This window comes from Panthera onca, chromosome A1, assembly GCF_046562875.1.
Source record: "Panthera onca isolate mPanOnc1 chromosome A1, mPanOnc1 haplotype 2, whole genome shotgun sequence".
NCBI classification, from domain to species: Eukaryota; Metazoa; Chordata; class Mammalia; order Carnivora; family Felidae; genus Panthera; species Panthera onca.
The window spans coordinates 12399388-12471476 of NC_138339.1; positions in this window are offsets into that span (position 1 = coordinate 12399388).

Below are 72089 nucleotides of genomic sequence, written 5' to 3' on the forward strand. Positions count from 1 at the left end.
CGAATGTTGATTGCACAGGGCCTGACACAGGTAACACCAGTCTCTTAATTATCCTCCCATTTTTGTGCCTTCCACTTTCTGGGAACCCTTAATACGTCTTAACACTTGATTCACAGAGGACCCCTGTGGCTGTGAAAATGGAATCTCAGAGCTCAGGGCCGCAGGGGTTACTTGCTATTCACATTTCATGCCACATTGCCCTGTCCGTCCTCTTCCCCAGACCAGTGTCCTAGTCTGGGCTGCCATCACAAAGGCCCACTGACCGGATTGCTTAAACCACAGACACTTCCTTTTCAGTTTTGGAGGCTGGAAGTCCAAGGTTAATGTGCCCACTTATTCTCTTCCTGGTGAGAACATCTTCCTGGCTTACACACAGGCGCCTTCTCACTGTGTCCTCACATGGTAGAGGGAGGAGGGCTCTGGTCCCTCCGCATCTTCTAATAGGGTCCGAATTGGGGGTTAGGGCTTCCACATATGAATTGGGTGGGGGGACTCATTCGGTCCATAACAACGAGCAACTAATTCCTCCAGGTATGAACTCCTTCAGAAAAGAGTTCTGACTTCCCATTTTGATTTGGGAGCACATCTGTATCTCCCTTTGATCCGACTGCTTATAACAGCGAGTCTGAATAACAGAGCTCCTGACAGTACTTATCTAGGAGAGCTGGCGTTCACTGTCGCCAAAAGAACACGACAAATTGACATATGGCCTGCAAATCTGGCCCATAATCCTGCCACACCTCTCTCTCTCTATCTCTCTGTCCTCAGTGACTTTGGAAGCCACCTGTTGAGAATAGCCTGAGTTATAGGACATTTGAATTTTTGCCTGCCGTTAAAAGAAAATACATACATAGAAGGTCTATTTCTTTTTACCAAAAGATTATTTTTTTAATGTTTGCTTATTTTTGAGAGAGAGAGAGAAAGCATGGGGGGAGGGGCGAGAGAGGGGAACCGAGGATCTGAAGCAGGCTCCGTGCTAACAGCAGAGAGTGCAATGTGGGGCTCGAACTCATGAACCGAGCCTGAGCCTAAGTTGGATGCTTAGCAGACTGAGCCACTCAGGCCGTCCCACCAAAAGATAATTTAAATGTTACTATACCGGATAAATTATTGAAACGGATACAGAAACTATGATGTTACTTATTTCCCTTTGATAAAAGTGGAAAATTAATATCTCGAGCTTGCTAAATATGCTTTAAGACCTTTTCTTCTGCTTCCGTCAACATCACAACTATGGAAAAGATTCCCCCACCGTGAGGGTGATTAAAACAAAACACAAGAACAATTTAGATACACATTCTCCCCTGAGACGTATTGGATCAACCCAACTTAGATAAAGTGAATTAACCGACCAGATACAACCTCATTTTATACATTTAAAGCTACATATATTGTTATGAACAGTGTTCAAGGTTTGTATAAAGGTATTTACTAGGGTATCATTGTTTTACTTATAACCAGGGTAATAGCAATGATCTACATTAATCTCCCATGCATACGCTTTCAATAAGCAATGGGTAATATTTGGTGGCTTTTGGTTTCATTGTGCTGTTTCTTGTCACTTCATCTACTGAAATGTAATTTTGTGAGTGTCGAATCTAATACTAAGAGATCAGGATTTGTATTTTGCACGTATTTACAAAAATATTTCCAGTAATTCGTTTAAATTAACAATTTTAAAGTATCAGTCCATGATGGATTAAGGAAAAAACTAACAAACAAGCAGGCAAAGCCAGTCCCTCTTCACAGGCAGTTTGAGAAGCACTGATTAGGTTTCACGTGTGGGGCATGTGGTGGGGGAGGCAGATGATTTGTCTCTTTAGTTTATAGGGGACCTGACCGGTCAGTGATGGGTAGAGCTGCGTGGTACCCACAGATCCTGGACACTGAGCTGCATGTAGTGACAGGATGGGATTCGATGTTTTCTCCCGGGGAGGGGGCAGCGAGTATGCCTTATGGGAAGAAGAATGAAATTATTTGTTGACCCAAACTGGAGACTAGTTCAAAGAGAACACTCACATTATAAGAATTCCACTGATATTGTTTGATAATGTCAGTAGAGACAAAATAAATCCAGAGGCACATGGGCTGAGAATGTAAGAATAATAACCAGTATTGTTCGAGGTTACTATTCGACAGCTTCTGTCTGAGCCAGGATTTCTCAACCTTGGTGCTGTTGACATTGGAGGGAATCAGGTGACCGTCATGTGCATGGTGCTTACACCATGCCTGGGCCTCTATCCACTAAAAACTGGTAGCATGCCACATCCCAGTTGGGACAACCAAAAATGTATCCGGACGTTGCCAAAGGACCCCCGCAGAATGTAGAGCCTCCGTTGAGAATCACTGGTCTAAGTGCTTTGAACAGCAAGTCTCGAAGGAGATACTATAATCATCTGCATTGTATAGATGAGGACAACAGGATACAGGGTGGTTAATGAAATAGAAGTAGCCCGGGGCGCCTCGGTGGCTCAGTCGGTTGAGCGGCCGACTTCGGCTCAGGTCATGATCTCGCGGTCCGTGAGTTCGAGCCCCGCGTCGGGCTCTGTGCTGACAGCTCGGAGCCTGGAGCCTGTTTCGGATTCTGTCTCCCTCTCTCTGACCCTCCCCCATTCATGCTCTGTCTCTCTCTGTCTCAAAAATAAATAAACGTTAAAAAAAAAAATAAAAAAAAAAGAAATAGAAGTAGCCCAAGGCCAGGTGGGAGCTAAGAAGCATTAGAGCTGGGACTTGAACTAGGGCAGTTCACTGGAACCCAGACCATCGGGTCCACTCTGCCCGAATTCTACCAGCTTCTATAGCCGAAAGGCGCTAGTTAGGCTTTAGCCCTTTGAATGATACAATGGCTTTAAAGGGGAATATTGTAGCTCCGGTCTTCCTGTTACCCATTTCAGAGTTTTAAAAGAAATGTCAGTTGTTCTGCGATGGAATTTAACATTTCCTTAGAAACTTCCTACTTGTCTCTCTCTCTCTCTCCCTCTTTTTTTTTTTTTTTTTTTCTCAGCAAAATGGCACTGGTAATGACCCAGTTGCTCAATTCAGAAAATTTCCCCCTCTTTCTAAAACCTGTTACCAAGCTGTGTGCCAAGATCATAAATTCAATTCAGAAATAATTTGAAGGAATAACCAACCTGTTTTTGTTTCTTACAAGGTTATCTTAAGGATATTTCCAAAGATCATTAAATATTCAGCTTCAAAGTGACTTCTTAAAATATTTTTCTTTATTTCTTTATTTGCGAGAGACAGAGAGCTCGAGTCAGGGGGTAAGGGCAGAGAGAGAGAGAATCTCAAGCAAGCTCCACGCTCAGTGTGGAGCCCAACACAGGGTTTATTTTTTTTTATTTTTTTATTTTTTTTTATTTTTTTTATTTTTTTTTCCAACACAGGGTTTAATGCCAAGTTCCCGGGATCATGTCCTGATCCCACAATGAAGAGTCAGACGCTTACATGACTGAGCCACCCAGGTGCCCCAAAATGATTTTTAATGACAGTACAGTATCCCATCTTTGGGTTGTAGCCAATCTATTTCAGTGAGCCTCCATCTTTGGGCATTGTGAGTTTTTTGCTTTAATGTTTCATGCATCGTAACAGTTTTGTATTCGCCTTTCCTGTCCACAGAGTGTCAGCCAGTTTCACCATCCAGACACTATCCTCTGACATTAACATCTGACCAGGGGACTCACTGCACAGTTCCCTGGACACACTCAGACATTTTAAGTGGAAGAGTGACATGATTGATTCGGATTCTAAAAAAAGTATTCTGGATATAGATTTGAGGCTGAGACGAGCATAAGTGAAATTAGATTCAGGAAGAATAAGAAAGCAGCTAGATTTGATAAGGCTCTGAGATTAGGCAGTGGCAGTTGGAGGGGGGAAGCTTAAGAGACATTAAGAAGTAGGATTTACACCATCTGGGGACTGATCAGATAGCAGGATTGGGGAGAGAATCTCTAAGATAACTTCTGGATCTACACTTGTTTATCATCCTGATTATAAAAAGTAACTATGGAGAGATAAACTGGACTACAATTGATTGACAGGCCCAGAAGAAAAATAATTTGAGAACTAGTTTGTCTTTCTGAAATCTAAGCCATTTTCATTCCACTTGGGACCAATTCTGTTATTCATTAGACTGGGAAATATTATCCTTCTAAAAAATCTCTCCTTCGCTCACTTTATTTTATATTTGTCAAATACATGTGATCCTTGCATATATATTTGGATAGAGGGAACAACCTTCCTTAATTCTTCCCTGTATAACGAAGGGCAAGAGGGAAAGGAAGGAACATGGAAGTTAACGCTGTATCATTGATGATCTAGTGATCATGGCAACTCAAGTAGAAGCCATTTACTGAGTTCCTATCCCAGGCAATGTTCTGGCTGGGTGCTGGTGGTGCCGTGCCTAGATTAATTAGGGGTGGCTGAAAATTCAGGGCCCCATGGTTACCAGAACAGGCAACCAAATGACTCATCTATGGAATCGCCAAGACAAAGTCAAGAAATGAGTCTGGAAGCCAGGAAACTGACCCAGAGTAAGTAGCAGAAATTATTTGTGTTCTACTTTTTTATATGTAAAGTGATTAAACAGTTGTGTGATATTTGATTTTGCATGTCATGTTTGTAAATGCAAGCTCTGATTTGTGCAAGACTGCTTACTTGTTTGCTTGGAAGCATTCTCTATCCCTTTAGTAAGGAAGACTGAGTGGTTTTTTACTCCTGTGAATGGTTGACCAAGCCCAATACCTCTGTTTTACTTTCGATGTCTTCGGGTTTGAAGCAAGCAGACAAAAACTTAAAAGTAGTTTCTCCTTAAATGTGAATCAGAAGAGAAACAGAAAGATCATATATCAATACATATGTTTTCCTAAATATCTATTTAAGAGAATTACACAAGTCTTTAAACTTACATTTTTATTTTTTAAGGAAATGTAGGTCAAGATACTATGTGAAGCAAGACACAAAAGAAATGCTAACAGGAGGTGCAATGTTAGTATCTTCTTTGCCCAAAATAAAATGGTTTTAATAGCATCTTTATTCAACAACGAACCATCATCTCTTATTTATTTATTCAATAATTGGGCATTTATTGCGTACCAGCTACTGGTGGGAGTAATGGGAATGCAACAGGAAACAATGCAGGCAAGACCTCTACTCTCAATGTCGGAAACATTTTTTCTGTCACACATGATGCTACTAAGTGTCTTTATGAATACAAGAACATGAAGATAGTCTCTAACTGATAAATTATTTTTCTAATTATTTCTATGTCTCTAACCTAATTTCCATTATTTGCATGGGATGTTATTAAGTTCTGTCGGCTTGTATGAAAATAAAGAGAATGTGGTTCTTACCCTTAATGATTTTACCAAACTGATGAAAGCGATTGACTGATTCCCAGATGATGGAAGAGAAACTAAGAATTAAATGTCAGTCTTGCAGGTGAGGTCTTTATAATACAAATGTTTCAATATAGTATTTCTTCCATCCTATTCTTCCCTGTGTAATTAGCCTGCCTAGAGCTACAAGATGCTAAAATAAAGGAAATGGAGAATATTTTGAGTAGCACCTAGAGTCTCTTTTCTGGAAAATCTCCTCTTAATATGGCAGAAATTAATACTTTCAAGTAAATGTAAAATAAAGTCCTAAGCTATGCTATAAATTCAGTAGGCACTTCAGTTTCTCTGCCGTTAGAGCAAATTCCCTAGGAAATACAAAATTTGGGATAAATTTGCTGTCAAATTATTTAAGAAGTGGTTGATAAGTGAACATAAAAAAGACTGGATTCTTGAGAGCACGTGAGTTGACTTTTAAGGCTGGGGTCGGGGGGAGGGAACAGAGATGAGAAAGTGTTACACCTGTCATGTCATAGAAGGGAGGGGCAAAGAGGACAAAACTTATTCCTTATTCTTGCCCAGGCTTTGCATCTGAAATTGAACAGCCATCAAAATGGCCCAAGGTTACAGTGCTCACATTCTAGTACCATTGATATGGAAGCAAAAATAGATACTCCATGCAACTCAGTTTCATTGCCTGGCACAGAGATGTCCTGAAGAAAGGGCAGACTTTTAGCAGCTATGGAGGGATGAAGTTGGGGAGGCTGTCCCAGAAAGCCTAGCGAGCCAGTGGCGTTGTTGTTGGCTAGGACGATGATGGTGTAAGGGTAACTAACAGGGGTACCAAGTACACAGATACACAGGAAACAGATGGGATTGCAAATACTGACTGACTGCAGCTTGTGAGACACCTGAGAAGTCCACCCATCTACCTCTCTTGAGTGGGAAAAAGAGTTTAGTGGGTATGGAAGTTCCCAAGGGTAAATCCAAAGCAAAATGGTTTTATCATTATCTGATACCTGATTACTTGAAAGAGATAGAGATAGAGATAGAGATAGAGATAGAGGTGATAGAGGGAGAAGGAGAGAGAGAGAGAGAGAGAGATTTTCTGTTAATGTTGTATAAGGATAGAGATTCTGACCTTCGTAGTGATGGCTTTTATCTTAAAATGAGGGGTTCTATTTGCCAGATACCATTGCACTCTTCTAAGAGTATATATCGCCTTTTAACTCATTGAGGACATACACTTAGGCATTCTATTAGATCCTGGGACAAACCAATTGTAAAGCTACCTCTGCGTCTCTGTAAAGCTTGGTCTGGGATTTCATATTGACAGAGATGTTTCTAATCCACATTCCTGTCTGATGTCATTGTAGAAAGAAAACAACATTTGTGAAGTAGGATAATAAGGGGCAATTTATACATCAATAAGTAATATTTCCTCCCTTCAAAATGTTGCCTTCAGAACACAATGAATGTATTTTGTATTTTGTTGCCTCTTACTTAAGAAAAAAAAAATCCATTACACTGAAAAATAGCTTCCCGAAAACGTTTGGAGCATGTAACTAGAGATAATAAGCTGAAAATAGGAAAGAGGAATAATTAAATAGCTGACTGTAAAAGTCTATTATGCAATTAATTACACGCACACATTTGCTTGCTTTTCATTCTAGACCACGACTATAATTGGAAAAACTTTAAATAGAAGAAAAAAGAACAAAGTCATAAAATATGTAGTTCTGTTTACAACTCAATGATGACTAATTCAGATTATCAGATGGGTAATAAAGTAGAAAGTTTCCCAATAAGACAAACCATTTAACATCAGATAAAGCCTTTTTTATAGAGGTAAAAAACATTAAATTTTACCTATCAATCTTGATTTCAATAACACAGCCTGAAGATACTATGTGACTTGCCCATGTAATTCCAGAATGAATCCCTTAGGAGTTTTAAGTTGGAATAAATATCACATCTTGAATTGGAATTATCAAAGTTAATGTCTACTTAATTTCTGGCTTTAAAACTAACATAAATCATGTTTTCATGATCCATATGGTATCATTTTTCTAAGGCAGAGCATTCAGAATTAATGATTTGAGTTTGGTTTAGGAATGTATTATAAACCAGGCACAAAAATATAGTGCTGATATCATCACAAATCTATATTTGTAAATAAAATAAGGTACTGCAAGGCAGATGGCCCGAGTTCAGCTACATTGTTATTGATGTGGTATTCAATCTCTGTGTGACAAAGTTTTTCTTATTTGTATTTTAGATTTTCTGCCTATGTCATTTAAATAAAATTATTTCTAGCTCTAAAATGGTGCCTTTTTATTGCAACATAAAACATAATATGTACAGACATGCATTTACATGCAAAGCGTTCATATAAACAAAAGAAATATTATTGTATCATATTATTCAACAATAATTGCTTACATTTATTTCAGGCTCGTTCTATACATATTACATTTTCCCAACAAAATTAAGAAATTTCATCATAATTAACTCCAATTATACAGGAGGAAATGAAAGTTTGAAGATGAAGAATATTGCCCAAATTCATCCAGCTAGGATTGATAGCATTGAATTCATTTTTGGCTATGATCAGTTCATTTGATTTGAAACAATCTGAAAAGAAGTCAATTTTTGACATTTTATTTTCTATTCACAGTCATTGTGTCAGATGCTATATGTTAAAACTCCGTACTGTCCCTGCCTTCCAAGCACCTCTCCATAATGCAGGAGTGGAAAGCCCTAGATTTCCTTGCCACCAGGGTCCCATTTAGTTTCTGTCCTTGAGAGTTCTCAGTGAGATCTGGGATGTAGACAAGAAGAAGCTTCTATAGTGACAAATTGCTGTGGGAGGTTTCCAACAGCTTCTTGGTGACCTCTGAGAATCACTTACTACAGTGTCATGAGCATCTAAGCTCATCAGTGGCTGTTGTTTGGGATCCCACTCTTTTTTTTTTTTTAATTAAAAACAAATTTAATGTTTATTTATTTTTTGAGAGAGAGGCAGAGTGTGAGTGGGGGAGGGGCAGAGAGAGAGGGAGACATAGAATCTGAAGAAGGTTTCAGGCTCTGAGCTGTCAGCACAGAGCCTGATGTGGGGCTTGAACCCATGAACCATGAGATCATGACCTGAGCTGAAGTCAGACGCTTAACCCACTGAGCCACCCAGGTGCCCCTGGGATCCCAGTACTTTTGATCTTCTCTCGCTAGTAGCAGCTTCCTTGAATTTTACCTCTCCAGTCTTCCCAATGACCATGCAACCTCTAATGCTTACAATATGAACAGTGGTTTCCAGTTTCCTCACTGATGCTCTTGGATACAGAATTTGGTACCAAAGTTTGATCATACACGGAACCTCATAGGTGGGAATCTGGGATTGGTTATCTGACTGGATTAGATTTGAAGGCAGTAATGATCTCATTGCCATAGAAAAATGGGTTATTGATAGTTCACAGCACACATAGACAAAATATTTGCTTGAAGTAACATCTCAAGACACTCACAACTATGTCTATTAAAAGGGAAGACATTGGAAGGTCAAGTGACTATTCCAATAAGATGTTACAGTGGAAATGGTTGTTATACAGACTTTGGAATGATTTAGCTGCTTCTTATTGCAGTAGAGAGGTTCCAGTCAGAATATGGCAAGTTTATAGTTCAGAGAAGTGGAGAGCTTCTATAACTGCCCTAAAAATATTTCGTAGTTCTTATGGTTATAGGACCAATGTATCCAAAAACCAAACTCAAGGTTGATCCTGTAGGTTGCAGAAATTAAACACCATTTGACTTCACAGTTTCACCAGGTCTCATGTGAAAAATAGGGAGTAGGCAAGACTGGGATCCTGAGAACTGGAATGGTAACTTTTGGAGGGATTCCAATGACTTTGAATATTTTGATCCCCTGGTATCATGGAGCCTGGTATCACCAAAGCAGCAAGTCCTGCTGAGACATTTCCTCCATTGTTCCCCACCCTCCTCCTTGTTTGGTGATCTTTCAGTGACTTCACCTGAGACCACTGCATACAAAGAGATGCAGATTCTCCTCACAGCCAGCTCTCAAGGTCTCTTCTTGTCTCTGGTCCATAATTAGAATCCAGTGGCAGGAATTTAAGTGCAAATTCAGACCAAACTAAAGGAGAGAACATGCATGTCAAAGGCACCGTAAGATTTTTGTTCATTTATATCAAGAAAAACTCAGGGGATACATGTAAGAAATGGATTCTAAGCAGTTAAGACCAGAGAATAAAGAGACTAACATTGAAACAGGTCAAATTTGTCGATATCTTTGCACACGCCCATTTCTAGATTCAATATGTAGCTCAAGCAGGTGAGAATGACTCTAGCAGTTTCATTGTTTGGTTGATTGAAACCTAGATGCAGAGTTGTCTTCCACTAAGTGAGTTTGAGACATCAGAATTTCTTGGACACAATGGAGAAGAAGGAATCCAATGACTTAAGGAGATAGGAATGTTGGAATGAATTTATCATGTGCAATCAATTCATTAGCTTCCTCACCACATGTCCCATGATCCATAGAGTACTTCTTTCCTAAAAGCTTTGAAAACAATATATTGATGAGGAAAACAAAAGCAACCTTGGGGCTTTTTAGTGACTGCTCTCTGTAAGCCAGGGATGATAGTGGGAGATACCCTCAAGGAAATGGACTCCTACACTTAAAAAAGGAATAAGAACATCCTAGACTGGCAGAAGTCATTTATTGGCTGCATTCAGGCACCAGAAACAAGTGGGGCAGTTACTGAACTGGGCCACATAGTTGGGATGATAATCAGAATGGTTTTGTTTGCAGATTTTTGGGGGTCAGTGGCTAATTAAATATGGTGCCTGTAAGGTTGAAAAACATGGGGACCCTGCTAAAATATTACTTAAAATACATAATCCAAAAAAAGTCTAGGTCTGAATTCAATACAACGGATAGTGATGTCCACCCCACTCCACCCCCCATTCAATTCCCAGACCTGAATCAATTCAAAGACCAGACCAAGAGTGCTTTGACTGAAGGAAGGCCATGTTCCCTTGAGAGAAGGCCCTGTGACACTCCATACATATTTATGGTAAGTCTGCATTCTAGCTTTTCTAACAAAACATTTGGCTTTTTACCATACTGTCTGAGCACTGGAGAAATGGAGTTACCTGGGTGTTTGGGGATTTATTGTGCAATTGCCTTGAGATGAAATGGGAACCTGAAATTCAAGTCTGTCTCTCTGATTGGAGAGGAAGCTTATGGAGATCAGTGAAGTTTTGGCCCAACTCTGTCTATCAATTGTCCCAGTGGAACTGCAAAACCACAGTTCATTCTCATTGTTCCTGAATGCTTACTTGATTTGGACATAGTAACTGACAGAATCCCCTCAGGTAGACAGGACTCTATGGAAGGAAGTGACAAGTTTAAGCCTCACAGCCACTACCAGAAAGTAAACAAAGGTTAACAACACATCCCTATGGATATTGAGAGATTAATGTCACCTTCAGAATATTGAAAGGGAGTCGAGTCTTGTTCCATTGCTCATTTAATTCACCTAACTGGCTTATGGAAAAGAAAGATGGACCTCGGAAAATGAGCAGATTATTATAAACCGAAGCAGACAGTCACTATAACTGCCGTAACTTCTGACACCTAGAATTCAGCTCTTGGTGTAGAAAAAAAATTTTTTTATCTTTACTAATTAATAAAGAAAATTAGAGACAATTTGCTTTCACCTTATAAGAACAGAAGATCCGGGAACTATAGGAGCAGTTAAACTGATTTATCTCAGAGCTAGGTCAATTTTCCAGTTTCTAATCAAGGATTAGATCAAGGATTAGATCGTCCCACAAAACATTAGCATTGTCCACTCTCTTGATGATATACATCGTGCTGATAAAAATCTGATGAGCAAGATGTAGATGGGACCTTGGTTGCTTTGCTAAGACACATGTTGAACAGACAATTGGAGATAACCTCGTTACAATTCAGTTACCTGCCACCTCAGTGAATATTTTAATCGTGTAGTCATCTGGCCTGGTTGAGATATCACATTCATTGTGAAAGACGAGTTGCTGAACTTTTCGCTCCCTACCCCTAAGAAAGAAGTCAATGGTCTGGAAGCTTCGCTTTATTTTGGTGGCAACCTCTACTATATTTGAGTGTGCTGGTCTGCCCTATTTATGGAAGCACTTTTCTTGGAGGAAGTGGCATACTTATAAGGCCAGCCTTAAGTAGACTCTGAAGGCTAATAAATTGAACGAGCAGATGACTCAGATTCTCTTGAAACCATTCCTAATGTATTACTACCTCTTCCTCCACACGCACTTTATCCTCACAGGGAACTTCCTCTAACTAGTTGACTGAGGGAGGAAACAACTGCTCTTGGTTTAAGCCAGTTCCACAAGATATGCGCTGGTTACATTTGGACGGTTGTAGCTTCATATCTCCCTGAGGGGATGCCTTGAGGAGCAGGGAGAGAGAAATACTTTCAGTGGAAAGAACTCTAAGCATCTTGTTTTTTATGGGGTGGGAGAAGAAAGTGACCAGAGATAAAGTTCCATGTTAATTAATGGTAATATCTAACAATATGGCCAGATGGGGTTTCAGAAAGAATTATTCTAGAGGGTAGGTGGCAGGAAGGTATTGTAAGAATGGGGCTCTCAGAAGGCACAGAGAGTATATAAATATTTATTTTCCATAAGAGTGCTAATCGCTAATCAAAGGTTATTGTCTGTGAATGTCAATTAGCATCGTCTTCCAGCCATCTCACTGCTTTCCCTATCGGACCATGAACTAAGTAGCCATGGCAATAGGATTGAACTTATGACTAGGCTATGACTAGGATAAAAACCATGGGCCTCCTTTAACCAAGCCTGATCTGGCCACAATCGCTGCTGATTGTCCAACCTGCCAATGACAGAGACTAGCAGTGAACCCCTTACGTGATTTTTCCCATATTTCCAATTCTCCAGAGCAACTAACCTACCATCTGATATCAGGTTCATTACATCAGAACTCTTTTATCATGGAGGGGACAGTGTTGTGTCCTCACTCGAACAGATATTTTCTCCTGTCATAAATTAGCTTCCCTGCTCTCAGTGTTTCTGCCTGCACTATCAACTATAGATTTAATGATGACTTTATTCACTATTATGGTGATAACGAATTTACCCCTGTGATCACGGAATTCGTTTTACAATAATAAAAGCTAGGCAGATAGCAACACTGAAGAGCCTGTGGAAAACTCAGTTTTGTGCAGGCTGGGAGACAATAGTATGAAGAAGCCAAACCAAATGCCGATACCTGTGAACATATGATGATCTTTCTCCTATGATAGGAAATCACAGGTCTGAGAAGCAAAGGGTGGAAGTGAGCTTGATTCCTTTTAAGTTTTTCACTTAACAAGCTTCTCTCAAAAGTTATGCTTCCTGTCCCCGTAACGCTGGGCTCTGAAGATTCTGATATCTTGGTTCCCAAGCATGGAGAGTTTCTATCAGGGATTACGCTGGCCTTGAAGTTCAGATTGTACCCTGGCCATATTGGACTTCCGATGTCATGGAAATGACAACAAAGAAGGAAAATACTGTATGGACCGGGGTGACTAATCTTGATTGCCAAGGGGATACCATTAGAGAGGAAGAAGGCAGGCAAAAAATGCAGGCATTGTCTGAGTGTGCCGCTTTTTTTGTTTATTTATTTATTTTTGAGAGACAGAGAGAGAAAGCAAGAGAGAGAGAGAGAGAGAGAGAGAGAGAGAGAGAGAGAGAATCCCAAGCAGGCTCCACACTGTCAGCGCAGAGCCGGACACAGGGCTTGATCCCACAAAAGGTGAGATCACGACTTGAGCCAAAATCAAGATCAGATGCTTAACCGACTGAGCCACCCAAGTGCCCCTGAGTGTGCCACTTTATACCTACCCATACTGTTCATGAAAAACCATAGCTACCAGATAGAAGCAAGACTACTCATGACTTTGGCCAGTCAGGAATGAAGTTTAGGGTTGTTCTGCCAGGCAAAAGGTCACATCCGTCTGAGCTGCTGACTACAGGCAAAGTGAATATGGAATGGAGAATAGAAGAAGGAAGTTCTAAACCCTTAGAGCTTTGTGATCTGCTACAGAAAGAAGGACTATAGCGACGAGGCTTATATTCTTTCTTGTTCTATCGTGCGTATATTATATGACCCAATTTCTTTCTCCTTCCTCTCCTAGTTTCTACAAGAAGTATTGGTGCTGGTTAAACTTGTATCTTGGTCTGATTATTACAGGATATCAAATAAGGATTGTGACTGAGCTGAAAAAGAATGAATATCCAGTGACGGGTCCAGTAACATTTGTGTTTTCTTGTCTGGCCTTTGAGGGAGAGGGTGAGCCCATCTTCATTAGACTGACGGAAATTTGCAATAGTGAAAAGCCCAATATTGTTGCTTGGAATTTTAAAGATATATGTATGGAGAGCCAAACTAGATATTGTATCTTGGTATGTAGGACAACGCCTGTTCTTTTAAACTCTATCATGTAACATGGGGCATGACAGTTTGGAAGCTACGTTAACCAGATTTATTGGCCAATGGGGATTTGTTTCATATTCTGCCAATGAAAAGCATTTGTACGGGATCTGGAAGTGGAAGATGTACAGGAACATAATTCTCCAGGAGCAGCTGGACTTCTGCAGATGGCAGATATGGGGTTTTGCCAGTGGCTTCTAGCTGTCGTTTACAACGCTGTAAGCAGCATAGATCATCAGCTGATGATCAGTTTATTGGGATTTTCCTACTTTCTGATTGTTTAAGGCTATTTTTACCTTCCTTGGCTTTGCAATAATTGTATAAGACTTTAATGCCCTGTATTATACTTCCCTTGATGCTTAAAATACCCAGCATAATCTCTATTTTTCTGAGCAAGTCCTAACTGATCCATGGACTATATCTGTACTCCTGTATTTGGCCTGGCTACTAGGAAGATCTTATAAGACTGCAAGGTGAACATTGAAACTATATTCCCATCCAGTATTTCAAAATGCATGCCTAAATAAGTGTTCATCTGCAAACCTGTCTAAAAATACAAAGCTAGCCCATAAATAAAGTATTGGTGAATCTACCACATATTGTAAAATACAGCCCAAGTGGTTCAGCGGCAATAAAAACAGACTAGATTTAACTGGCCTGCTTCAATAGTCAGCCAACTCATATTGGTTCAGTTGGCATCCCAAAATATTACACTGCTGAATTTTCTGCCAGTTTAACTTACTGTGACTTTGCCAACGTAAGCGGAAATAGAAGAACAGGTTTAGCTGTGTGAAATTCATTGCAGATCCAACCATACGCATTTTGAAAACATTATTATTTTAAATTCATTTCTATCTTACTTGAACTCCATCTTCTTCTGCATTACAAAAGGGGACGACGATATGAGTGTCAGCCACTTACAGCAGGGAAGACTGTATTTATTTTTTCCTTTTCGTTAGACAGGCTAACTCTCCTCCGTGGTCTTTAGTCAAGCTGCCTGGAAACATTTGGTGTCTCGAATGGCATGTCAGTGTTCTTCGAGGGACACCACGCAGATGTAAAAGAACGAAAAGGAGTTATTTCCAGGATAGGAACCAAGGATCTCAAAATGAGGTAGATTCATGGTGGAAAAAACATTTTTAAATAACATTTTAAAGAAAATATTGGCTAAAAAAACTATTGCTTTATAACCAACTTAGTCTATTTCTAAACAAATTTTTCTAAGAACAGATGTTTGTTTAAGAAAAAATAAGGAGAAAAGAAACATCGAGAATTCTCGAAAGACTGTAAGGAATAAAGTCCAAGCTCCTTGGCATTGCCCACACTCTTTAGGCCACTATTCCCTTCCAGTGATGCTGTTCTACCCTACAGCCTGGTACACACACCACCTGTTTCCATGTGGGGGTGTTTGCTTCTCCTGGACAGATCAGGACTTTATGTTCCTGCTTGGGCAATCCTTAGATCTGAACTCCCTTCGCAGTTTACAAATGTCTTTAGTTGCTTGTAGATATCTCCTCAGTTGGATTGAATTCAGTAAGTATGAAGATCATTTTATTCATCTGTGTATTAATGGTGCTTAGCCAGTGTAGATAGTAGATGCCGACAAATGGTTGATAAAGAAATGAAATAGATAGATGGATGAATAAATCACAGGACTTCTAGATTTGGAAGGAATAGTAGGGGTTCTACTCTCTAAATTCTGTGTTTTACAAAAGGAAAATGAGGCTCAGTGAAGCTCTGTTTTGTTCAAATTTACACAGTGAGGTAGCAATACCGTTGGTCCGGGAACACAAGTGTTTCAGCTTTCTGGTCCATTTCCATTTCTACTGCTTCATTCCTGGCAAATTTGGAATTTTGCTTGAAGGGCTTGTGGTTCATTTTCTAAATATTTGCTCTGTAATACTCCTAACATCCTTAGGGACCTCATTCACACTTTAAAAATAATTGAAGAAAAGTACCTTCAGGCATTCAAATAGCTACAGTAGCCTCTAGTTTTTCAGTTGGCTCCTTGCCTGTGAGCATTTCATCACTTTGATGAAACAGCAGCACCATTGTGGCAACTCCTTATAAAGTACTTTAGAATCTATATTGGGTACAGATCCTGTATTCTGTATCTGTATTTGACTTTTTATTACCGAGTGACAGGAGTTCTTTATAATTTCTGGATACAATTCTTTTGTCAGATAAATGAACAGATGGATAGATAGATAGATAGATAGAGATAGAAACTATTTCCACCCAGAAGGCGTCTTGTCTTTTCATTATCTTCCTAGTATTTCTTGAAGAGTAGAAGCATTAACTTTTGATGGAGTCCGATTTATCCTTTTTTCCCCCATATTATGATTCACGCTTTTTGGGTCCCTAAGAAATCTTTGCCTACCCCGAGATCATGAATTTATGTTTTGGTGTTTTCTCTGAGAGATTTTATAGTTTTTGCTTTGAAGGTTGAGCCCATTTTTTATCTTAATTTTTTTGAGGTTGGACTTGACCTTAATTGTTTGTCCATGTATTCATCCACTTGTCCCAACATTATTTATTGAAAAGATTTTCTTTCCTCACTTATTAGATTTAATGTTACTCTTGAAAGTCAATTCATTATATGTATGTGGGTCTATTTCTGGACCTATTCTGCTCTGTCGATCTATTCAACAGCTTGCCAAATTCACTCTTCCTTTAGCTGTAAGGTCAAGTCTTTAAATCAAGTAGACATAAGTCCTGCAATTGTATTCTTCTCTTTTATGATATTTTTGTTTTGTTTTGTTTTACTATTTTAGGTCCTTTCCATTTCCATATAAATTTTAGAATCTGCTTGTTGAATTACACCATGAAGTTTATTGACTCTATAAATCAATTTCAGGACAGTGACATCCGAACAATATTATTTTCCCGTCTACGAACATGGATTTTTCTCTTCATTCATTTATTTCCTTTAGCAATGTTTTGTTATTTTCAGTAAAGATATAATGTATATTTGTGTTAATTTTATTTCTAAGTACAGTAAAATCTTAATTTGTGAGTATAATTTGTTCCAGAAACATGCTTGTAACCCAAAGCACTTGGTTTTTGTTGTTGTTGTTGCTGTTTGTTTTTAAATTTTTTAAATACTTATTTATTTTTGAGAAGCAGAGTATAAGTGGAGGAGGGGCAGAGAGAGAGAGAGGGAGACACAGAATCCAAAGCAGGCTCCAGGCTCTGAGCTGTAAACACAGAGCTTGACGGGGGTTCTAACTCACCAGCAGTGAGATCATGATCTGAGCCTAAGCAGGACACTTAACCGAATGAGCCACCCCGGTGCCCCATGCACTTGTATCTCAAAGCGAATTTCAAGAACCAATGCCTCAGTTGTGATCATGTGACATTCAGCGTCAGGTACTACTCATGCTTGTTTATGAAGTTAAAATTTATTAGAAAGGTTTGCTGGTCTTTCAAAACACTCGCAGAACGAGCTACTTGTAATCCAAGGTTTTTCTGGGTTATATTTTTGGTATTATATTTTTTATATTTCACAGTATTGGTGAAACTAAGTCATATACACGTAAATGAATCCGTATTAATATTTGAAAAACATCCTCACTCTCCAGCTTGTTATCTTTCCAAATTAACCCTCTGATATTGAACTCTTAACTACCCTTAATGGTTGAATGTATACCGTCGAATGGGGTGAACACATGAAGGAGAGACTTCCAGCAGGACTGGCGGTAAGTTCAGGGCTTACGTCTACAGCTACCAGTGTGACTTTTCTGTCCACGTGGAGTAACTGAGGACAGCTATGAAATCTGCAAAGGCAACTGGAGAAAACCAACAGGAGCGGTTGGAGCCTAGCTGGGGTGAGCTGGAATGTGCCCTCGCATTTCAGCAAGGGTGGGCAGAGCGTAAATTACTCTTCCCGTTTTTACGACTCAAAACAACATTGCATTTCTATTCCAAAAATCTTGCCAATGGTCACGTTTCATTGCACCTAGCAAATGTAAAGAGTCAGTCTTAATAATGAAGCCATTACATATTCGGAAGAAATAGTACACATAACATATTCAGAATATGTATGCATCAATATCTATGGGTGGCTTTGTCTTTCCTTTTCTTGAATGTGTAGGTGTTGAGTCTCTGGTAGTTCTTCTTTTACATCAGGTGTGAGCTGTTTGAAAACGATTTCATGATGACTGTTCATTTCAGCTCCTCAACGATTTTCACTACTCCAAACACTGCTGTGTGGCCCCCTGGTAATGCATGGTCATCTTAGGAGAGCTAGAGTACCTAAAACCTCTTTCCTTCTTTCACGAAACCTGGAAATTCCTGGAATTCTGATGATGTCTGCTGAAATTGTTTTCCCCATAAAAATTAATGAAGAGAAAATCACAACTGATTCCTAATGCAGCTATTTTCTTCCTCATTTTTCTTGGTTTTAAAATTTCCTTCTCCATTCTGACCTCTTGTTTTAAGTGTGTACTTATTCCTGTTCTCTTCCACGGATACCATAGGATGCCTTTGAAAATAAACCATCTCGATCTTTAAAAATTGCTTCAGGTATTTTTTCAGATGATGTCAACGGACATCTTCAGATGATGTCAACTTTAAGTTGCCTTTGTCAGAACAGTAGTTGTTTGTTGTTTCAGCCGCTATCTTGGCAACACCTTCAGACTCAAACTCAAAGAAAGGCTCAGCCTTTGTGATTTCCAATATTCCAGTCTTTTTTTTCTTTTTCTTTTTCACTTATGGGTAGTCTGAGTATCATAACAGCGCCAGACTGGGAGCTGGGGTTCCAAAAGCCCTCCAAGCATATGACCCGGGGGTACATTTTCCTTGCCGGGAGATGTCACCACCTTCCCCTCCAGCCCCACCTGCCCCTGCAGGTTCAGAGACACTAGCATCTTGCTGCACCTGCAAAAAACCTTTTGTGGAATCTATACATCCCACCTAGTGCTCCTGGAAAACCTTTCTGGTGCTCTTTTACATGGCATTTTATTTTATTTATTTTTTTAATTTTTTTTTAATGTTTTATTTATTTTTGGCACAGAGAGAGACAGAGCATGAGCAGGGGAGGGGCAGAGAGAGAGGGAGACACAGAATCTGAAACAGGCTCCAGGCTCTGAGCTGTCAGCACAGAGCCCGACGCAGGGCTCGAACTCACGGACCGTGAGATCATGACCTGAGCCAAAGTCGGACACTTAACCGACTCTGCCACCCAGGCGCCCCTACATGGCATTTTAAAATTCATTTTCTAATTATATTTTGCTAGTATAGGGAAACACAACTAACATTTGTCTATTATGTCTTCTATTCTCTGACCTTGCTAAGTTTTATTCCTAGTAGTCAAGTTTTTAGATCCCTTAGGATTTTCACGTAAACCGGAAGGTCGTCTGCGAACAAAAATAAAAAATGATTTTACTTTTTCTTTTCCCATTTCTACCTTTGCTGCTGTGGTTGTTGCTGCGGCTGCTGTTGTTTTGTTGTTGTTACGTTGCAGTGGCTTTGTTCTTCATCTTAGGGGTAAAAGTTTAATATTTTACTTTAATTATGATGTTTACTGTAGGTTTCATAGATCTCTTCCTCAGGTTGTAAAACTTCGTTTCTACTCCTAACGTTGCTAAGTTTCTACCGCGAGTGGATGTTGCATTCTGTCAAGTGCTTTCCCCCCTTCTATTGAGATAATTGCACGCTTCTCCGTGTTTTGTTTACGCACAAACAAGTAAAGCTGTCTCTTTGTCGAAGACATATCTTTCCTATAAAAAATTCCAACAAAATCTACTAAAAACCATGAGAACTAATATTTGTTTATTGACTGGCTGGGCTATTCTAGTGAGTGCTATTTACTTTGCAGTGGAAGCCTCTGATTTTCCTGCTCAGAAGCACAGCCCCGGGGGCACGCACGCACCCTTGGAGGACAGTGGTTTTAGCCAGGCTCTCGCTGACTCCCTCTTTCCCTGATTGTACCCAGCTGTTAAGCTCTACTAGATTCCAGATGATTGCCCTTTTGTTTTTGCCAATGCCCTGGAGAATACATTTTGCTCCACAGACTGATCCGATTAAATCTGGGATCCTTTGAGGGGATCATTTGTGAGGGCTTTGTCTGACCCTAAGAGTGCTCTTCTCAGAGGCCTCTTTTCCTGCTTCTCACTGATAAACTACCTGGCCTATGGTTTGGCTTGTCACTTTCAAGAAGCTACCAGCCTCCTCTTAACTGGTTAGCACCACACTCACCATTGCTTTCCGAGAGCGCTGTTAGGCCTGAACTTTCTCCTGCTCTGTGCTAAAAATGGTCAGTGCGTTTGGGGACATTTTGGGAGCTCTCTGCTCTATGGCTGTTGCTCCTTTCGGACAAGATTCCCGAGCAATGGCTCTGGATCCGAGAGCAGGCATGATTGCTAACATCTCCCACAGTCCTGCATGAAAAGCAAGGTGCTGGGTGAGTGGAGTAGCCTCTGGGTTCCTGGCTTGCCTCTCCAGGCATTGGACCCTCACCCTGCAAGTGAGCTGAGGTGAGAGAATGAGGACCTTGGAGTTCTCAGCATGCTGTGCCTGAGGTTGAGCCTCTGTCTTGTTAGCGGGATGTTGGCATAAGAAGGAACCCCTCTAAGTTGCACTCACGTGGGATTCAGTTTCTGCAACATACATGAAGAGGTGATGAGAAAGGCTGGTGACATGTCCATCCTGGAGAGATACTAGTCTTCGTCCATTAGGTCTACTATACAAAACGTCACAGGCTGGGGGCTATAAAGAGTAGACGTTTATTTCTCACAGTTCTGGAGTCCGGAAGTCTGAGATCAGGGTGCCGGCGTGATCCGGTGAGGGCCCTCTTCCAGGCTGCAGACTTCTCATTATATCTTCACCTAAATGAAGGCAGCCGCGGATCCCTCCGGAACCTCTTTTTAGGGCACTAATCCCATCTATGAGGGCTCCACCGTCATGACCTAATCACCTCCCAAAGGCCCGATCTCCAGGCACCATCACATTGGGGGTTGGATTTCAACATAAGAATTTTGAGGGGACCCAAACGTTCAGTCGATAGCTGAGGGCACAGAAGCAGAATTCTTGTATGTCCCCCTTTTACCTTAAAGCTTACAAATGGATTATTTAATATTTACCTGTCTAGTTTTCATCTATCTGTTTCCAATCTGGAGAGCAGAAATTTGCACCATTGCAGCCAATGGACTATCACCAGTAATGTCCTGCCCTACGAAAGAAACCACACCAGCACGAGATAGTGTACAAGGAATCTCCAATAGATGGCGCCATTGAGTGTAAACTTGGCTCATTTCTGTGTAAATCGAGCACTAGGCGAAGCCTGTCTCTTTTTGTGCGCAAGAGGAGGTATCTGAGAGGAACACATATTTCTGAGAATTTTTATAAAATGTCATTTTGATTCAGAAAGTTGGAAATTTGAGAGTAGCCTGACAGTCAAATGATCCAAACAAGTTCTACAATCAAGATTGGGCCATTGGAAGGGGGAAAAGACCCCTAACTATAAGAGAGGAAATCTAATTCAGTATAAACAAAGAGGAGTCAAAATGTGTGGTTGCTACAATGGGGTGAGCTTTATTTATTATTCAGTAGACAAAGAATTTTGGCACTGATGTTCTCCAGACATGCTAAATGCTGGGAAAATGTTATTAGTTATATAACTTATGTGAATTGACTTTAAAAAATTCTCTCACTTGTATGTATGCTAAACACATTGCTGAGAAAAATGTCAAGTTAATATAATCACACTTAATGTTTAGAAAACATTTTAACAGGGGCGCCTGGGTGGCTCAGTCAGTTAAGCGTGCAACTTTGGCTCAGGTCATGATCTCGCGGTTCACAAGTTCGAGCCCCACATCGGGCTCTGTGCTGACAGCTCGAAGCCTGGAGCCTGCTTTGGATTCTATGTCTCCCTCTCTCTCTGCCCCTCCCCTGCTCATGCTCTGTCTCTCTCTCAAAAATAAATAAACATTAAAAAATGTAAGAAAACATTTCAACTTAGGAAGAGGGTTGCCCCATACAGACGCTTAATTTGAAATAGAAATGTTAAGACTGCCAAAGTTAATGTACCATTTAAGGAGTATTTTGTCTGTGGCGTCTTTGCAAGTGGTATAGACTAGTTAAAACTCCCTTTCCATTTTGTGAGAGAAAATGGCCATTTTGACTTTTAGTTTCTGCTTCTGGCATCGGATTTCCCACGTGAAAGAGGAATAATGTTGTCGTGAATTGAGATCTCCTAATAGAATGTTCGACTTTGTGATTCTAAATTTCAACTGGTTAACAAATTGCTTCAGGTGCTCATACTGCTGCTGATGTGGGTTGGGTGGGCCTCTGGGTAATGAGATCATACTCCAAGTACCTATAATTTAAGAGCCATGGAAACTTTCCTCCACTACCTATGATGTTTAAAGCATAGAGTATTCTTGAACCACAGACACTATAAATGCATGCTAGAAAATTCCATCATGAGAGAATCAATCAACTTCTGCAATTGCTCACATAATAAACCTGATATTTAGGGGGTTATTTTCCAGATATCCCAAGTACCATTCCATAAGTGATTCCAAAAATCATTAAAGGTAAGGGTGTAGATCATATCTTCTTAGACTCCTCAGTAAATGTTGGTAATGCGTAAAAATTAAGTAATTACGTGCTCAGCCCGTGAAAGTGACCAACTGAGAATCAAGCATTTGGTCAGTTTTTCCGCATACTTTGCAAATCTTCAGTTTAAAAATTTTTTTTTAACATTTATTATTAAGAGACAGAGAGAGACAGAGCACAAGCAGGGGAGGGGCAGAGAGAAGGGGAGACACAGAATCTGAGGCAGGCTCCAGGCTCTGAGCTGTCAGCACAGAGCCCTAGGCAGGGCTCAATCTCACAAACTGCGAGATCATGGCCCGAGCCAAAGTTGGACGCTTAACCGACTGAGCCACCCAGGTGTCCCTGCAAATGTGGAGTTTAAAGTTACTGTCATTTGGCATCCCTTAAGAAAGAATCCATATTTTCTTGAACTTAGTTCCTAGGGAAATGTAGGTGTCTGCAAAACTGTTTGAATTTCTTTCCTTTGTCAGGCAATAAGTGGAGGCTAAGTCCATGGGTTTTACTTGATTATCTATTTAATTTGCTTAACTGCGTGAATCAGACCTATCAAAGGCCCACAAATGACATGGCTCACATGTAGGTGGTGACATCAGATGGCTGTATGGGTATCACAGGAGGAGAGGCGCACCTAGAAACAAATTTTGACTAAGTGACTTTTCCCCTGAGTCTTCATTTTCTCATCAACATTACACAGATAATCATATTGATCCCATGATGTTGTTAGAAATTTCAAATAGTCCACGTGAAATATATGAAATAGGAATAAATGTGCTTTTACACTGCAAATATGCAATCTGTGTTGTCCAAGGTGTACTATGAAATGTTGAGGGTTGGTCCTCATTGCTTCCTCTGACCCACGTACCATTTCTTTTCATTACATAGAATCACAGAATTTTAGGCTTGGAAAAGACCTTAGAGTCACCTACCTCGGTGGCCCGATCAACGCAGAAAGTTTTTTAAAATAGAAAATATAAAAGTGTTGGGAATGAGATTTTTAGTGCTTTAAGTAATCCTATTTTCTATCAGTCCTTGCCCCTACATTTCCATTCATATCTTTCCAGCCAGGACCCTTAGGAAGTCACCATTTCTCTCCACGAGCATCAGTACTAACGGGGTAATGTCTACCACAACCGTAATCTGGAAACCGACCATCACCGTAAATCCTGCCATTCAGCCAGTACAATTTCTAACTGTAAAAAGGAAACAGCACAGAGGCCACTGGTTTTAGCTTGTCTGGCTGATGTAACCATAAATGTCATCTCTTCAGAGATACCTCCTCTGGCTACACTGTGAAAGTGATTTCCTCTACTCCATTTTAATTTCGTATAGAATGAAGAAAGCTTCAGGTGTTACAGAGACTATGTCTTTCTTTTGTAATTGATTCATTAACGTGTCTTTTTTTTTTAAATTTTTTTAACGTTTATTTATTTTTGAGACAGAGAGAGAGACAGAGCATGAACGGGGGAGGGGCAGAGAGAGAGGGAGACACAGAATCGGAAGCAGGCTCCAGGCTCTGAGCCATCAACCCAGAGCCCGACGCGGGGCTCGAACTCACGGACCGCGAGATCGTGACCTGAGCTGAAGTCGGACGCTTAACCGACTGAGCCCCCCGGGCACCCCAAACGTGTCTATTTTTAATCGATATATAGTTGACATGCAATGTTATACTACTTGCAGGTGCACAACATAGTGACTTGACAATTCTATGCATTCGCAATATTCACCATGATAAATGGTGACCATCTGTCACCATGCAAAATTATTACGATATTGTTGACTGCATTTTCTATGCTGTGCTTTACATCCCCGTGACTTATTTATTTTGTGATTGGAATTTTATACCTCTTAGTTGCCTTCACCTACTTCATCCGTTTCTCCACCCTCTGCCCCTCTGGTTCTCTGTATTTATTTGTTTGTTTTTTTCATTGGTTTTATTTTTTATATTTCAGATATAAGTAAAATCCTTTGGTATTTATCTTTCTCTCTTTGGCTGATTTCACTTAGCATCTATACGTGGATGGATAAAGACGTGGTATAGAAACACAATAGACTGTTACCCAGCTATAAAAGAGAATGAATTCTTGCCATACATGACAGTGAGGATGGGCCTAGAGGGTATTATGCTAAGGGACTGTGCCTTTCTAATTAACCCTGATGTCCTCAGTGCCTAATGTAGTGCTTGGCACCCCATAGCTGCTCCTTAAAGATTTGGATTTGTGATCTGTGGTTGAATTTGCAACAGTAAAGTGGGCCTCAAACCAAAAGGGGACTGTGTATGAGGATCGGGGTTAGAGAGAAGGGATCGATCTTGGGTTGTAGGCTTCAGGCTAACTACACCCACATTTTTTTGTTCTCTCTAGAAGTTTGCCATGTTACCAGAAGGAAGTGAGATAGATGGGTTCATACCTCCTGTAATGGCATTGAATAAAGCACCAAACAACTATCTGAAGGGAGAAAAGAGTAAAGGGTTAATTTATCTGTTGGTACAGGCTTAATACGCTCTAGTGTAGAGTAAAAATTTATTTCACAGTTAAGTACCATTTGGGCAAACATTTCAGTAGATGAAATAGTCATTTGTTTCAGCCGAGGTAAAATATCTCAACCCTTCACCCAGTCTCTCTGATGAAATCTGCTCTGCAACTGGAAGACAAACCCCATAGAAATCTCTTTTATTAACAATATAGGAGTAAAAACAAATCATTAGGATCATGAGGGAGAGCAAGAGAAGTGATATGGAGATCATCTGGCAATACACAAGCAATTTCACATTCCCAAATGAATTTTAAAATAATCATACGTTTCCCACCCAGACAGAGCCAAGCTATATTGACTGTATGAAAAATACAACTTTCCTTAAAAAGTAAACTATTTGAATTCCAGGTTGCGGCACCATTCCGCGTGTTTCCATAGAAATACTCTTCAACGTAAAAAGAATCCTGTGAACACCTAGCTACCCAGTCACTTTGAAAGAGTGACTTATCTAAAAAGGAAACAAAGAAACAGGAACCTGGGCTTATAATTGTTCCTGGCAACCCTGAATGTTAAAGATGATAGAACACCATCTACAGAGGATTAGAGGAAGCAGATTGTGCCTCCAGAATTTTATACCCATCACTCTTTTATCCAGGTGCAGACACGACCTGTGGAAACCGAACAACGTCTGAAGACTCTTCTGGAGACAACCCCACTGCTCCACAGTGCTTACTCCTACGATGCTGCAGATTTCCCTATGGCTAACCATGAAGATGAAAGTCTTTTTAACCTTGCATTTTAGAAGAGCCAATTTCCCGTATAGCTGGGGTCTCATATGGCTTCTTTCCATTTTCCAAGTTTTGCACTGTTTCTTTCTCTTCTTGATTGGCTTCTCTAACTGTGCTTAGATGTAACATCCCAACAGGTTTCAGTACTTGGTTCCTGTCTTTGACAGTGAACAAATATTCTTGTGTATAATTATAGCTCACTATTTCTCATCTTCTAATAGATATCAGCACTTGGTTGTATATCCCACTGTACTTGGATTTCAATATGCCCACTTGAGGATATCATTTTGTGATCAGGACCGAAGCAGTAGTCTTGATCCTGTAGGGTCTTGTCCTGTACTGGCCTCTGGAAAGAATTTCTCTCCATCCTATGAGCTATTTTCCAGTCCTTGATAAATTCCTATCTGCTTAGTAAGAATAGTTGTATCAGAATACATTCTTGTTAAAAAATATTTACTCCCCTTCTCACATTCTTATCTTAAGTCTACTTACCTCTTCCATTGATGTTGGGCTTGGCTGTGTGAGTTTTGCTTTAACCTCATATAGGTGGAGTGTGCTTCCCTAAAGCGTGACTTAGAGCTCAGCCATGTGGCTTGCTCCTGGCCAAAAGGAACTCAGCAGTAGAGGCTTGAACTGTACTTGTATGTTTGGGCTTGTCATCTTACATTTGCACCATCATTATAAAAACCTGCCCTTTATAGCTGTTGACTGATTACAGACTCCATTATAAACAAATATGGAGCAGATCTGAGTCAAATCTACACCGAGGAGTAGAGGAAGGTCAAACACTCAGACCGAAGCAAAGTTGCACCACTGATTTCAGTCTATTTCAACTATCCTTCAGCCACTTATAGACATGTGAACAAGATAATTAAAATAATTGTTATTTTAAATAATGTTTATTTATTAATTGTTATTATTTTAATTTATTTTATTTATTATTATGTTAAGCCATTGATTCTTGGGATGGTTTGTTACGAAGAATTATCATGTCAATAGCTGACTGATACAGGTGGACCTCTGTTTGAAGCTAGATCCCTGAGCCTTTCTCGGGGTTTTATTGCATCCTCCTTCATTGGTTATGTGTCTCTCATTAACTAAAGTCTTGGAGTAGAAATAGCTCTAAGGAGGCTTGATTCAGGGCTCAAACAGTGTCGTCAGGTTCCAGTTTCTCTTGCTCCATCCCAGTTTAAGCTCTATTCTCAGGTTTTCTTTCCTCATGGCAAATAGTTGTCTTCATTTATGAAACACGTGATCACTGAGCAGGTAATGTGTGACAGTCAACTCTACCTTCCAAATGCAAGCCCGATATGAATAATCTTCTGTTTTTCTTTTAGAGACCCCCAAACACGCATTATGAAACCAATCATTTCAATTAGGGGAAGACACTGTTTTGATTGAAACTACCTAAGTCACATGCCCTCCCTTGGAAGCAAAAATGGAGTCAACACCACGTAAGGTGCATTAGCTGGAAGCATTGTTGTTCCCCCCAAAGGAAACCTGAGGAACTGTTTTTAAAGGAAAAGGTCATGAGTGCGTGGTGTTCTGCTGAAGGCAAACAACAACAGATCTTCTCTTTTCCAGCTGGTTAGCATTCTTATCTCCTGGCCGACTCTACTCTCAGTCGTGCCCCTTACACACGCTGTTTTCATAAAATACAGGGCTGGTGGTATCATACTCCTGCTCAAAACTTGTATGAGTCACAACTGCAATCAGAACATGAACCACAATCTAAATGCTAAAGTTCAAAGCACTTCATGATTTGTTTCCTAGTAACATTTCCAGCCTTGTAACCCCGAATACACATGCAAAGCTTCAATCACATTGGTAGTTCTTCCATTGCCCTAACGCCCTGCAGCTCTCCGGGCTCCATGATCACATTTGACATACCATGGATCTTTCAGGACCTTATCCAAATTCCCTCCCTTAAATTGGGCTTCTACCATGGCTTGAATCACAGCCTCACGTTGTGTCAAACTCATGTATGTTCTCCAGATGGTGAACCTCTAGAGGACGTAGGTAAAAATTCATCTCTGTTTCCCCCTGAGTAACTTACATAGTACTTTTCAGATAGTCAATAAATGTTTGTTGAAATGTTGAGTTGTGGAATTACCTAGCCTCAGGCTCAAGAGCAGAAGTTGGGATGGGCATAGCGCTCAGTATTTTCAACATGTAATCTCTTTAGGCCCCTACAGGTGGCCGAATCCTGACAGGCTGCTGGGCAGGAAAGGTGATTTAAATTACGTATCTAAAGGAAGGTGTAATTTAGCCCATATGCTGGGATAAAATAAGCAGACAGTCAGACACTTCACACAGATAAGAAAGGGGCCCAGAGTTAGCTACAAGGACCCAAATGAAATGCTTTCTAAACATACTGCCTACCATTTGGGCATACTTCCTTACTAAAGGAAGGGTTCTTGGGCCGTTTGGAACTCAATTCCCTGAGTAAGGCATTCTGGAGGTTTCCTACGTGGTAAGGGTGTCTTTATTTACACAAAGTTCTAACAGCTCAGAGGATACCTCTGGGTATGCTGAGAGGGGAGAATGCAATTAACCAGGGAAGTTAATGTCAAGTTATACATACAGTGTTTGTTTTATCTTATACCACTTCCAGGCACAACACAGTACCAGAGAGCCATAACAATTAGTCCAGAATGGTTAGAAAAGGAATATAGCATGATCACAAGGTCATGCACATGCATACATATGGAGAAACATCACTTAAAAAATTTTTTTTCATATTTATTTACTTTTGAGAGAGAGAGAGAGAGAGCAGGGGGAGGGGCAGAGAGACAGAGAGACAGAGAGAGAGACAGAATCTGAAGCAGGTTCTAGGCTCCACGTTGTCAGCACAGAATCCTGACGTGGGGCCCGAACTCAGGAACTGCAAGATCGTGACCTGAGCCGAAGTCAGATGCTTAGCTGACTGAGCAACCCAGGTGCCCCGAAACATCACTTTTTCAAGCATTAGGAAGAGCACTTAGCTGAGAGTTCTGATATGTGGTCTCTAGTTGGGCACTAGGACTAATTAGCCCTGTGGCCCCGAAAGTATATCTTAAATATTTGGAGCTTGGCAACATAACCTGAGAGACCAGGCCATACTTCAAGTTATCTTTAATGTAACTCCCGGGGTGCCTGCGTGGCTCAGTTGGTTAAGTGTCCAACTTTGGCTCAGGTCACGATCTAGCGGTTTATGGGTTTGAGCCCCACGTCGGGCTCTGTGCTGACAGTTCAGAGCCTGGAGCCTCCTTCTGATTCTGTATCTCCCTCTCTCTCTCTGCCCCTCCCTGACTTGTGCTCTGTCTCTCAAAAAAAGTGAATAAATGTTAGAAAAAGTTTTTTTTTAAGTAAAAAAAAAAATTAAGTCACTCCCAACGTCCTAAATAAATATATAAATAGATAGTTGTGCCTAACTTTGTTAGGTCATATGATTTTATATTTGATAAGATATTAAAGATAACACACATATAATACCAGACAGGGGATGGGTAAGTGAATCTGACAACAGTCAATAATACTCTTTATCATTCATTGATTTGCTAGCCTTCAGCGCCCGTGTTAAGAGCCTACTGCAGAAGTCCTAGCAACAGAGAATGTTGTTTTAGCCTCGGGCAGGAGGGACATGAAAGGTGACTAGATTTTGAATATGTTTTAGAGATGGAACAAAATAAGTTTTTGAGATGATGAGATATTGGATGATTGAGAAAGAAAAGAGCCAGAGTAGTGTGATGGTAGTGTTATTTATCAATATGGGCATTAAAGAGCCCAGGAAGATTTGAGTGAGAGTGGAAATAATGGCTCTTTTTTTTTAAATTAAGTTTGAGATATCTTTCATTTATTTTTTAATATTTTTTATTTTTTAGTTTTATTTATTTATTTTGTGAGAGGGGAGAGAGAACAGAGGAGGAGCAGAGAGAATGAGAGAGAGAGAGGGGAGAGAGAGAATCCCAAGCAGGCTCCACACTGTCAGCACAGAGCCTGGCACAGAGCTCAATCTCATGAACTGTAAGATCGTGACCTGAGCCTAAACCAAGAGGCCAGATGCTTAATGGACTGAGCCACCCAGGAGGCCCTGAGATATCTTTTATACGTTCAAGTGAGGAGACTGAGTAACCAACTGAAGATACAAGTCTTGGGCTACGCTTAGAGAAGAATGTATTTCAAGGAGGGAGGGGCTGACAGTGCCTATAACATTGCAGAGATTTAAATATGATGAGTACAGGAAATTTACTGCAATTCCATTTGATAATTGTGCTCACAAATTTGAAGTAATGCAGTAAATGTGATTTTGGGGGTCAATATTTACCTACTCAGATCAGAGGCCGAGTAAGAAGACAGTGGCTGTAGATAGGTTTGAGTTCTGCTACCTTAGTGTATTGATGGGAACGAGGGAGAAAAAGAGTTTCTGTAAGGCCATGGTTATACTTTTAGAACATGTTTAATAAGGAAGGAGATAAAACCATCAAGATCCCGATGGCTAATGAGGGGCGCCTGGGTGGTTCAGTTGGTTGGCTGACTGACTTTGGCTCAGGTCATGATCTCACAGTTTGTGAGTTCGAGCCCCACGTTGGGCTCTGTGCTGATTGCTCAGAGCCCGGAGCCTGCTTTGGATTCCACCTCTCTCTACCCCTCCCCTGCTCACGCTCTGTGTCTCTCTGTCTCTCAATAATAAATAAACGTTAAAAAAAAAAAGATTCTGATGGGTAATGAAAACGTGAGATTTTTGTGGATTGAAGTGCTCGATAGGTTGAATAATTTTTTATTAACTTTACCAAAGTATGAGTTAGGGATGTCCTTGAGAAGAGCTGTTTTAGCAAAGGGTAGAGAAGAAAGCCTGACTGAGTGAAAAGTAAGTGGAGAGAATGAATTCTGCCGAGGTAGAGACAGAAAGCTCAGATAATGTTGAAGCTCTGTTCTGTTAATAATCACATGCAAATTGAGGAAATGTAATTTGGGCTTGTGTCAATTTCAGAGATTTCCCTAGAACTCCTTAATCCCCACTGAATTTAGAAGACTAGTTTGAGGGACACCTGGGTGGCTCAGTCGGTTGAGCGTCCGACTTTGGCTCAGGTCATGATCTCACAGTTTGTGGGTTTGAGCCCCACATCGGGCTCTGTGCTGACAGCTCAGAGCCTGGAGCTTGCTTCAGATTCTGTGTCTCCCTCTCTCTCTGCCCCTCCCCTGCTCATGCTCTGTCTCTCTCTACCTCTCAAAAATAAATAAACATTGAAAAAAAATTTAAAAAAAGAAGACTAGTTTGAGAACGGGTACTCCTTCTGTCATTTATGGGCCATAGAAAATAGAAACCACAGAGATATTCAAGGATGTCGAGGCACTCCGTATGAATATATTTCTCATAGCCTTGTTAGAGGGAATGCCCTCTGTACCTCCCAGGTGACACACTTAGGGGATCAACAAACAGGCCTTACGTTATAAATCCATTCTGGTATTCCCTTTCTTCAATATAAAGGTTGTATTTAACAAATTGTCCAATGGGTTGCTGAGTCCTTCTGTTGTCATTTTCTGTTCGCAAAGTAAATTGGAAGAGGTACGGTCCAAAACTGACAAAATTCTCATTTGGGTTCTTTGATCTCTGGAGTGATGACTATTATTGTAGGCAAGGCCAAGGGGAAGCATGTAGAACTTCCTTTATCTAGGTAAATAATAAACCAGAAGAAAGAATACATTTCTGGAGACATTGCATAGGTATGTGCCACCATTAAGGACTTGAAAGTTTCAGGGGGGAGGGGTCATTATAACCATAATCTCATTGAGCCCACCCATTTAGCCTGTTTAGAACACAGCTGAATCTTGGAAGATGACAATAGATTATTATAAACTCAACCAGCCACGAATTCCAACTACAGCTCTGTTCCAATTTTACTCAAGATCAGGATTTCTCAAGCATGGCATTGTTAAGATTTTAGATGAGATAATGCTTTGTGGTGGGTCTTGCCCTGTGCATGGCAGCATGTCTAGCAACATCCTTGTCCTTTACCCACCAGTTACTAGTAGCACCCCTTCCCGCAGTTGTGATGACCAAAAATGTCTCCAGACATTGCCACTGTCTTCTGGGTGGCAAACCACCCCCACATCACTCCATTGATAACCGCTATTCTAAAGCAAATCAGCACATCTTCCTGCAACTCTATGGAGTTTTTGATCCGGCAAATGTTCTTTTTTCCCTATACCTCTTAGTAAAGATCATCAGAAAGAGTTTTCTTTCACCTGACACAATCAGCAATATACTTACACAGTCCAAGTTCCAACAACATCAACTCTCTCGCCCTATATTGCAGTCACCTCTCAGGACTTCACACTGACCCGGTGCATGGGTGATATCCTGTTAATTGGACCTCAAGAGCAGGAAGAAAACATGGTTCTGGGTAAAATGTATGTTTGTCTGAGGATGGGGAAAAAAGTTCCATAAAAATGTGTAGGTCTGCCAGCCTTGATTTCTAGGAATCCAGAAGTCTGGGAAATATCAAGATAACTCTTCCAAGGTAAATAGCAAGTTGTTGCATCTGGCCCTTCTGGTACTAAGAAGGAAGCAAAAGGACTAATGGGCCCTTTGGATTTTGAGGCTACATACACCTAATTTGGGTATGTGCTGTGTTCCATCGATTGAAGAGCCTAAAAGGCTGCAAGATTTGAGTGGGCCAAAATAGAAGGAGGCCCCGTAATATGCCCATGTTGCCCTAAAAACGTTTCTGTCACTGTGTCTATAATTCATAAGGGTGTTGTATTTCACAAGATCTAGTGATGCCAGCGACGCCGAGGGCAAGGTATTCAGAAATATGAAAGCAATGTCTCCCAACAGGGTCAGGTAAAATAGTCATGTCTCCCTCCAGGGCAAAGTTCAGGAAAATTTGTTTGTATCCCATTATAAAATATTTGGGTTCCCTAACAATATTGGAGTTCCTTTGCTAGGGTATAATTTCAATGCATGTGCAGGGTCTACCCGAGTTGCTTCATGATGCCCAGTGGAACCGAGGGCCAAGAATGATTGATGCAGACATGAAGCTCAGGCCACTTGCTCTTCTGTGAGTAATAAATGTCCAGGAGTCTCATGTTTTCTGTCAGCACCCATGAAACTATGGCAGGCTAATTTCTTACCTTGCAAGTACAATATAATCTCAGACCCTTCACAGTTTCTGAAGTTTTTGGAGATGGGATGCTGACCGAGGCATGGGTTTCTGGAAGAGAAAGAATGAGGGCTTTGTAGGCCGGGTTAGGGAGTATGCAGAGCCTTACTATGACCCAGTAGCAAATGCTCTCAACCAAGTGATAGGAGGGATATGGAATGAGGGTCCTCTAATACGCTACCTATTGATGAATGTTCAGGGGCTGAGCAAAAGAATGAAAACAAGTGTCTTGAATGGTGCTTTTGGGTTTTGCCTGCTCTCTTTTAGGCAGGGAAGGAAGGGGTATTTATCATGACGTTGGGTCAGCAAGTCCTGAGACTCCAGACAAAAGGCAATGTGACTATAGTTGCTGAGTTAAGGGGTCTTCAGGGTAGAAGGGATTGGTGTCGGCGATGAGAATAGAGAGCTTTAAGTGGATCAAAAACACCAGCAGTTCATTTGGTTGAGCTATAAGCAGGTTCCACTCTGCACAAAACAGAAAGTAAGTCTGTCTGCCTTCCTGGCGAGGAGCTGCTCTCCCTCTGTACTTCCCTCTCCTCATCTTCCCTCTGATCTTCCCTCTCCTGTTTCCAGTCTCAAGTAGTTTAAGAGAAAGATTAGAGATAAGGCTGAAGACTCAGTTTCCAAAAGGGACTGAAGACCATTCGCAACCATCCAAGTGTACAGGAAAACGTTGGGAAGGGAAAGGATGTTGTGAGTGACCCCTCTTGGGCTCATTCATCTTGGGCTCTTACATCTTTTTTTAATGTTTACTTATTTTTGAGAGGGAGAGAGAGACAGAGCATGAGTGGGGAGGGGCAGAGAGAGAGGGAGACAGAATCCGAAGCAGGCTCCAGGCTCCGAGCTGTCAGCACAGAGCCTGACGTGGGGCTCGAACGCACAGACTGGGGGACCATGACCTGAGCTGAAGTCGGACGCCCAACTGACTGAGCCCCCCAGGCACCCCTCATTCAATATACTCTTGACGGTGTTTCTACATCTCAAGGTATAGTAGCAATTGCTGTGTTGATGCGACCCATAAGTGCTGGAAGGGATTCTGTCAATCATGAGGAGGGACCGTAGAGAAGTGTTAGTGGGACAAAAGCCCGCTTCTGCCCCACCTTTTCCCACCAATAAGGGGCCAAGATTTAGCGTGAGTGCCTCTAACCTCTGATGTTGGTTGAAAAGCCTCAGTGGCAGCTACCCTGATTCTGGTGTTATTACACCTCAACCGGCTGACGCAGTTCGTAAACCCCAACAAAATCCAGAGTCCTTCTTGCCAAGTTGTTTCTTGGAGGAACTATGTAGACTAATTCACAATGCTCAATCCCTCTGGCCATCAAGGAAAAACTGTTGTACCTTCAGTCTCTCCAGCACCAAAAGGAGGCCCAGCACATTGCTGGATTGTTGAGGTGTTTGGATAATATGTGTCTCACATGGGCATTCTGCTTAGTCCTTTATATCTGCCAACCCCCAAATCGGCATGCATTGAGTGGCAGCCAAACCAACAGACTACAGAGGAAGTTATCCAGCAAGCTGCGACATGCTCTTTACCTTTGGGGCCCTTAATGATCCCGGTAAGCTACAAGTCTCTGTGACTGATGATCTTACCACCTGGTAAAGGGAGGCAGCCTCTACTTGATGACACCTCTTGGGATTTTGGACTCATTGCCTTGACTTAGCTTCCATACATCCCTTTTGAAAAGTAGTTATTAGCTCACGACTAGCCTCTTGTTAAAACCAAATGCTTGATCCATGGAGACCTCGTGACCCTCCAGCCTGAGGGTTGAGCTATAAGCAGGTTCCGCTCTGCACAAAACAGAAAGTAAGTCTGTCTGCCTTCCTGGCGAGGAGCTGCTCTCCCTCTGTAGGGGTAGGTTAACTTAGACTTTGTGACTAATGAAGGTGGAAACGGTATGTTCAACAGGTAGTTGTCCAGGCCCAGGAGCATCTCTGTTTTACTTGAAACCATGGGAGATGAACTTGTTGGCTTTTCAGTGGATAAAATCTCAGAACCTTCACCATTATTGACAGTAAACAAACATGACCTCTGTTGTGGATAGACACTATCTCTATCTCCCAAGGTTGTTTACTATACAAACATACTTTAAAAGATAGTCTAAAACAAAGGCCATCAAACGCATCTGCTCATAAGATGTACAGAAATGCAGGAGGCCCATAGAGAATTGTCTTCTAACAATATGCTGTCATCGGTTGAGTGTAGATGTCTGCAGCATTTTACTTGAAGGACAGTGGTAAAGGAGGACCCTCCCAATAATTGGAACTTTGAACAGTGCATATGGTAGGTCAACTTTCCTGGAAGAAGAAGCCAGAGATTCAGGTCTACATTGATCCATGGGTAGTGGTTAATAGTTTGCCTGGATGGTCAAGGACTCAGAAAGAAGATGATTAGCAAAAGGGTGGTAAGGAGGTTTGGAAAGGAGGTATTTGATAGACTTTTCTGAACAAACACAGATTGTAAAGGTATTTGTGCTCCAGGTGAGTACTCAACAGACATGAGTAACATCATGGTAATCAGGAGAACAAGGGAACTTGTTCCGTAGACTTCAGTCAACCTCTTTCCCAGGGCTCCTCTGTCTGCCCCAAAGGGTGCAAAGACAGTGTATTTATGGTAGACGAATGAAAGTTATACATACAATTTGCCGACAGCAACAACGATAACATTAAGTTACTGGTGGCTCCAGTCCCCAGGGGCATTAGTCAGGTACCTGATGGCATGTTGATGCTGTTGATCTGCTTCCATTGTGAAAAGGGCAATACTTAGTTCTCATTTGAATACCTACGCTGAATACGGGTTTTTGCCTTCCGTGTTTGCAGTGCATTTGCCCAAGCCACTATCTATAGGCTCACAGAAGCTTTATTCACCATCATGATATTCTACAGGTTGAATATAATGAGGAACTTCTTCTTTTACAACAAATGAAAGGTGGCAATGAACTCAAGTGCATGGAATTCCTACCATGATGAGCACAATTTTGTGCTTTTTTTGGCTATTTATATATATTCTTTTTGGGGCACCTGGGTGACTGAGTCAGTGGAGCGTCCAACTTCCGCTCAGACCATGATCTCACAGCTTGTGAGTTCAAGCCCCACATGGGACTCTGTGCTGACAGCTCGGAGTTTGGAGCCTGCTTTGGATTCTGTGTCTCCCTCTCTCTCTGCCCCTCCACTGCTCATGCTCTGTCTCTGTCTCTCTCTCTCAAAAATAAAGAAACATTTAAAAAATTATGCATATTCTTTTGTAAAGTGTCTTCAAACGTTTTGCCCCTTTTTAAATAGAGTTGATCATTTTTTTATTATTTATTTATTGGGCACATACTAGACCTTTTTAAAATGTGTTTTGTGTTTCTCCCAGTCTTAAAAAAGCATTTCTACAAATGAGATTTCCACTCCCTGCCACAAAGTCTTAGTTGAAGGTTCCAGTAAAGTGCTTGCTAATACAATATACCTAACTGGGCATTGACATCGATAATAATAATTATTTATTTCAACAATAATAATTAAACTAAACTTTGAAATATGAATACCTTTTGAATCCTAGAGTGCGCTTTATGCCATTTGCACTTGTGTTACGTGAAATAAACTCATGATAAGCCATAAAGCTTCCTAGAGAAGTGTGACAATATGGGAAGATCAGATTTCCGTTTCTAAATAATTCCTCTAATGGCGTATGAAACAATAATGGGTGTTATTCCAAAAATACTTTGGATGGAACACTGCCTTCAATCTGAAGTTGGAATTATATATATGTGTATTTTACATGAGCTGATTATATGAAGAAAGCCCATACAGGGTGTGTTCGGTGGGGTGTGCCTCAGAGAGGCTAGACAGAGGGCGCGGTGGTGAGGAGGGAGCCAAGCCCTGCGTGCACACAAGGAACAGAAGCCAACTGTTTCTTTCCATCTCAGCTTTCTCTAACCTCCCAAAGGCAGAAACAGCTTAACTACATCGCTGGAGACATTGAGCTGGAACTCAGTTATCAATTACCTGGGGTTTCAAAAAAAGAACAAATTCAAAGATTTCTTTTCTCCCTTGCTGGTAGGCATCTGAATTGGTAACTCAGAATCAAGCGGCAGAATTGTGCGTAAGGTTATAGCAAATAGTATAGAAAACAATATAGCAAAGAACATTGGGAAGCGGGTGAGAAATGGGACAAGGAGTAGGAATTGCTACTTATTTTATAGCTCCTATGCAGGGGTGGAGTCTATTCCCTTCACCCTCAAACCTGGGTTATACTGGCACTTGCTTTGGCCAATAAAACGCAGCAGAGGTGAGAGTGCACAGGTGTCAGGGTAAAGGCTGCAGGCTTTCCGCTTCCTCTATTGGAACCTGAGACCACTATGGGAAGAAGCCCACAGTCCGGTCCCTCCTATGGCTCTGAACCACCCATGCTCACCACCATGCAGCTCGGTGAAGCCCTCCCAGACCATCCAGGCTCCGCTGGGTGGCCCGCTGACTGCAAACCCAGGACGTGTCCCCGCGGAGATGGGCCAAGCCAGCCCAAATCAGAAGAGTCATTCAGCTGATGCACGGAGTCATTCATGAAACAAATGTTGTTTTAGGCTGTTAGGTTGTGAGGTAGTTCACTACGCTGGCAAAGCTAACTGACCCAGGGCTGTGTTTTTAAAAAAACCTCATGAATTGTAGAAGCCCAAAGCCATGCGTAAGTTGCAGACACACAAACATGGCAACCATGGGGCAAACATAGGAGGCTGATTACCAGGGTTCAGTCCCCTAAAACGTCATGAAAATATTTGAGGTGGGCCATCTGCTCTGTTGATGTGGTTTTTAAGAAATACACAGAAAAATGACATTATAGAACTGAAGAGGATTGACAAGGCATATGTCTGCTCGGGTCATTACCTTACCCCAACAGTACAGAAACACTAGAATTCTCCTTGTTAATCAAATCACAGCAATGGCAATGCTTGCCTGAATGCTTAAATGTTGTACTTAATACTAAAGATGTATTGTAAATAGCCGCTTGTCCAAGGGAAGTAAAGGTTGAGTCAGGAAAGCATTAAAGATAGTTGTTTTATTTTTTTAAATTACCTTTGTGCTTACAGGAAGAGTAATACTATTTTTTTTTTAAACTGGGAATTTTTTCCTTACCTTTTGAGAAGTTGGAAACAACTTCATTAATGGAAATAAAATATCTGTAATCTAAAGGCTACGCTTGTTGGGGTGTTGTTTTGCCCACTTAACTACGTGAACTTCAACTAGTTTCCTTCCATTTCCTCACCTGTGAATTACAGATCATGCTATCTATTTCACAGGATTAAGAGAGGATTAAATAAAAAACAATGTACATTAAAGGGACTAGCACACTGGGAATATATTTAATAGGTATTTACTGCAACTCTGTAATTTAAAAATTCAAAACTTGTTCTTGAATGCCTCTGGATCAAAAAAATAAGGGGGATCAGAGTGCCATAGCATTATAAAATGGATGGTTGTCCATTCAAAAAAAAAAAAAAAAAGCCAAAAACCTGAACTCAAATGTCTTTTCTTCCCTACTAAGAGTATTCCAGTGTTATCAACAAAAGTCCAACATTTTTGCAAAATTCTTTGTGCCACAGCAATGATTATACATTTTTATTACTGTTCTTGAGATACAATGCAAGAGCATAGCACTTTATATTTTTCAAGAGGCTTTTCTGTCCTATGCACTCCTTGACCCTATCTTCAACACCTTGAAATAAGTAGGGCAGGTCTTGTTAACTACATATTCTTATGTGGGAAAGTGGGACCCTATGAAAAGAAAAACTTGACCCAAGCTCATTCAACAATCCAATAACCTAAGTACTCTTTCTGATCCCATACTCTAGAGCCAATGTCTATTAACAAATCAGCCGGTAGGTGTTTGCAACTGTGGCTGTGGGTGTCATGCTTTGTTAGTTATTTTCAGTTGTGTTCACCTGACACTTTTCTGCTTACTTTGGAGACTAGAATTTGTTTTGCTAACATTTCTTTAGACACAACACGAAGATAACAGGTTTGGAGTTTGGACTCAAAATGGAAACTTGTGTGTGTGTAAAATTTATTTACTCTTGGCAAACCACAGCTTCCTGTTATTTGACCTTTTCTTTAGAATTTTTTTTTTTAAGGAAAGTACTTTTAAACACATATTTAAAAAACCTTCTTGGACATTAGATAACTATGAAATAAACCAAACTTTACTGATTGAAGCATAAATTAATCAAAAACATGTGGATAGAATTCTCTTTAAAGCACACGCGGGTTTAAAAACAAAATAAAATTGCTCAGGGCCAAATGCATCTGGAATTTTATTAAATCCCAAACATTTGGAAAGCAGTCTGTGACCTTCAACAAACTGTTACCGTAGCTCAATTCTGAACTCCTTTTTGCACATATTCAGTGAAGCCTAAGTCAAGGGGAGTTACTGTCAAGGTGAGGTTGAGCGTAGGGAACCGGTGAGCACTTGCCCAGGGCCTGAAATTTTATCTCCAGAACACACTCTTTTTTGCTAAAGAGATTTATCTCTTCACAAAACCAGGTCCCTGATTAAATGTGAATAATTTGGGGGAAAGGATAATTAAAATATTAATATTGAAATAGCCCCTTAAAGAGACTCTTCAACACTGAGAATCAACAGGGTTGGTGGGGGGTGGGGTGGAAGGGAAAGTGGATGATGGGCATGGAGGAGGGCACCTGTTGGGATGAGCACTGGGTGTTGCATGGAAACCAATTTGACAATAAATTTCATTAAAAAAAAAGAGAAATAGCCCCTTATAATTAATAAACATTTCCACACACTGAAGTGCTTCAATGCTAATTTTATAGTTTACACAATATGTTCACATACTGTGAGGCTCAGAGAGGGGAGTGACTTACCAGAGACACACAGTGGTCAAGTCAGGACCACAGCCAAGAACTCTTGTGCCTAGTATTTCTCTTTACTACTCACGCTCCCTCTTGGGTAGCAGGCATGTCTCTGCATTTGCCGATCAGTTGAACTGAGGAGGAAAATAACAAAGGAGAAATGGGGACTTCGAGCGGTGGCTACTCTGTCACCAAACTTGTCAGTGAAGGAAGATTAGAGACGGGACGTAGATGGAGGTTTTTTATATGTTGAGATGGAAAAGCCATCAGAAGATAGAGTTTGATGGGTGTCTGAGTGACTTAGTCAGTTAAGCATCCGACTTTTGGTTTCAGCTCAGCTCATGATCTTGTGGTTCATGAATTCCAGACCCACATCGGGCTCTGCACAGACAGGGCGGAATCTGCTTGGGATTCTCTGTCTCCCTCTCTCTCTGCTCCACCTTCTTTCTCTCTCTCAAAAATAAATAAATAAACAACAACAAAAAAAAAAAAAAGAAGAAGAAGATAGAATTTGGAGATCTTGTAGCGATCAGGGAGAGCTAATGGAATAAAATCCCTGCAGAAGCAGATAGGGATGTGATCCTGCAGGCAGATTGAGGGATGGCTATGCCTCAGCCTAAACAAGGAGAGCAGGAGTATGGACATAGGTGGATACATGAAAATTTCTAAGCTACATGGGGAAGGGGTTGAGGGAGTTACTGGCAAAGAAGGCTCTAGTGTTACAATGGAGCAAAAAGTGAAGCACCTGCTGAGAGTCAGGATGGGGGAGAAGGGATGAAGAAAAAGAAGGAAACATAGAGAAGGTATTGAAAAGCAAAGGAGAGGTTGGTGACTAAGGACATCTAAAGGGATTTTGAGGTAAAGCTAAAGATCAAGCATGACTTGTCTTTTCACCTAGACAAATGGTTCTTCCAAAGCAGTGTTCAGCAGCTTAGTTGTGGGAATAAAGAGTCTGATATTTGGGGGGCGCCTGGGTGGCGTAGTCGGTTAAGCGTCCGACTTCAGCCAGGTCACGATCTCGCGGTCCATGAGTTCGAGCCCCGCGTCGGGCTCTGGGCTGATGGCTCGGAGCCTGGAGCCTGTTTCGGATTCTGTGTCTCCCTCTCTCTCTGCCCCTCCCCCGTTCATGCTCTGTCTCCCTCTGTCCCAAAAATAAATAAAAAACGTTGAAAAAAAAAAAAATTTAAAAAGAGTCTGATATTTGGATTAACCTGAGATTGGGGTTTTATAAGGTATCTGTAGTCGATGGGCTAAGAAATGTATGACTTCAGAGATAAAGTAGTTTTGCATAATCATCCAGTAAAGGACTTGGCCCTGGAAATAATTTGCTAAAGGATAACGTAGTTGAAAGGTTGATCTACTTAGCCGTTGCAGTCACCCTGGCATACTGGTGGCTTTGAACATTGAAAGGAAGATGGTGTACCAAGGGCCAAGGACCTCCACTAAAAGTGGGCAAAGATAAGAGGGCATGATATGTGTATGCTCATAATGTAGATTATTAGAGGACATTGGATCTGGGCATTCTGAGCCAACAATGCTTTTAAATGATGGTAAAACAGTGTAAAAGCAGCTATGAGGACTGAGAAACCACCCACCACTATCCTGAGATTCAAGGGAAATAGTAGGCACAGGTACTCAAGACAGCCTAAGGGAAGTAGATGGAGGTAAATTCCTCTTGAGAGCAGGCTGAGGCATGGGAACCACAGGGGATATAACAGAGCATGTTAGGGATATGGCAGCTTGGGTGAAGAGACAGACAAAGGGGGCAGAGTGTAGCACAGACTAACCAAGATACTTATATTTGTAGTGATGTTCGAGGAAGTCTTGGGGCAAAGGGTATGGGGCTCAACTGGATTCACTCTGATTCAGGTTCCACTAATGACGGTCTAGATGGCAGTCTTGAGCCCATACTCAAAGTCCCAGGTGGAATGCAAATGAAGTCTCTCTTTTCCCCTTCATGCAAGTATGGCAACTGGAGGTGCAAAGTTTAAAGAATCCTATAGAATTCTTGTATTTGTTGCTTCAGACTCCTCAACATAGTAGAAACTCAACGAATGCTCAATTGGAACTGAGAACTGGATGATGAAGATCCAGGCAGTCGTGCTCTGGATGAAATAGTGGCCAAACAACAGAGATTCTAAGCAGGGAGCCTGCTGGACAGGCCTTGTGCGGTTGAGAGAAGGCGGATAGAGATAGAGATGAGATGAAAGATGGGGAAGCAGGTCAGTGACGTGGGCCCGGGAAGACACGAGAAAGCATTTGGACGTTACTGTAAATGATGGGAAGCCATTGCGAGATTCAACTATGACTGACAAAATTCGATTTTCACGTTTAAAAGACCACTGTGGGGGCGCCTGGGTGGCTCAGTCGGTTGGGCGGCCGACTTCGGCTCAGGTCATGATCTCGCGGTCCGTGAGTTCAAGCCCCGCATCGGGCTCTGTGCTGACCGCTCAGAGCCTGGAGCCTGTTTCAGATTCTGTGTCTCCCTCTCTCTGACCCTCCCCTGTTCATGCTCTGTCTCTCTCTGTCTCAAAAATAAATAAACGTTAAAAAAAAAAATTAAAAGACCACTGTGGCTGCTTGAAGATACATGATGGGTATGAAGGCAAGGGTAGGAGCAAGAACGCTGGTTAGGAGGCTGCTACCGGGGGCCCTAGGGAGACGTGTGGTGACTTGGGCTAGACTGGTAGGAGAAAGATGGAGGGGACTTGATTCACGACGTACTTTTTAAAAAACATTTGATTGTCATAAAGGATAGATAATGTACCATTTACCATTTTAACTCTTCTTAGATACATAGTTCGATGACATTAAGTACATTCACAATGTCATACAATCATAACCACTATCTCCCGGACTTTTCACCGTCCCAAACAGAAACTCTGTACCTGTTCTATATCTCATTTTCACCCCACCTCATTGTTGGTAACCCCTATTCTTATTTCCGTATCTATGAATTTGCCTGTTCTTGGTAGCTCTTATAAGTGGAATCATAAAATATTTGTTTTTTTGTCTGGCTTATTTCACTTATTTCACTTAGCCTAACCTTTTCAAGATCCGTGCATGTTATAGCATGCGTCCACATTTCATTTTTTATGACTGAATAATATTCCATTGCATGTATACAAACGCGCGCACACACACACACACACACACACACACGATTTTGTTTACACATTCCCTTGTTGATATTTACTTGGGTCACTTCTACCTCTTGATTACCATTAATATTACTACTATGCACACTGAACATCCGCTTCTAGTTCTTTCGTGTATATACCTAAAAGTGGACTTTCTGGATCCTATAGTAAATCCATGCTTAACTATTTAAAGAACTGCCGAATTGTTTTCCACAGTGGCTACACCATTTTATATTCCCACCCACAGTGCACAAGCATACCATTTCTCTACATCTTCACCGATAGTTGTTATTTTCCATATCTGCATTTTCTCTTATAGCCATCCTAATGGGTGTAAAGTGGTCTGTCAGTGTGGTTTCAATTTGCATTTTTCTAGTCGCTAATGATGTTAACATCTTTTCAAGTGCTTATTGCGCATTTGTATATCTGCTTTATTTTTTTTTAATTTTTTTTAACATTTATTTATTTTTGAGACAGAGAGACAGAGCATGAACGGGGGAGGGGCAGAGAGAGGGAGACACAGAATCCGAAACAGGCTCCAGGCTCTGAGCGGTCAGCACAGAGCCCGATGCGGGGCTTGAACTCATGGACCGCGAGATCATGACCTGAGCTGAAGTCGGACGCTCAACCGACTGAGCCACCCAGGTGCCCCTGTATATCTGCTTTAGAAAAACGTCTACCCAAATCCTTTGGCCATTTTGGAATTGTTTTTGTTTTGGTTTGGTTTTGGTTATGGGTATGTTGTAGAGTTCTTCATATGTTCTGGATTTTAGTGCTTTATCACATATATGACGTGCAAATATTTTCTCCCATTCTGTGCCCTCCCTTGAGAGTGTCCTTTGATGCAGGCAGGCGTTACTTTTGATGACAATCCAATTTATCTATTTTTCTTTTGTTACTTGTTTTTGATGTCCTAAACATCATTGTTAAATCTGATGCTGAGAGATTTTCTCTATGTCTTCTTCTAAGCGCTTTATAGTTTTAATTCTTAAGTGTGGACTGTTGATCCATTTTGAGTTAATTTGTGTACATGGAGTAAGAAATGGTTTAATATCATTCTGTTTCATGGGAATATCCAGTTTTCCCAGACTCATCTGTTTGGAAAGACTGTCCTTTCCCTCACTGGATGGTCTCGGCATCCTTGTCAAAAATCTGTTGACCACTTTAGCTCACATTTTATAAAGGGTTCCCAGCTTCTAAGAAACATAGAGGAGCCTTACTTTTAAGTATTTACCGGAAAGGCTCAATCCCAAGTGTTAGTAGTATTGAATTGGCCTGTGTCCAGACAGAGCCTGACTCTATTCTGTGGAATCCAGGTTTGAGAGTAGGGACTGAGGCTTTAATAATTTTTTAAAATATAACTATTTATTAGTCTACTTGGGCTGTCTTAACAAAATACCATATACTGAGTAGCTTAAACAACAGAAATTTATTTCTCACAGTTCTGGAGCCTGGATGTGCAAGATAAAGGTGCCAGCCTCGTTGGCTTCTGATGAGAGCTCTCTCCTTGGGCTGTAGATGACTGCCTTCTTGCTATGGCCTCACATGGCAGAGAGAGAAAGAAAGAGAATGCTCTGGTGCCTTCTTAAGGGTACTAGTCCTATTAAATCAGGGTCCCAATCTTATGACCTCATTTGACCTTCATCACGTTGTCACAAGTTCTAGTCACTTTGAAGGCTAAGGTTTCAACATATGAATTTGGGAAAGATACAAACATCCAGCCCATAACAGAGTATATGGATCATCTCTTCGGGTCTGCTCGTGTCTCCATGCTGGTATTGTACCAAAGAAGGAAGAGTGGTTTCCCGGTGTTAGGTATTTTAGTTAGCGTCATAGAAATGCAGTGGTAGAAAGAACCAATGAGATAATCTAATGCACTCGCCATTGAATTGAGTTAGGGGACTTTACATCCGAGAGCTGAAGTATTTTGCATAAGTCATACAGGAAGTAACTCTTAGACACAATTTTGAACCAATTTTTCTGATCTTAAACTTACTGCTCTCTCCAGACTGAAAACATTAAAAATTCTACACCCTCTCTCTTCCACCTTAGACATCCTGTGACGTTCTCTCTGCCTTAATGGCATGTAACACTTCAAGCGGGAAGAATGAGTCTATTTATTTCATCAACCATGATTTTTTTTTTATATAGATATTCTCATAGATAGAACAGGTCAATTTATCTTCTTCCCCGTCAACAAGAGTTTCGGACTCTTGGTTTCTACCTGCATGTGGGCAGGTATCAGAGCTGCCATTGCAATCAAGAAAGAGCCAATGAATGTTACCGATCCAAAGGAATTGTGGTAACCATTTCTATTTCATGAAAACTTAGAACATCATCCTTTAAAAAATGTTGACATGGCACAGTGTTAATTCATTCTTTTAAACAAAAGCACATACCCTACTTATTGGCTGGAAGCCCTGGAATCTGTGAAGAAGGTTTTGTGTCTGGGAACAGCCTGGAGGAAGGCGTGTGACTGTGGTAACACTTCCCGTGTGGTGCACGTTTTGGGGGCCTCAGAGGCAGACCCACAAAATATCAGGGCTTTCATACAGCTTTGCTGTGGAACTCATTCGACGATGCAAATAAGGGACATATTTTCCAGCGTTTCCTCTTCATGTCTATTGAAACTAATGTAAGCGAAATCTTCTGGCTAAGATCAGAGATTCTTTAAGACTCTACTTAGTTCAAGGCACATTTGTGAGTCCTCTTTAGCTGGAGTGGATGAGTTCGTCAGTTTTCCCCTGACAGATAACAACCCCACTCTTTCGTTTTTCTGGCCTGCAATGATCCTGAACCTCGGCAGCTCCGGTCTGCAGATTGCTGATGTCATTCCAACACGTGGCTGAAGCCCACTCTGCATACATTATGGAAAACAGCTCGGGTTAGTATTGAAATGCAACTTGTCTCCCCGGCCAAGGGAGATGCAGGGCCTCTAATAAGCCCCATGTGTGGGGGAAGCTTGTTGGGAGGTTGGAATTTGCCAGTCTCTGGAGAAGAACGTTCTATGAAAATGCAGTTCTGTCTTTGTCATCATGGCATCACCACATCACAGTTCAAGTGCATTCTTTGAGGAATGGCTTCTTGTTCCCATTCATGTAGAATCGCGCCGTACTGGAAAAAATGGTGTCCAACTCACCTTGGTTTGCCAAAGACTCCCAGTCTCACAGCCTCTTTGGACCTTAGTTTCTTCACCTGAATCTGGCAGGAAATTTACCAAGCTGGGTTTTATGGTCTGCTGGCTGTAAAAAGTCCTGACCGTTTTGCTCATCTTTATTTTTAAAAATGTCACTTCCTGTTTGTTTACCCTGACGGCCCTGTTTACCTTCAGCTCTAGACAGGATATGCCTTCTCGGCTTTCACTACTTTGTTCCAGAGCTTCTGCCTATCGGTGCAGAAAGCCATCCTACCTGTCTGATGGCTCCGTTAACACTTCACATCACCTGTTCCCTGAGCCACACTACTCTTCGGAGATACTTGTATTTGTTTGCAATTCACTCTGCAAGGTAATTTCTATGCACCTAACTGTGCAAAGCAGTTTCTATGGACTGAACTGCTTTGCCCTAAATTATCCTGTTGAAACCCTAAGCACTGATGTGACTATATTTGGAGTAGGGAAATAATTAAGGTTCAGTGAGGTCATGGAGGCGGGACCCTACTCTGAAAGAATTAGTGTTATTCAGATAAGAGACACCGGAAATTGTGGTCTCTCTCTGCCATGTGAGGCCACGGCAAGAAGGTAGTCATGTCTCACTCAAGGAGAGAGCTCTCATCAGATACCAACATGGACGGCACCTTGATCTTGCACTTCCAGGCTCTAGCACTGTGAGAAAGAAATCGGTTTAAGCTCCCCAGTTTATGTTATTTTGTTATGGTAGCCTGAGCTGACTAAAACAACAGAAAATTGAATGCAAGATCCATTGCTTAAAACGAACATGTTGGTGTCTGATGATTTACCTGCAGGTAAAGAGCACATTTGGCATCCTGATGCTTAGGACTGAAAAGGAATAATATGTATCTAGCAGAAGAGGTCTGTAAGGCTCCAAAATTTTTTTAAATGTCTATGTATTCATTTTAAGGGAGAGATAACTAGCAGGGGAGGGGTGGAGAGAGAGAGAATCCCAAGCAGGCTCAGTGCTGCCACTGCAGAGCCTGGCATGAGGCCTGAACCCATCAACTGTGAGATGGTGACCCGAGGTGAAAGCAAGAGTTGGAGGCTTGGCCGACTGAGCCATCCAGTGCCCCAGTAAGGCCTAAATTTCCTAAATGTCAGGCAGCCAGATAAGGACATTAGTGTGATGAAGATATAGAATCTGACGATCAACTTTTGATGAATAAACCAGCCATGGGAAGTAGATTTCATCTATTAAATGTCGGGTCAGAGTCACCGGTATATAGAAACGATGTGGCAATTTGCTAGTTAACCAAAGTTCAGATCAAGGGCAGAGATGGTCATTGGTGATACTCAAAATGTTAACAGCAGGTTAGGACAGTGGCCAATGGGCGTGGATGCCAGATAGCACACACACCAGTCCTTACCAGCAGCTACCCCAAACGTGATCCTGTTAGGACCCCGCACAGAGTCATACACATTGTGGCCAAGTGGTTTTATATGTCCTTGATCGACTTGTGAAGCCCAAACCAAAAACGGGTGTAGGTAGAGAACAGCTCTCATTGCCAGTAGAACAAGTTAACAATTACCCACCGACATCACTAACCAGGAAATGATTGCTCGGGCAAAGAAGCCAAATGTTTGGATACTGTGTCATTGCCAGATGCAGTGGGAGCCACTGAGTCCTTGTCAGTTTTTATGAACATACTAGAAAGAAGAGTTTTCCTCAAGATGGGTAAATATCTATAAAATATTATTAGTCAGAGAATTAAGGTTGGGACTTCCAGATGTGTTGTTTAAATTCTTTAAACGTACGGTGCATAATGGGCGAACGTATTAAAGTATAGTCCGGCAGTTTGGGCTCTAAAGGCCTCATAATTTAGCCCTGTGATTGGTACCAGGTTTAAGAAAGGACTTCGGAAGATTAGAAAGTCTAAAGACATGATTAGTGGGGAGCATGTAGCCATTCATAGCAACCCTTTCTTCTCCCCAAACATCTATCTCCAGGGGGGATGTTGGTCGGATGGCATAAGAAACTCAGGGAGTCCGTGACTTCTGCATTCTGAAGCCAAGTTTCAGGTCGGAAACAGACACACTCAGCCTAAAAGTTTCTCTTTTTCCAGGTTGAAAACCAAATAGAATGTAAAATCCCTCTTCTTCCCCACCACACATTGGCATCAACCTTATAGAACAGAGGGAGGCACAGAGCTAATACAGCAAGGCACAGAGTCTGAAGTGAATTCCAGAAAAGAAAGTGGAGGAGGCATTTTGCAGAAAGGATACCTTAGAAGAAAGCAAACCTCCCTAGAATTGCAGTGTTTCATTACTTCCCCAGAAAGGAAGGATTTAAGTTAATTTTTTTTTTTTTTTTTTTTTTTTTTAACGTTTTATTTTATTTTTGAGACAGAGAGAGACAGAGCATGAACGGGGGAGGAGCAGAGAGAGAGGGAAACACAGAATCTGAAACAGGCTCCAGGCTCTGAGCTGTCAGCACAGAGCCCGACGCGGGGCTCGAACTCACAGACCGTGAGATCATGACCTGAGCTGAAGTCGGAAGCTTAACCGACCAAGCCACCCAGGCGCCCCAGGAAGGATTTAAGTTAATATTAGCAGCACATATATTATTTGCTACTTGTTTGAGGTAAATTTATGATTGAGCTAGCTGTTTACTAAGTCTGCCACATGTTGAGATGTATGCATTCCAAAGTAGCCTTGCTTTCTTTAAAAATTCTAAATTAGAAACTTATTTTTAACGTCAGCTGTCCAATTTAACTGAGCATCTACTATGAGCCAGGCACCATACTAAGGACTTTATATTTCCTAGAAGTGAGGAATGAAGAAGAGGAAGACATAAAGATAAGGCTATTCTCTTGGCTTCCGTCACTGGCCCACTAGAGTCCGCAGGAGCATGAGGCCGTTTTGAGGGGAGATGAATTATGTTTTGCACATGTTGAGATTTAGGTCTTGGTGTGACAGAGGGGTGGAGGCATCTAGAAGATGGTAGTATTTATTATGAGTCTGAAGTTTGAAGAATGACTAAATATAGAGATCTGGGAGTGATTGGCATATAAACACAAATGAGCTGAAAGTGGGAGTTAGAATAGACCATCCAGAGAAAGCATGGTGGAAGAGAAAATGGGGAAAATCTAAGATGGAACCCTGATGAAAGCAACATTTAAAAGGAGTCCATGATGGTGACAAAGAAAAATGACTGAGAGAGATATGGGCAGAAACAAACAAATATGCTGTCACATATATAAGAGAAAGGAACGGTGTTGTGCAGTACAAAGTACTATAGAACCATCCACAAAACCAAATCCACTGGAAGCAAGTGCATCAAGCCATTGGGTGACCCCAGTGAGATAACTTTCAATAGCGTCATGGAGATGAATGCCATATGACATGAGGTTTAGGAATAACTGGGAAAGATGAAAGTAACCAGGGCAGAACGGAACTTAGAGGGGTTTCGACCCAAAGCGAAGTCTAGATGATAACCGGGGAATCAGGAGAAGGGTTTTATTTTGAAGATGAGAGAAACTTCAAGTATTTATGGAGAAAGACAATATTCCACTTGGTGATGACCAGATCTAGGATGAGAGCCTAGGAACAGTGAATGATAGGCTACAGAGTGAACAACCTTTGGAATCAAGGAGACAGGGTTAGGTTTCCAGATGCACTTTCCACATGGCATTGCCATTCAGGAGTAGAAAGAGGTCATCAAGTTTTCCCAGATTGTCAACACCGACCTAGCTCTAGCCACAGAACGTGCTGGCTAAGTAGCTCAAGATTGTCAGAGAAGAAAGTGGATCAAATCTTAAAGTATTCGATGAGTAAATAGAATTGGCCAATAGGTCAATAGATGACAGGACTGACAAAGCCTAGAGGCACTTCTAGCTCAATGGCCTGAATTTTGGAGGAACAGGAGCTCTCGATCGAAGACGTCATGATGATGATTTGGAAGAGACGGTAGGCTGCTAGAGAAATGATAACCTGAGCTGAAACCCCGTTCCCACAGCTGGTCCCTTCGTGCTGATTGACTGGTCCCTGTCCAGGAGGAGCACAGACACACTTCACTTATCTATCATTTAATTATTTGGAATTCACTCATGAAGCTTTGCAAGGCCTCCAGAAACAAATCACAAAAATGCAATATGTTTGTGGATGGCTTAAACTGGAAACACACTGCTCTGTAGACCAGAGCAGTACTTTGGACTTCCTAGTCACTCATTCTGAATAAGAAAAACATGAACAATTCTACACTCCTAATGAAGACACTGAGAATTTTGACTCTATATTTTATTCCCTCTGGAACTTTCTGACCAGGGTAAGAGATGTTTGTGGTAATTGCCAGGACAGTATGGATTCAATTTGGTTTGAGGGGACATTTTAAAAACCCAAGCTCAGCGGGCCAAACCCTACCAAATGTTAAAAACTTGAAATAAAGGCACTGGCCTCCAGTCATCTCATTAATGCCCGCGGATGCTTTCCATGTGTGCGCACTCCAGGATGAGCTCTATGAAACAACCATAAGCTCCGACCTTAACCTTTGTGCCTGGGTATTGCACTTGCAAGGAAAAACAATAAGAAGCTGCCGGTATCAGTAAAGCAGGTACATCCAAAGGGAGGACGGGCATCGGAATTGCGGGTGCAGAACCATTCTCGGAACTGATGCGCCCTGGCACAGAGAACAAACCCCGTTCGGGAGAGAGGATTCTCCCAAGGTAATTTTGCATGAATTACATGGCACTGAAAGTGTTCCGTGGGTACAGCGGGGAGAAAAGATTTATGCCTCCTGACCATTTCAGCCTAAGGGAATAAACCAGTACAAAAGAAGGGTCACCAAACCATCCTGTTGGACCTGGAATGATTTCCAGAGTTTGTTTTGTTTTTTTTTTTTTTTTTTTTCCTCCCAAGAGACTCTCTAAAATGGTCGAGGGTGGGGAAATTTGCAGTGCGCTAATTGGCAAGTCGTTCCAAGAACTAGAATTAGCATCCAATCCAAGGAGACTAAGGGTGGGTGGGGAGGTGCTGGGGCAACTGGGAGGGAGAATGGAGGAAAGGGAGAAGGAAGGCAGGACGTAGCAAAAAGGTTCCATTGATTGATTGCCAGGAGCTCTGAAACTGGGAAAGGTTGCATCACCGAGGTAGAAAATCACGCACATGAGAAGAACAAAGAAAGCGTGCAGTTTAAAGCCAAGAGGATCTTTGGGGATAGAGGTGTGGGACCCACTCAGGAATGTCTTCGACATTCAAAGCATTATTATGCCTGGTGGATAAACATGGAGTCTCTTTATTAACTGCTGACTCAACTGTTATTCCAACTGTCACTTTCTGTTTAAGCCTCTTTCACTAATACCTGATGTTCAATAGACTTGTCTGTCAAATAGTGTTATTCAGAGATGATTTATTCTTTGGAGCCATCCATAACTATTTCAGATTTCTAAGTACTGTCTCTTTCAGATTATATTTTGTGTGGCCCCTGAATAATGTTCATGCTGCATATCGCCGGAGAAGGTACGGAAAATAAAGCCTATGAGAATCTATTTTGCTGAAAACCAAATCAGACAGCCTCTGTTTGGAAACCAAATACTCTGTAGAGAAAATTTGAGGAAAAAAAAAAGAATCTTCATAGAGATCTGTTAATATTTATGGAACAAAAAGTAAATTAGGTTTAAATGCCTCATGCACATTTTCTGGGAAGATAGGCCATTTTTACCCCTCGTTTGACTTTTGGAAAACAAAATCAAATAAAAAGATGACACCTGCGAATAGCCACCCGCTTGCTTGGTTCATGTCTCTCCCTCATGAAATATTCCCTCCTACTTTCCCTCTGCAGCCTAACTTCTGCATTTAGAGCTTGCCGACTTCTCAGCTCCTCTATGAAGCTGCTCTTTGAAAGCACTGCCTATGGAGAACATCACTCTCCCAGCATTTATTTTCCTGAATAATCATTTAATGTTCCATAAATAAGTGTTTTGTCTTCATGTCTAGAAAAACCTCGTTGTGGAAGGAGCTATAAAAGCCTATAAAATAAAGACGATTATTTACCCCTGAATTCTCCTCTCTGTTTAGCTTTGCAAATTGGTCCTAGGGAGGTAAACTCAATTGGTATTTACTGAGTGAATTTCAAAATGTAGTAGTTGGAATTTTAACATAATTTCTTTAACCAGGGACATATACACCAAAGTTTCTTCTCTGCCAAGATACATGTTTTCTACGTACGTGATGCATTTTATTGCCTGGGGTTTTTCTCATGTGGAGGTAGCTTAATAGGGGTTTTAGAGAAGCTTATGACCATACTGTGCCACATGCCTGTCCCCTTTGCTTTTAATATCGGGAAGGTTTCATGGCACCCACATTATTGCAGAAGCACAACTCTGCACTACGTCCCACCCAGACGAACTGAGTGAGTATAGAGCTGATCAGAGATAACAGCATTTTTCACTTAGCAAATTTCACTAGCTTGATCACTCATGTGATATGGTAAAGGGTCCTCCTCACCCAAGTACGCGGTTAAAAGATTACATGTAGAAGAAAGATCATCATAACCAAAAGTATTAACTCAAGTTCTGAGAGCAAGAAATATACTCTCCTATTTCTCCTTTTTCAAAGCCATTCATCCTCCAGTTATGCCAATTTCTCTGTCACTGTTTGCCCTTCTTAGCTGATAGGCTGATCCTGTGCATTGCTTGAAATAAAAATGTAAAAATTAAATCAATCTGAGTGAAAATTTCAACTCCTGTAAAAGATTCAGGATTTCATGAAATCAATGAAAGTGATACTGGAGAAACTATGATTCAATCCCTATCTCACACCATACAGAAAAATAAATTTTACTGGGATCAGATATCTAAATTTTAAGTTAAGAAATTTAAGATAGGAATAAAAAGTAATGTTTAAAACAAATTGAAGGTGGTGAAGATGTCAGAGAGATAGGGAACCCAAAATTTATAAAAGCAAATGCTAAGATATTTAATGCCATGAAAGGACAAGTGAATTCCACAATGTAGTAAAGGATACAATAAATAAAAAGCAGAAGGCCAGGCTAGCAGAGAGGATGAGTTATTGGAGTTAATTTTATATAATTTTTACTATTTATATGCAGCGTTCATAAGGTTTCCTTGTCTTTCTATAGTCGAGAGTGAAAGACTCCAAGAGATCCACTTACAAAATACTATAAGATCTATCTGCAAGAAGGGAAACATTTGAATCTTTGGTTGGACGTCTGCTTAGACATTATGCTTGTGAAGTATCACCTGGGTCATTCCTGCAGGAGAACGTACATTAGTGAGAAGGGGTGTGGAGGTAGGACCAAGTGGAGGGGGGCGGGGCTGTTCTACCATGCCTTGCTCTTCAGAGGCATGAAAGATAGATGCTGAAAATCGTTGGTGGGTACAGAGGTGGAGCTTGAGATGATAGATAAGACTGTGGAGGATGGGAGGTAGTGTGCTACAGCTTTGCCAGGGATGAGGGCAGCCTAAAGTGGAAAGACAAAAAGGACTTAGTGCCGAGAGGCCTGAAGTATGATGCTGCTAGCTAGTGACTAATTAGAGATAGTTGAATCTAACCAGCAACCTCCACTGCGTAAGAGACCTGGCCAACACTTTCCCTCCTTGAGCCATTAGATAATGAGTTTGAGTAGGAGTTAGAATCAGCCAAGGAGAGGCTTGTGGTCTCAGAAGGAACAGACATATAAGGAGGATCACTTTCCCTTTCTCTCTTTCCAGCTCTACAGGGAAGACCAGAGAAAAAGGAAGGGGGTGTTTGAAAGAAGACCCCACCCTCTTTCTCTGCTCTGAGTCTCCACACTTAGCAACTGTAAGTGTGAGAGGGAGAGGAAGAACGGTTTTGAGCAAATTATGAGGCCGGAATTCCTCAGTAACCAGGCTGAGTCTTAATAACTAGTAAATAGACAGACTTTCTGGCAATTCAGAGTTCCCAGAAAGCTATAGCACTGAGCAAATAGGTCTCATAAACGGGGCCCCGTACTGAGCACCAAAGAGGTGGAGGGAAAGGGGTTTGGGACATCCCCAAAAAGCTAAATCTCCCCATTAAACAGATTTACATGTGTCATAGCTTTTTTCTCTGAGACAGTTGTTGGGATGTGAACTTAGAATGTCTAAAAGCAGCTCACCCAATGGGTAGGTGCAGGCACTTTAGGATCACTTAGATAGTCTTTCTTAGGATGGGAGATACACCGCCTAGAGTCACTGGGGGCAACTCCCCTTAAGAGGTGGCGCAGGAAACCAACTGCATGATGGAAGGAGAGTAAAATCAGATCAGGGTTGGGAAACCACAAGCTTCCTGTCCTCTCAGATGGCCCCTAGAAAGAAACATGTTAATGTTGCAGGATCTTTTTCCCACAATACTTGGATTCATTGTCTCGCCACTTGGAAGGATGAATAGGTAGACACAAAAAGATCGGCAGGCAAATGTTTATTAGAATATAAAATTATAAAGGAAGAATAGTAGGAAAGCTCTCTTTACAGAGAGGGGACATTCAAAAGTGAATGCCTGAGGACTATAGACCACGGTCCTTGTTTTATAAGGTTCCAGTCAACCCTCCCCCATCCCTTCCCCCTTGGTCCTTCTCAAGTTCTACCCTTATTGGCTTTTGATAGTTCTAGGTGCTGAGTTGTCCATTCCTGATCTGCTGGTTTCCATTGTATGAGGGTTGGTCTATGGCCATACTAGGTTTTTGTCAAATTCCAGAAGGGACACCTGAGGGGGAGTAGGTGGGGTCTGTTACATTCTTAAGAGGAACCTTATGCCTGCTTACGCCTGAGGGGGCTTGCCGTGGTCAGACACTCCCAGCATTGTTCCAAAAGAGGTATTTAATGGTATCTGGGCCAGGAGGGAATCACTGCACCCCAGGCGATTGCAGCCTTGAGATGTTAGCTTGGTGAGCTAATGAGACCCTAGCTGTTTCTTCACTCAGGTCTGGCAATTTAGACGGACTCCCTGCCCACCAGGGACTTGCACACCTGTTTGTGTGAGATGACTCAAAAGGGAATACAGTCTTTCCCACTACAGAGGCTAGTGAGTGTTCAGCCTTTAACTGAACAAACGAAAGACAGGGAAATGTATTTGCAGGCTGAATTGGAAAGCAGTTCATGGAAATTCCATGTCCGAGCCCTAGACCTGGATTTAAGAATCCCGAGGCAGTATGCATCTCTACCAAGGTCTAAGTAAAATCCTTGGAGGGTAACTCTTTTGAATTTGAAACAATGGCTATACAATGTAGATTTTTTAATACTGTGGGAGGTTAAGAGGGAGTAATGCAAAGTCTTCAGAAGATAAAAAGCGATTGGAAATGAGGGATAAACCACTTATTTGAGCTGTTGAAATGCTTTCTCTGTGACCATCAATCCTTTCTGAGAGATAATGAAGAAAAGGAATGCACAAGGAATTATTTTTAACACCCTTATTTTAGACCATCACTCCAAGTCGGGAATGTCTATTAGAAGCCTGGCTAACACGTGAAGACAGGAGATAGGAAAGATCATGTTGTCTGGACAGGGGGGAAAAAAAATGGTGCACCAGATACTGATGGTGTTTTGAAGCAATAGAATATCAATCCCGGGAGAAAAAGGCATTTGAACCTTGGCTGACCCACCCTAACAGAAATCTGTGAGAGTGTCAGTGAGCGAAATGAGAGAAGTCTAGGGTATAATGGAACCCGTCAATGGTTTGCACCAGAGGTCATCAAGTTTCCCTGGACAGGCTGTATCTGCATAGCCCCAGCCACCTAATGTGCTGGCTAGGTCTGAGAAGAGGAAAGAAGGCAAAAACCAGTCAAAGGCTTGGCTCTGAACATTTTACAGCAGCTGCCCTCACATCGCAGGGTGCAGATTACTCCTTACGGGACTACTCTCAATGAAAGGCTGTTGTGCCATTTTAGGCAACAAGACAAGCTCCCTGAGCTTCCCAGAGTTGAAAGAACTACTTCAACTATTTTCTGGAATTCGGAAGCCAGCTCACCTGGGACTTAGCAAGGCTGAGCATTGTCCAGTCATGCGCTTGTAAGGTTCTTCAATCCTGAGCAGACCGACTGGCCTGACACCAAAGGGAAGGGTCTCTGAGATGACTCCTGAGGAGGTAGGAAAATGAAAATACCCACCTTGTTGTGCTTCTGAGGAAGACGGTGATTTTCTTGGCGGCTTCCCATAGGAGACTCCACTGCTCATGATAAAATAGCTAAGGTGAGCCTGAAAGCTTCAGGAAATGGGACAGATTCAAGCAGAGATGCCTTGGGTTTACCAATGATTAGGCTCAGCAATACTGGGAACTTATCACTCAGACAACGGGAAGCTGATCACTGGCTGTGTGTTAGCCAGAATGATGGCCTCCACATCTTCATCTCAGAACCTGTGAATGTTATTATGTACAAGACAAAAGGGACTTTACAGACATGATCAAGTTAAAGATCATCAGATGGGGAGATCACGTGGTCAAGTCCAAACCAATCTCAAGGCTCCTTACATAAGGAGGGAGAAGGGCCAGAGTCAGAGGAGAAGATGTGCGACAGAAGCAGGGGTCAGAGTGATGCAGGGCCATGAACCAACGAATAGGGGCAGTCATCAGAAACTGGAAACGGGGAGGAAATAGATCCTATTCTACAGTCTCCGGAAGTAATGCGGTCCTGCTGACCTATTTCGGACTCCCGACTTTCAGAACTGTAAGTTAATAAACTCATGTTGTGTACTAATTTGTTAACGGCAGCCAGAAGAGATGCCCATCGTGTGATCGGAGCTTGGCAGTGAGGGAGGATGGCCATGTCCACACCTGTCACCTGTATGCCAGGCCATCTCAAGGCGAACTTCACAGTGAGCCCTGGTGCTACTACCCTGAGCGGGAGAGGGAGTCAGCCCCCTCCCCCCGACGCAGGAGCAAGAGTTGTCCACGCCTGGTGGCTGTTACTGGGTCCATCACGTGCGGGCTAATTCTGACCCTGATTAAGAAGAAAGAGAAGCCAGACGCTCACGCTGGGCACCAACTCCCTCCTCCAGACACAAATACATCCTGATATTGGTTTGTCTAAGCTCAGGGAAGAGATTCCCCATCAGGCTTTGCGTGGCTTATCAAAAACTTTGTCAATATCATGGAACTCCAAAGGGCCCTTCAGAGCAGGAGAAGCTGGAAATGGAGTTGAAGAAAGAGATGGCAGGGAAGAGGCTGCCCGTGAAGAGAGAGGTATAACATGGCAGAGTTACCTGGGGAAAGTCCAGCTTGGAAAGGGGGAGCGAGGAGTCTGTGGGAAGGCGTCCTGGGGAAAAAGAGCAGGGCTACGTGGGGGCACCTGGGTGGATCAGTAGGTGGAGAACCCGACTCCTGGGTTCAGCTCAGGTCTTGATCTCACAGCTCCTGAGTTCGAGCCCTGCGTTGGGCTCTATACTCAGCACAAAGCCTACTTGGGGTCCTCCCTCTCCCTCTTTCTCTGCCCCTCCCGCATCTCTCTCTCTCTCTCTCCCTCCCTGTCTCTCAAAATAAATAAACTTCAGAAAAAATTAGCCGGGTGATATCTGCTGCCCAGTGAAATCTTTAGTAAAACCTACATTACTCATGAATGGATTTGGGATTTAGGTTCCTCCTCGGGGGTTATAATAAAATGCTGAGTCTTTGCTGCATCCGGGTTACAGCAATGCTTGCATGCTACAAATATTTAAACCGTGGAGTACCGCTTAAAAAGTTTTTGTTATGCATGATGTAAATGCACACTTATCATCGCCTCTAAAAATAAAGACATGTTGGCACACTTATGTTACTTTCTTAAAAATAATATTGAAATTTCCAAAACTTCATTTACTTAATTTAAATGAATAATTATCGAGCACTCACAAGTGCAAAGTGTTGTTTTTCTTCTTTATTTTTTAATCGGTTGACCACAGTCAGGCTGTACGAACACAGCGTGGTTCAGCTGGGCTGTGCATTTCCACAGCTAAGGCCATTCTAAAGCTATGAAGCCGAGATCCGGGTCAAAGTCACTTTGTACCTCTTGTTGATATCATCATGGATAGCCTCTCGTAAAACAACCTAAAGGTCCAGCCAGACATTTCTCATTTCCTCTTTTCAAATTTCAATGTTAACATATAATTTGGGAGCCTAGGCACACCCACACTAACAATTGACGATGCATTTGCTCTGCAATCCAAGGACCATTAGTATTTGAAATCTCAGGAAGTAGCCACAGGGTATGTAAACTTTGCAACACCCTCCAGAGGCTGTTTTCTCACCACAAAGTAAGTTCCCAGTGCCCAGTATCACCAAACTTGTCTGTGTTTTTATAGTGAATGAAGATGGGCAGAGTACTCCTCAAGGAAAAAGAATAAAGCAATCTCAGAAAAATTCTGAAATACCAATGTGATGGGCTACAATCCAAGAACAGAAAGAAAAAGAAAGGCAGAAAGAAAGAAAGAAAGAAAGAAAGAAAGAAAGAAAGAGGGAAAGAAAGAAAGAAAGAAAGAAAGAAAGAAAGAAAAAGAGAGAAAGAAAGAAAGAAAGAAAGGAAGAAAGAAAGAAAGAGAAAGGGAAAGAAAGAAAGAGAAAGAAAGAAAGAAAGAAGAGAGAAAGAAAGAAAGAAAAAGAGAAAGAAAGAAAGAAGAAAGAAAGAAAGAAAGAAAGAAAGAAAGAAAGAAAGAAAACCGAAACTTTTTTCAGCAATTGACAAAGCTTCAGAATTAAGGAGTAAAACGCCAATATAAAAAGAAATATATGTAAAAAGCATGCTGTTACCCCTAAATCCTCAAAGCAATGTAGTCCAACCGTGCGTGTAGTCCAAGCATTGGTTCCTGACAGGCAGGGCCCAAGTTTTATAGAATGAAAAACTCAATTGCTAAACATACTCACGTGCAAGTCTGAAAATAGAGCGAGAACACACAGGGGCGCTCACCCACAGAATGGGCCAACTGACTTATATAAACTGCAAGAGCTGCGTTTAAATAAATTATGGTTGGGACCCAGCAGACACAATGCAGGGCATTCCAATTTGTTCTTGGGAGGAGATCTCAAATGATCCACGAAGCCACCCAGGGCAGACAGTAGCATCTTAGCTTATAACCACCGAGGAGAAAAGCCTCCAAGAATAAAGCTGGCGGAAACGGAAAGTGCATAAAAGAGAAATGGAAGACGAGGTTGCTTCCCCTGCACCCTCTATTGCCATCTCCCGCTGGCAGCCCGAGGCAGCCCCGAACCACCTCCGGATGAAAAAACGTCTGGGCTCAGCGAAAGGGTTTCCAGCCTCCTCTACGTGGAAGGGACTTCGGTGGGCACTGGTTGTGGGGAGGGCGGTTATAAACATGCTTGAGACTCGTCCTTACCCTGGAGGAATTTGTAAGACCACAAACGCATGCACATGAGCACACACCCATGTTTACTACAAAGCAGAGGCCTTTTGGAGCCACAGAGGAGAGAAAACCCGGGGCCCTGGGAGTGCAGTAAGCTGCAGGCTCCCCAGGCAAAAGCAGCTCCAGCCTCTCGTAAATTCCCATAGCACTCTGCCCGTCTTGCAGCTCTTGATTTCCAAGAGAAATAGCAGCACGGGCCTCGTGTAACAGAACACAAATGTGGGGAGGAAACTGCAAATTGATTCAGAAATAACTGTAATCAATTTTGGCTTCACAACACACATATATGGACTGTCCACGGTCAGGTGCTGCCCCAGGCTCTAGGCACGAGTTGCCTTGCGTACCTTGTGATTCAGCCTTCTAATAAAATGTAACTTAAATGAGTCCCTAGTTAGAGGTGAGAAAATAAGTAGGTGACAGAGAGGACTCATTCTATAAATTTTTTTAATGTTTATTTTCGAGAGAGGCAACGCATGAGCTGGGGAGGGGCAGAGAGAGGGGGAGACACAGAATCAGAAGCAGGCTCCAGGCAGGCTCTGGGCTGTCAGCCCAGAACCCCAAGTGGGGCTCGAACTCACTGACCATGAGAGGAAAGAAATGACCATGAACGGGGGGGCTTAAAACGGCAGAACTTTATTCTCTCATAGTTCTGGAGGCCAGAATTCTGAAATCAAAGGGTGGGCAGGACCACACTCCCTCCAGAGGCTTTCAGGGAGAAACTTTTCTTGCCCTTTCGACTTCCAGCGGCTGTTGGCGTTCCCTGGCTGGGGGCCGCTTCCCTCCAATCTCTGCTTCCACCTTCAAAGGACCCTTTCCCTCTGTGTGTCTCGTCTTCTATTTCCTATACGGACACTTATTACTGGATTCAGGGCACACCCAGATATTCCGGCACAATCCCATCTTGGGATTGCAATGTAATTACATCTACAAAGACTTTTTTCGAAGTAAGGTCGCCTTCATGATTCTGGGGGTTAAAGCGTGAACATGTGTTTTTAAGGACCACCACTCAACCCCCTACAGGAACCAGAGAGCCTTGGATGGGATAACTAGCCCCATGCGAAGGAGGAATTCAGGCTTCTAAATTTGGCCTCCGTACAATGGATCAGAAAAGTATGGGGTATTTAATGAGAGGGTGTATATTGATTTAATCAACCCTGGTCCATCTAGTGCTGGATCATTGAAATGTTTGAAACGATATTTAAAAAGCCGGTTAAATGGAATGACTAATAGGCATTTGTGTCGCATCAGGAGGCTAACACTTGGAGCCTGTTGGCTCACAGCTTAGAGACAGATGGACAGAACCTGTCATAACATCTTTGGAGTCCCAGGGTCTAGCTCAGATTCTGACACATAAAAGTGGTAGATGGATAAATTAATGAGTAATCACAACATAGATCCTGAACTCAGCATTACCTTCAGGCAGCGTAGCAACCAGGGTCATTTTAGAGCCACTGGAAAGGAGAACACGAGTGAATGGGAAATTCCTGAAATCTGCAATTATGCATTACGGGCTTCCTGTAGTCCTCTACGCACGGAGAGTCAGCTTCTGTGTCTAATTTCACAGGAATGTCTCAGTGTGATACATCATCACTGTTATGTAAGAGGGCAGAGAACACGGCACTGGAAGTCAGCTGACGAGGGATCTAGTTGCATACGTTTCTTCTCATGACACCTTGGGAAAGCCAGGGCTCTCCCACACTCCTCACCGGACAATGGACGCCTCTCAGCCCAAGCTCAGAGCAAGCACACTTGGGACCCGCACGTTCTAGCCCCAGAAGCACAGCACTAGCATTCCTATAGGGGTGTCTGATGGTCTTAAGGCCAGAGTCTGTCCTACTTGTAGCCCCATTCTCTATGCTAACCGTGGAGAAGAATGCTGATACCTTAGTAGACTCCATGCTGACAAGATGTGTCTTACCTACAAAGTTCTCCCAACCCTGGTAGCGGGCAGAATGGTGGGGACATTTGCTCTCTTGCAGTGCCTATGGTGAGGACTGGCACGGCCGGCCTTCAGATGGGGAGCAGAACCCTGTGGTCGACAATGGGTCCCCTCTTCTGTATGAACCTCAAGGCAATACCCTCTTGTATGGAGCATTTCTTTGTTCAGTTCATATGTACTGCCATGTCCCAACCTGCCAGGTGGGACGAGACATCAGACTTGATGCCACCAACAGATCTAGAACCGCTGCCCTTGACTTTTCCCTGATGATACCACTGGGTGCCATGGAGTTGTCGCGTTAAGTCCTGAGAACGCCAAAGAGTTAGTTGCATCCCTCCCCTCAAGTAATGGGCCGCTCGGTCTGTATACTATTCCAAGCTGGGCTGGCACCTGACGATATGGAATACCAGTTGCTTAAACACTGAAACGCTTCCATGTCGGTTAGTCTATATGGCTTCTGCCTTATGTTTCCTGAGAGCCCCACCTCTGACTGCTCCAGCCCCTCCTTCTTTGCCTCCAGACCTTCCCATTATTCACTAGCTGAAATTTAATGACCAGCACAGCAGGTATCCAGAAGTCTGCTCCAAGTGTGTGGCCAATGTCCATTCAACGCCTGGTCAACCCCTGCCGCACTAGTTACTAACCTTTACGATATTACCTCTGTGTCTGTGACTTGTGCGCACTCTCCCCCTGGCTTCCAAGGAGAGCTGGAGCCATTCCCTATAATCCAATGTGGTTTTCTGGCATCTTCCTTGGTGAGTAAGAGAGGAGAAAAAAAAAACCCCGCAAGTCAGATGACTGTTGGAGCCCTGCTATCTCCATTGAAATCATTTATCCACTCCTGATCTCAGATTCTTCATCTGTAAAGTCCAGGAGTTGAACTATGATCTCTAATCGTTTGCCAGCTCTGAAATTCCATGATTCCATCCTATTTCTGGAAAAGATTGTCCTAAAAAAATTTAACGAATAACGGATCAACAATCATTCTAAAAGGAAAGCTGGCATTAACAGATTTTTATCATATAGCTGTAGGATCAGTGAGTGATGGAAATCTGAACCGGTAGGTATAAGACTGATCCAGGGTGTGAATTTGCCATTCTGTGGACTATTCCAGAGCGCAGGAGCAAAGTAGCTGATTATGGAAATACTTCTTATTTATACCATACCCTGCCATTGAACAAGAGATTGTAAAGTCAGGGCCTGACAGCTTCAGTAAGACACGCGTTAACTCAAGGAGGGCCCTTGAGTAGCACTGCACAATGGTTACTTGTTTGACTACTTCTAGACCCTGAGATTTTTATTGTTTTCTTTTATTTGCCCATAGCCCAAGTGACTCAGTCATAATGTGTCTAAGTGACCAATAAAGGGAGGAGAAGGAAAGGAGTTTTTCAACCTGGAAAATTGAATCTGCGTACAACCTGTGACTCTCCTTGCTTCTGTAAAGTTCTAGTTTACATGAAGATCTTCCATATTCTGACTCCAAAACATCAGCCTCTCTTGGATATGGGAACCCACTCTCGTGGCTCATAGTTGCTATTTCCATTTAAAAGGCTCCGACTGAGATACCAGTGGTCCAGAAATTTCCATTGTTTAACTGATGCCGAATGACCCGGAAAACAAAAAGAAGCAAAACCTTTGGTAGAACCAGGCACTTCTCCTGTGTGATGCTCTCCTCTTAATTTTGCAATTTTCTAGCCTGTGCGCAAAATGGGACAGCTGCGAAAGACAATTAAGTTCTTGGCATTTACTGTACAGACTGTAAGTTGCGCACCAAATGTGGGTTGTGGTGATTTTTCACGATGAAAAAAGAAGAACCAGGGAAATATGTCAGTATCTTGTCGTTGCTAACCGGGGATGCCCGTGTAGCTCTTTCCAAGTTGGACTACGACCGTCAATCAAATCAAAATATTCACAGAACCATATCTGTGTTGGTTTAACGTATGACTAGTAGGCGATGGGCTTGAGTTCTTGACATCATTAATACAATAAAACACAACCGGATGGACGTCAGGGGATTAGAGGATTTGGGCTGTATTGTAAATAAGAGTTCGCTTGAACTGGCTATTTCATGCGTTCTCAGACAAACTAGCCTGGTTTGCCCATGCCCTCTGCTGGGTTCTATGGAGCAAGGGTGTTGTCAGAGTCACACGATGTAGAACAATGGCGGCAGCCTCCAAATGCTCAACAGCCAACAAAAGGACAAATAAGATGTTTGTTCATATTTAAAAATGGATGCCAAATAACACAGACCAGATGAAAGTGTCATTTTACTGAACAATAACACCACGACATCTGGAATGTTTTCTCCGTTTTTGGTAGGCTCACTCTGACGTGGAGAAAGCTGAGGTCAAAGAAGTCCAGAGAAAAGAACATGGAATTATTAGAAATGGTATGTTCTGTACCGGTTTGCTTCAAATCTGTGGCGTTCCGCTCGTAATTCCAGGGTCTTATGGGGGAATGTGCCCTTTCTCTTTCTCTGTTGGACAATTCTTGGCACCGGATTCCCCAAGTGGTAGAGTCACGACACCTTACATTTCAGGCACCCAGTTGTTTGCCTTGTTTCTCCTGTCTAGGAGAGAGCAGGGTTTGACTTGTAAAGGGCTAAACCCATTCATGTTTTCTGGTAGTGATTCGGCAGCAGTGAGCTCAGACCTACGAGGGAGATAGATGTGTCTTCTAGCTTCAGGGCCGAGTACCTAGGACTTCCCACAGAGGATGAGAGAGGGATCTATCATCTTTTGAGCAAGACCTCACGGCCACCAAAAGCCCAAGACAAAAGGACAGGTGAGTTTTGTTTGAGGAGAAAATCTGAGTACAGTTTGGATCCTGGGGCTAGACTGACAGAATGGTCTTCAAAGCTAAGGAATTGAGGATCTGGGGAGCAGAGGATTCTAAAGAACAGAAACAGGCCCCTGGAGGCTCTGATGATGTACTTTGTCTCAGGGCTGGTCCATGGAAGTAGACCCCGAGTGGGGTACATTATGGCATTCATGGGGCCGTAGCTGTTCTGATTCACAATAAGTGGAATTCTGGTTTCCTGCAGAACTAAGGTGTGTAGAACCAACTAGAAAGAAAGAAGACAGTAGGAAGTAAGCGACAGAGAAGAGGGAAGGAAGCGGGACAGAATGTTGGCCCCCATAGTGTGGCAATGGAGATGGTAAGAACCTGAGGTAGGTGATGCATGGCAGACCAACCCCGTGATGATGAGGGTCAAATGAGGTCGCCCACAAATACACAAGTCAGAGATGATGTTGAAAGGAGCATGAGGAATGTGCAGCCACCTGCCCTTTAATATCGTATTCCTCTTTTTGCATGGGGGCGTTGGAGCGAGGGAAGGGACGGGCAGAAGAAAGTGCTTCCCTTTGCTGCACCTGCGGATTCTTTAGGGTAGGTTCTGTTGAGAAGCCATAGCATTTCATTCATGGATGAATGGGGCTTGTCTCTAACATATGCTTGAGTATCTGAGCAGCACTGTAGGTTAAGAAACTGAATACCAATTCGCTGTACTAGAGAATGGTGGTCCAGCCAGTAGTTGGAGCTGTCCCAGAACTGTGGTAGGTGAGGATGGGATGTGCGTCAGTGAGGTCAGGTGCCTTGCCCATGATTAGATAGATGGCCAATTAGTGGGGGGATGGGAAGCTAAAATCCGAGTCTCCTAGTTCCAAGTTCAAGGTTCTTTCTTCTACTCTTCACTCCTTCTCTTTACTTTCCATTTGCTTAAGAGGGTTTCAAGGTCCACAGACGGTGTGAAATGCATCTACTCATAAGAGTAACCCCGCTAGAGTTTGAAATTTGAGGTAAACTCGTTTTATTCATTTTAGACATAGATATATAGAAGGTAAGCATGATGACGAGGACTTTGAATGTTTCATTGACTGCCATACCCAATAGGCTGGTTTAGTGCCAGGCATGTGGTGGGTGCCTGAAAAAAATATGACTTGAAGTTGAATGCATACAGGTATTTTTCAAAAGGTTGTACTTTCCACAAAACTATGTTGATTACTTGGCCACTCCAAATTTTTAGCCAAGGCAGATCTTGACATTGAGCTAAAGACACTGACAGCTATTAAAATATGTCGGAAAGGGGGCGGGGACAAGTGGAAGAAAAAAAGTGATACAATTTTTTTTATTCTTCTATGAATTCAAAGTGGCTGCTATAGTTTAGGCCAAATATTCTCCTCCCGTGCTAAACTTAACCCATTAAAAAAAAACCACTCTCTTTGGTCTAAAATGAGCGGAAAATATGAACACCAAAGTGTGTGCATTCTTAAAAAACTTCAAGACATCCACTCAGAGTTGAAATTTTTCAGGTTACTAAATTCCTTGATCTGTTTTTTTAATTTACTTATTTTTGAGAGAGAGAGAGAGAGAGAGAGAGAGCGAGTGGGGGAGGGGCAGAGAGAGGGAGACACAGAATGTGAGGCAGGCTTCAGGCTCGGAGCTGTCAGCCCAGAGCCCATTGTGGGACTTGAACCCACGAACCATGAAATCACGACTAGAGCCGAAGTCGGACACTTAACCAACTGAGCCACCCAGGCGCCCCACTAGACTTCCTAATTTAAATCCATAGTTTGCATTTTGTTCTTGTTCTTACTTAGATTTGTTACCTGCATAATTTCTTCTCTTTGTCTGATGTAACTTTTAGCTTTATCAATATGTTGCCAAAAATCAAAGAAAAGGTTCATTACTTTGGGCAATGGGATACCTTGTCCCTACAGAGGTAAAACAGACATGAAATAGATTGAATTTTACAATTAAAATTGCTTTGTTGTACATTAATTCACTCAGTCGACTTTTAGTGAGCACCTACTGTGTGCTGTGTAGTATTCCAGGGTTAGGGAAGGAAACGTATGAAAACTGACAAAAAGCCATAATGAAGCTTATATTCCTATAAATTATGTTTCCATAGCTTTATTATAGATAGAAAAATATTCAGTGAGTCTAGTGTTTTCTAGAACAGGGTCACCAAAATTTCTCTGTAAAGGGCCAGATCATAAATGAAGCTTTGTGGGCTCTTTTGACTCAGCCTGAGGTTAAGTGAGCACTAGAATGCATTCAGAGCAACCCCCGCAAACAGCTTCCCCCAACTCCCCCCAGTCAGCCGGCCACAAAGGAAGACGTTTCCCACGTGTGGGTCCCCTCTCTCCATGAGCTCATCCTGCTCGCCCACACCCTGTTCTTTCTAGACTTGGTGACTCCTCCTCATAAAAGATAAGCTGTTTCTGCCTGACCTGTGAGGCACTTGGAGATTTTATGGCATTGCAAGTGTCCCCTCTCCCTAGAGCACTCATCTTTCTTAATAGTCTCTCCTTACCTGAATCCAAATTCGTTTCGTCTTTGGCAGGTTGCTGGCCTTAAGAAGGGAAATGAGAGGACTTGCTTTCTCAACCCCCAGCTTCAGGCTCCTCATTGGACTGACATATGGGCGCAGTCCTCTGACCCGTGCGAGGGAAGAATCTACTCCAGAGAAACTGGGCCAAACTGCAGCTGAGAGCTGAAAATATGCCAAAAGCGACCTTCCCTTCGGCCTTATGGATGTTAATGATGTACCTTATTGAGTCTTACGTGACAGCATGTTTGTGTGGGATTATGTGCGGGTTGAGTTGTGGTGTAATTTTGAGGCCAATCATTTAGAATTTAAAGAAAAAGGAACTGAATATTTTAAAGGTAATCATGATGAGCTCTTTCAAAGCCAAATATTACTGTAGCTTTTCAAATTAAAAATCAAAAAGCTACTGAAGCACTCTACTGGTTTTAATTTCTATGGTAATTGTTGATAGCTCTTCTGTAAAACAAAACAACAATAAACAAACAAACAAAAACCTCTTTGGGGTCCTCGATGACTTTTGAGAGTATAAAGGGAACTTGAGCAATAAGGGCACCTGGTTGGCTCAGTCAGTTAAGCATCTGATTTCAGCTCAGGTCAGGATCTCACGGTTCATGAGTTCGAGCCCCGCGTCGGGCTCTGTGCTGACAGCTCAGAGCGTGGGGCCTGCTTCGGATTCTGTGTCTCCCTCTCTCTCTGCCCCTCCCTCACTCACACTCTGTCTCTCTCTCTCAAAAATAAACACTTAAGAAAAATTTTTTTTAAGTAAGACAAAACCATTGTTGATTTTCCCTTCTCCTATTTGGTTGATTTTTTTGTTTTTAATGTTTATTTATCTTTGAGAGAGAGAGATGGAGGGCAAGCGGAGGAAAGGCAGAGAGAGAGAGAATCTGAAGCAGGATCCAGGTTCTGAGCCATCAGCACAGAGCCTGATGCGGGGCTCGAACTCATGAACTGCCGATCATGACCTGAGCTGAAGTAAGATGCTTAACCGACTGAGCCACCACCCAGGTATGTGTGATTTTTTTTTTTTTTTTTTTTTTTTTTAATATGAGCTCAAAGGAGCTACTCCCTGGATAGACTTCAGGCACCCACTGTCTAGGGTCAGGCACTCATAGCTGAGGATGCTGGCTGTCACCTGCCTGAAGGATCTACTCAAATCTTAACTGTTTCTTCCTTCAGATATATTGCATTGACATTGTGGGAGATTTTGTCTGTTTTTAGTTTTTAAATTATTTTCTTACTTATTGTTTTTACTCTTCTTTTCCCTAATTTTGTCTTTTTGTCTTTCTTCTTTTATTTTTCTCATTTATATTTATTCTTTTTTTATCTCTCATTCTTTTCTCTTTTAATATTCATGTGTTTCTTTTTCTTCATGTCTTCCTTTTTCATTTTTTCTTTTCTTCTTTTCTTAACTTTTTAATTCTTTTCTCATTTCTCATGCTTGTTTCATTTCTGTTTTTCTTTTTCTTTTCTCATTTTATTTATTTTTTTCTCATTTTTATTTTTCTTGTTTTTTTTTTCTTTTTTTATGCGGTCTGGTGACATTATTTTGGTATTCTTATTTTTCTCTGCCATTGTGTCATGAAGTCATTACAAGGAGAAGTTCGTGAAATGGACTTCCTTTGGAAGTGATTCTCTTCTGAGGTGATTTGGAGCAAGCCTCTCACTAGATTTTCCCATGCGAAGTCCACCTTTGGACACACTGACTCCAAGCCCAGCAGTAAGCCCTACATGCTGTGGGGCCACATCTGCCCAGGAGGGGTCCCTGGAGACTATGGGCACAGGTCAACCTTCCAGGTTGAGGTTGGCCCCAAACATCCTGACTGGGTAACAGGTAGACACGAAGATCATTGACTGAGGTAAGAACGATGAAGGCAGTGAATCAGGCCAACGTAATCAAGTTCTTTGAGGTGACCAGGACAGACAGCACTCTATCCCGTGGGAGAGCAAGCCAGTGGAGCAGGGGCGCTGAGTACGGGTGTCCCCCTATCTGAAAGTAGAGCGTTCCTGTGCAAACTTTCACAAGCCAAAATGGTAGCACGTGAAGAAACAGTCACCATTAACTTACATGGGAAAGTTGTTGAGCATTCTCAGACCCAAAAAATCACCTCCCTTAGATCCTTTCTGATACCTTCGGACACACCTTGCTAATGGATGCACAAAATCCATGGAGACAGAGCCCAGATACAGACGTTGTTCGCAGCTCTGGTGCTGGAGGGTGGTTCCCGGGGAAAGGAGCTGGTCAGGTGAGCCCTGCCTCTGTGAAACTCGCTGCAAAAAACCAACGCAGGACACAGGTGCTGCTTTCCCCCTTTATCTGCAAAGGCAAAAATCCTTTTCAGATTTCTGTCGGCAAAAACCAGGTACTGATGTAGGTCTTTCCTAAAAGCAAAGTGGCGTGGCGGGAACTTTCAAGAAGCAGAGTGTGCCTGTACGTAGGGCCTTGCGGAAACACGAAAGGATAAAAGGCTGGAGCCACGTTCTACCACGTAGGGTCTGCTGTGCGGACCTATCCGCAGACCTTCATTTGGGAGAGACTTAAAGGCAGAAACTGTTCTTGGGTGCGAGGTGAACATCAAGATGACAACCTTTGGCTTCAGCAACGAATCCACCTTTGGCAAAAAGCTGGTTAGCCTCTGTGGCCGACCCCGTTTTGCTGCCCCAGCCCTCACGCAGGATAAACTTGGAGGGGCCCGAGGTGCCGAGCCTGGGAGTCCTACTATAGGCACTGGTCAGCGGAGCCTGCCTTTTTTAAAAAATTATTTTTTAACGTTTATTTATATTTGACAGCAAAAGAGAGTGAGAGAGACAGAGAGAAAGAAAGAGAGAAAGAGAACGAGCGGGGGAGGGGCAGAGAGAGAGGGAGACACAGAATCCGAAGCAGGCTCCAGGCTCTGAGCCGTGGACACAGAGCCCGATAAGGCACTTGAACTCACAGACCCTGAGATCATGACCTGACCTGAAGGTGGACGCTTAACTGACTGAGCCACCCGGGTGCCCCGAGCCTGCCTTCTGATGGACAGAATCTGAAGGAACTACGGGGACAGGTGCTGAGGGCACCATAAAACCTTCCCGAGGAATTTCTTGTTCTCAGTCCCAGCATGTTAGAGCAGATCGTGGGGCGGGTAGATGAATGTGGGTCGTGAAGCTGATGAATAAAACCTTACGTGGAGCCACTCCCTGCCTACAAGGGCGCCCTGTGGACCGTGTTAGTGGTGCCCCTGTGTGATGCACAGAGAGCCAGGATTTGCTGGTGGGTGGGCCACAGAGACCAGATAAGGTCACCTGTCTTCTCCTGGGCTTCAAAAGCTTGAAGCTAGAGGGTGCCATTGTCCCCTCGAAGCCCGTTTGCACCTGGGCTGATCAGTCGCCCTTTCCCCTCCTGCCAAGACCTGCGGGGTCCGGTCAGCCAGCCCTGGGAAGCAGCGCTTCAGGGATCAGACTGCCCCTGCCTTTCCCACCCAGCTTCTGCTTTGAGAAGACCCAAAGTTACTAGAGAAAAGGCCCGGCCCGAGGAGGACCAGAGTCAGGGTGAAGGAGGGCCTAACAGCACCGCCCCTCTGATTCACGTGGAGAGGAAGATGGCCCCGTCTCCTCCACAAACAGCACAGCACCAGAGGTGACCTTCTAGGCTGGAAGCCTAGGCAGGTGGGTGGGGGGGTCCCTGCAATTCCTCTTTCCCTGGAGCTGGACCTTCTCTTCCACAAGCTGCTGTTGGGCATTTGTACCCTCCTTAGAAGTAGTTCAATCTGCCTCCGAAGGCAGAAGGAGCAGACCCAGGACCACTGGGAGAGGAAGTGCACCGGTCCTGCCCGGTAGTACCGGGCAGTGTGGGCAGTCTCCCCGGTGACAGGGACCCCGGGTAGGGCTTTGTCTAAAAGCACCCCTGCTACGCACCCCTGCTTCTCCTCATCAGTCATCAGCACTAATCCGGGCACCTGTGGTGACACCCCCACACCCACCCTGCTGTCTCATCTCTCTGCCTTCCCTTCTCTTCCCGATGCTGCCGCCCCCCCCACGGGGTGGGGACGGATGGGGCCAAGTGGCTGCAGCTGGCTCACCTCTGTGGCCTCCGTGGCCGTGTGGAAGTAGGTGACTGTGGGTGCTTGGCTGGGGGCCGCTCTTCATCCCTTCATTTACTACCGTGCCGTCTCTTTCCTAAGAAACTGCTGGAGAACGTTGTGCACGGAGGTGGTCCCCATTCTCACCTGGGTTGTGCACTTTTTGGTGAGGCTTTGTTCCTTTATTTTATCCCTTCATTCTTTTCAATCGTGGTGATCCCCCCTGACCCCCACCCAATTCCCCCTGCCCCACCCACCGTGTGGGCCCAGTCCGGGCTCAGCTGCGAGTCAAACGCTTGGATCCCTGCCTGGAAGGAGCCGCCTCTGATCCTCTCTCCCCTCTGACCCCCCCAACTCTTTCACCCTACGAAACAGCCCAGTGCTCCAAGGAGGCCAGGAGGGCTTGGCTGGGCTCCACAGGGTGTGGGGGCCGGGGATCCAGGCAAGGTGCCCCATGCCCCCTCCCCCCCAGCAGGCTTCTGCACTTAGTTTGTCCTCTGGATCAACTGGTAAAGAGAATGTTGCGGGGCAGGGGCGGGGGGGGGGGGGATCTATTCATGCTGTTCTATGGATTTTAAAAGTGCAAGAGTGTGAATAGCAAAGCCACGTAGGAGCCAATTACAGTCCAGGGAGAATGAGGTGCCTTGAATTAGAATATCCGAGAGGCAGAGTCGAGAGGGATCTGGGAAACAGCACCAACGGATCGTGGATGCGGACGGGGAGCAGCGGAGAGGCAAGTGTTCAGATGAACCCTTAGTTATCTCACTTAAACAACCGAGTTGATGAGAGACACCTGGACAAGCACAGATTCTGGAGGGAAAACTAGCATTCCGTTCAGGGCGTGTTGAAACTGAGAAGGTTGTGGAAGGCAGCTTAACATTTGGACTTTGTGACATGTATGCCCGAGGAGAGGTCATGCCTGAAGGTCTGGAGATCCCGTTGAAAGTGCCAGCGCGTGACTATCATTTAAAGTCCTGGCAATCAAGGGGATGGCCTCATCAGAGGGTAGGGTGGGCAGAGAGAGTCTGGACAGAGTCCTGAGGGATGCCGACACTTGGAGAGAAGAAAAGGAACACTAAGGCTGAAAGTGGCCAAGCAGAAAGGCAGGAAGAAGATTCATCGTGTGGTGTCAACAGCCGGGCTGTGAAGGGAGCAGAGGAAGAAGGGCTTGCGGATCAAAGGGTACGTTCGGGCGAGGTGCCTGTGCAGATACACGGGAGGTTTGGCCTTTGAAGGGAGGAGAGGGCCTTCATTTGTTTTGCTAAGAAGAAGAGAGGAGATTCAGAGGTCAGTAAGCCTAGAAAAGGCCAGAGAGTAAATATTACAGGCTTTTAGTGCATATTGTCTCTCTGTCACAACAAGTCAACGCACCGTTAGAGCAGGGAGCGGCCATAGACAATAAGTAAACAATGAGTGTGGCCGTGTTCCAAAAACATTTTATTTATGGACCCCGAAATTTGAATTCCGTATAATTTTCATACGCCATGAAATAGGACTCATCTTTTTTTTTTTCCTT